Source organism: Coenobita brevimanus, chromosome 34 (genome assembly GCF_032717465.1).
Source record: "Coenobita brevimanus isolate Jiangsu-jjx chromosome 34, ASM3271746v2, whole genome shotgun sequence".
In the NCBI taxonomy this organism is placed as follows: Eukaryota; Metazoa; Arthropoda; class Malacostraca; order Decapoda; family Coenobitidae; genus Coenobita; species Coenobita brevimanus.
The window spans coordinates 24,731,584-24,803,672 of NC_136987.1; the positions used below are offsets into that span (position 1 = coordinate 24,731,584).

At 42.8% G+C, this 72,089-nt stretch overlaps 1 protein-coding gene across 1 annotated transcript; it reads right to left on the bottom strand.

Annotated features, from left to right (window-relative positions):
- Nucleotides 1-5,222: 5,222 nt before the first annotated feature.
- Nucleotides 5,223-41,416, bottom strand: LOC145396030 (sulfotransferase 1C4-like). The gene is made up of 9 exons (XM_080269494.1): nucleotides 41,241-41,416; nucleotides 38,062-38,205; nucleotides 33,915-34,071; nucleotides 30,656-30,782; nucleotides 30,120-30,398; nucleotides 28,461-28,516; nucleotides 27,434-27,482; nucleotides 5,371-5,488; nucleotides 5,223-5,268 (listed from the first exon to the last, which is right to left on the bottom strand). Exons 1-9 carry the CDS (start codon nucleotides 41,414-41,416, stop codon nucleotides 5,223-5,225), a joined length of 1,152 nt encoding a protein of 383 aa, XP_080125620.1.
- Between the last annotated feature and the right edge of the window lie 30,673 nt (nucleotides 41,417-72,089).

Below are 72,089 nucleotides of genomic sequence, written 5' to 3' on the forward strand. Positions count from 1 at the left end.
CGGAAACGCCCGTTACGAGAGGGTGAGGCTGTTGTGTTTGACCTCCTACAGGCACTGAAGCCGAGGCCATACACGTTACCGGACCGAGAGATGCAGCAGCGCAGGGCTCTGCTCATGCGCGGCGGTGCCCCTCGGCTCGGGATCGTCAGATCAGGGATCCCCGGTGCACTGGGGAGATTGACACAATAGTCACCACGTGTATAGTGACGGCACGAGGATTTTGCGGCAGTGACAAGGCGGCGATGCTCGTTCTTCTCCCACAGATTTTCGAGAAGAACGGGCTTCCGCGCATTGTCATCCCGCAGTGCGTTGCCAGCAATACAAATGCTGCCCCTCATCAGGAGCGCCGAGTCCCGAAGCTGCAGCCACCCAGACCCCACACAACACCGCAGCTCAGGCTGCAGCTCGACGCTCCCCTGAACAGGGCAACTGCTGCCACCGCCACCACCACCACTGCACCTCCTGCTGAGCCTGCTCAGCCAGCTCCCACCGATGATCCCTGCCGCTCGCCATCAGTAGCCAAGGAAAGGGCTCCTTCTCCCATCCCCTCCATCGACAGAGAAGAAGAGGACCTCCCGCCCTCGACTCCACCACCTGCTACTGATGGCGAGCCGAAGAAGAAGAAGAAAAAGAAGGGGAAGAAAGTCAGGCCTCCAGCACCACCTGACGACATGGAGATAGAACATCCTGTATCTCCAGCGCCCCCTGCCGAGATCGACACTGCCAGCACGTCACCTCCCACCATCACCGACTCTGACTGGAGCAAGCTTGACACTGAACAACTGGTCAACAACATCGTAAAGAAAATCAAACTCACGAGAAACTTGGAGCTGTACGACGGCCTCAAGTAGCTCCCCCTAATCATCTAACAACTACCAGAAGCCTTCTAGCTCACGCTAGTCCTCCTCAATTCATCAGCTTCGCCTCTGGCGGACCCACAGGCCCGGTCCTACTACGGGAGGACAATCTACAACAACAACACACACACACACACACACACACACACACACACACACACACACACACACACACACACACACACACCACAAAGCCAGCCAGGAGACAGGGCGTGTGTTCTGGGCAATCCCCAGGCCATGTTCTCCCCCCTTACTATTTTTTAATCAGCCCATACCCACTGATCGGGCTAATGTATGGCCCGGCCTGCACCATAGGTGCAGGAAATCTGTAAACTACAAACAACAACCATTAAGATTTATAGTAAAACTTCCTTGTTGTGGGTACACAATAAGATTAGCTAATTAGTTTTACTGTAATTAGGAGTCTCTCTCTCTCTCTCTCTCTCTCTCTCTCTCTCTCTCTGAAACTGTTAGTCACCAGCCCCCACACGGGAGGGGATTGGGGACGGGTATTGCTTTAACTCGGTTTCTGTTTATCTGTTAACTTTTTGTGAAAACTACTGGTGCAGTTTTAACTAAAATTAAAGCGACGACGGGCTATGACATGATCACCTGATTAAATTTTGGGCCAAGGCCCAGACTATGGGCCTCTAAAGTGTAAAAAAACGGGGGGAAATAGTTTTTTCGCCAAATCTCTTTCAAAATCGTCATATCGACATGAAACTAAAACCTATAGGTGCGTCTTTCAAATCTGCATCGTGTAACATGCCTCATTACATCAGGGGGGTCACCCCTCAGCTACTGGTAAGGGGGTCATTGTCAGGTGGATCTGGCCTAAAATTTCATGTGGGCATAAAATCGTTAATTTTCACCTGATTTACTTCAAATTTGATATGTGGCATATTTGACTAGATATTCAGTTGTGTTTATACGTCAACACTAAAATGACTCACAGGGACGGGTTTGCTGTACCTTGGCACAGCTTCTTGTTTTGATCTGTTCTGGTTTCTACCGTAGTCCACAAATACGAACTTAAGCCGTTTAAATCATCTTTTGAAATAAGAATGGTGGAGATGAAAATGACGATGAAGATGATGATGATGATGATGATTAACATTTTCATTCGCAGGTGATATATGTGGCTAGACATCCGGGTGACGTGTGTGTGTCTTGTTACCACCTTCAAAGACTCATCAAGTCAGTGAATTTCAAGGGCGACCTGGAAGAGTTCCTGGATCTGTGGTGCCGAGATTTAGGTAAGAAGAGATAGATAGATAGATAGATAGATAGATAGAGAGAGAGAGAGAGAGAGAGAGAGAGAGAGAGAACGAAGAATGTTACTTTGAAGAAATTTAATAAACTGTTGATTTTAGTGCCATTGATAGGAATAAAGTGCATTAATCCTTCATCTTTTTCCTCTTCTGCTCCTGCATCTCCTTCTTTTTCTCGGACACCTTCGCCTTCTTTTCTCTCTCTTTCTTCTTCTTCTTCTTCACAGTTCTGCGAGGGCCATACTGGAGTCACTTAAGCGAGGCATGGGCAAAACGCACCCACCCAAACCTCCTCTGGCTATACTACGAAGACATGAACAAGGATCTGCTGAGGGAACTTCAGCGCCTGGACCACTTCCTCGCCACAGGCCTGACGGAAGACGAGCTGCTGCAGGTGGCCCAGCATTCCAGCTTTGCCAGCATGAAGGCCAGACCTGCCACTAACATCAGTCTCATCCCAGAATCGCCTGGACTGGTGCCGGGAGAGGCTGAGTTTGTGAGGAAGGGTTAGTTAGCGTCGTCGTTGTTGTCATCATACAGTAATCTTAGTCATCCTCATCTTATTTATAATCATCATTATCATCATTATCACTGTCATCATAATAACTATTATTACTTATTGTCTTCAGTACCATCATCATCATGATCACCATCATCCATTGTCATTGTTACCTTTGGCATCATTATCATTATTATTGCCTTCATTACCATCATCATCATCGTCTCTTGTCGTCGTCATGTCATCATCATCATTGTCATGATCATCATCAACGTCATTATCATCATCCTTGTCTTCGTCTTATTGTTCATCATCATTGTCATTACATCATCATCATCCCTGTCTCCGTCTTAGTGTTCGTCATCATTGTCGTTACATCACCATCACCATCATCGTCATCATCACCATCATCATCATCATCATCGTCATCATCATCATCATCCCTGTCTTCGTCGTAGTGATCATCATCATCATTGTCGTTACATCATCATCATCTTCACTCACCTCATTAATGGATGCAAACCAATGAGACAAAATAGGTTAAGCATGTCAGGTTTGAATGACCAGGTTACAGTATGCTAAGCTGGGCATACAACGATACACAAGATGGATGGTATATTGCACCCTTGTACTGTGTGGTCCTGGCTCAGTCTGCTGGTATAGGGAAAGCAGAGATTTTGGCTTCATCATGAAATTACTAATCCACCTTGCAGTCAGTGACAGCAAAAAAACTGGAGAGTATTAAGGATGCAAGAATTTATGAGAAATAGTAGAAATGTAGAAAAGAGGGAGAGGGAGTGGGAGACGGAGGATGAGATGGAGGGATGGAGTGGAGAGGTATATAAGACAGGGGGATGTGTGTTGGGAGGAGGCCAGCGAAATGGCAGGGGACAGGGTGACATGGAGACTATTTGTTTGTGGGCACCCCTTACGGGATTACGGCGTCTGGCTATGCACAGATAAACAGAAAAGATTTATGGGAAGAAGATACTGTTTGCGCTGACTGAGCCGTCTCTGCAACACATGGACCTATATTGTCACTGGGTAAGGAAGCTCCCTAACACTTCTTCCTTAGTGATTTATTTTGGGATATGGCTGGTTAATAATCTTTTGTAAGTTATTTTTGCAGAGTATGGCGATGGTAGAAGTATTTTTGTACAGTAAGGTATAATAACAAACCGCTTAGGAAAAGGTGTCAGGGACCTTCCTTAACTAACAAGAATACGGGTCATGCTGTAATATATGGACCACCCTTTGCTTGAAATAGGTAGATATAAGCTGGGTGAGATTAAGGTGAGCCCACAGATAAAGGTGAAATAGCATGTTTTACCTGACAAAGATCCATAACCCTTTGCAGCTCAGTTGATGGCCAAGTAAGTCAGATCGGAAGGTCAATTTAACTATGAATGAAGGAGGCTCATGTCCACCTCATTACTAAATTTCATCAAAATTCACGCAACTGCGACTTAGTTTTCAAGTTGTAGGAGTGGCCCAGTTCCATCAGGTGAATTTACACTAAGTATTGTATGTTCTCAGTGTTCATCCTGTGTTCTTCTCTCCCTACAGGTGCCACTGGGGACTGGGTCAATCGCTTCACTCCCCAAATGAAGGCCAAGTTCCAGGTACCATACTCACAAATTGTCTTGAGCATAATTTGGGTATGATATTGTTACTTTATACTTTTATTTCCACTCCTGACACTTCATGGGCAATCTTGAGTTAGTATTATGATGAAAAATTTATACCAAAGATAATGATCCGTGATATTAGTGAACCACTGCAATAGAGATTTGCTTATTACAAAACCTGACTAGGATCTTTATTCTTCTCCAGGCTTGGGTGGAGACGGGGAGTAAGGCAGTCGGGGAGGTGCCACCTAGGTACACCCAAGGACAAAAGTTCACTTAACATTACACCTGTTCTGCTTCCCACTCTTCTCTGTTGGCTGATGTTCAATGCTGAGAAGCCTGGTGTATTTCTCTGCCCATTAATAATGCCCTCTAATCTAAACTATTAGCTGTGGAGGGCTGGGTGATGTCCTGCTCTGACTGAAGCTAAGTGAACTCATTCAGCTCAGTTTAAGGACACCTCCGATGCGTGGATGTCCGGAGGGGTGGGTGGGTTGTAGTATGGTGTTGTGATCGAGGTGGTGTATTGCACGACACATGAATACAGTAGGTAGGTGTTATTTCATTGTTAGTGTTGGAATATCTGGAGGTGGGATATTGTTGTAGAGGGTTTGATAATGTTTGTGTGGTGAGTGTCTTATGTGCCTAGGTGTGTTGTGTATTTCTTTCATATAAGGGCAGGGGTGTTGTGTATTGGAGACGGCTGCTGCAGAGAATTGTGTGCTCCTCATATCGAGGTAGTTCTGACAGGGAGGACTTTTGTTTCAGATTGCAAGTAAGCTGTTGGTGTGATTTTGGTGCAGCCAGTTGTGATGCATTGTTCTGTATGATCTGCAATATGTTGGAGCGAACATTAGATGTGATGGGAGCCCATGCTGGGGAGGCATATGACATTTACTCATCTAATGTTTGTTGAGTAAGGAGAGTGTTTCTTTTTGTTCCCCGAAGTGTGGTCTTATAGTTGCCCTTAGTGCATTGAGTCCGGGGATGCACGCCTCTTGATGTACATGGCCCTTGAAGGTAAGTCAACTGTTATATGTCACTCCAAAGGTCTTAACAGAGGGTGTTTGTGTGTGGCACATGTACATTGTTAAAGTGTGATGTGGGGGGAGTACCTGTGATCATGTTTACTGCTGATGATGAGTGATGTGCTGGAGTTGACTTGGTCAATCTGCAGCCTGTTGTCCACACAAGTCTGCAGTGTGCTGAGGAAGTCCTGTTGCAGTTTGTAGTCTGTGTCGCAATGAAGTGTGTGGTTATTTTGGTGGTGTCATCAGCATAATGAGGCATTGTTTGTACATGGTTGGGATGTGGGAATATGTGTGCATAGGTCGAAGAGTATGGGTGAGAGAAGAAAGCCCTGTGGAACTACATTAGGGAAATTTCTTGTTCATAATGATTTGCCGTGGAATATAACATTGGCTTATCTACCAGATAAATAGCTGGCAAGCCATCAGTTAGAGTTGTTCTCCATAATCATTTTCATTATCTTGGTGATTACTTTGCATCGCGGGATGGCATCTACTGGTTTACTTATCAGGTATGAGAAGTGTTCTCTGAGCTAGTGTCGTGGAGTTGATGCCATTCGATGCTCGTTGCGTGAGATTAGCCAGTAAGGTGCATTTAGAATACATTGCTTTGAATCCGTGCAAGGGGGACATGGGGAATGACTTTACTGAGAATGAGACATTCACCTATTTTGGATGGTGTGCTAAGTAGTGTTACGAGTCTGTACAAAGAAGGGAGTGATGGGTCATTGTTTGGTTTAGGTATAGTGGTGACTGTTCCATGTTTCCAAATACTAGGAATGCTGCAGTGTGAATATGAGTAGTTGCTGATGTTTGTCAGGGTCTGGATGCCTTGTGGTCCTTAATGTTTTAGGTACAGGTTGCTGATACTATCTGACCCTGTGCTTATAGGGTTCTTTTTGTTGATAATGTTAAGTGTCTGTCCTGGAGCGAAGGGGGTTGCACTGTGATCGACAGGAAAGGACGGCCTATGTTGAGAGGTTCGTTTTTCAGACTCTGTGAGTGCTGTGACTTACGTTTTGTAGTGATTTATAAGATTATTTGCTTGTTCTTTCCAGGATGTGATGCGTTGGGTGTTGGAGGTGATGGTAGCGTGGGTCTTGGAAGTGCATATTTGTGATTTAGTGATACTGTTAGGAGTCTAGAGGTGTCTGTGAAGTGACGAAGTGTTGTTACAAAGGCCTTCCAGTTTTCCATTTTCTTTGTACAAAAATGTTGTTGATCACTTTGTTTAGTTCTTGGAGCCTTGTGATGGTGTGTTGTGTGTGTGGGAAAGGTGAGGTGTGTTTAAATCTGTTGCATAGCCTTATGAGATAGACGGTCTTTTGTGAAAAGTTTGCGTTTTAATGTATTCTGTTGCCTCGTGGGTTGTGGTGTTTGTGTGTGTTGAGTATGATGTTGTGGACTAGTAAAGATGCAATTGGAGCTGCATGTTTCTCAGCCGTTAGGTGATTTTCCCTGATGGTGTGTAACAGGGAGCAATATGATGGACATTCCCTAACTGTGAAGTAGATGCAGTGGGATAGCTGAGAGAGGTATGATGTGTTTCTCTGCTCATAGACAATTTTCTGTGGTCCTGTACTGTACATCAGGGAGGAAAGTGATGTACAGTACATGCTGTAAGTGTGAAGTAGATGCACTGGAATAGCTGAGAGAGGCTTCGTATGTTTCTCTGCCAATAGATGATCCTCTTTGGCGTGAAATGTCGGGGAGAAAGTAACATATGCTCGAAGCGTGAACTAGACGCAGGGGAACAGTAGGCTAAATTAACGGTGGAGCTGTAATTCCATGAGTTCAAACCCTCGTATATAAAGGATATATTAACTCTTGCTATACTATATAAATGTGGCAATATTTTCTGCCGTTATCACTTTTTTTGTAAATATTACTCTCATCAAAATCTTATGGATTTTACAAAAAGTTTTGTTAGAGTTTATGAATATTCTGTATTATCTGACCTTTAACTCTTCTAAAAATAATTTGTTCAGATAATACCAAAATTCTGAGCTGACCTCGGCTTGTAAATATGGTCTTTGACTTTTCCCTGTGACCTTGACCTTTGATTGTGCTCATAATCACACCCTGTTATTCGTGTCTTATCCACAACCTTTCACAAGTGTTATAAGTTGGAAGAAATTTTTAAGTTGACCTTGCCCCGAGATCTAGAAATTTGACATATAGTTAAAAAAAAAAAAAATCTTTACTCAGTGTCCCACCCTCAGGCATTCAGCCAAGCTTTACTAAAAGCAGAGTACAACTGTTTGAGTTATTTTGTTAACCATCACACATTCGAATCGAAAATTTTACCTTGACCTGTGACCTTGATCTTTCAATGAGCGTTCTCAAAACTGAATCACCCAATTCCTGCCATACCCTCAGCTCTTCCTCCAAGTTTTGTCATAACTGGATAAAAACTGTTGACGTTGATTTTGCTGAGTCAACCTTTGACCCAGCCCTGTGACCTACATCTTTGACCTATTGTTCTTGAAAGACAAGAACATTCCTCTTGTTCTGTCCTTCAATCGTTCCCCCAGTTCTGACTGAAAGTAGATTACAACTTTTTAAAACTATTTTTACACACACACACACACACACACACACACACACACACACACACACACACACACACACACACACACACACACACACACACACACACGCTATCTATCTACCTATTGTCAGACGCCTTAATCACATATGAGGTGGCCACAAACAAACCGCCACCACATCACCTTTTCCCCCGGCATTTCACTGCCCAGCTCCCAGTTCACACTCCCCTCCCTCATATACCTCTCCACTCCATCCCTCCATCTCATCCTTAGCCTCCCCCTCCCTCACTTCCCTTTCACCTTACTCACATACACTCTCCTCATCAGTCTCTCACTCTCCATCCTCTCCACATGGCCAAACAACCTCACATCCACATCCTATCACATCCACATCCACAACACAATGATCCTTCACATCCTTATTTGTCAGTCTGTCTCTCCATGTGACTCCACATGCTCCTCTCAAATAATTCATTTTCTCTGTTCTTACTCTTGGCTGTGTCCCTCCAACAAGGTCCAAGCTTCACTTCCATACGTTAGAGTTGTTATCACAATACTGTCATGTAGTAACTTTTTCACTGCCATGGTCATTTACCTGTTTCTTATCACTGCTTTCAAGGAACCAGCAACCTTTCTTCCTTGTTGTACCCTTTTAAGCACTTCACCCTCCAAACTTCCACCCTTACTCATCACACTACTCAAGTACTTAAACGTACTCACATTTTCCATTTCCTCACCATCCAACCTCACTGTACATTCACTGACTTCACTTCTCTCGAAGACCATAACTTTACTTTTCCCTACATTCACCTTTAGATTCCGTTTCTTACACACTCTCCCAAACACATCCACCAAGCCTTGCAGCTCCCCTTCATCTTCACTTAACAACACAGTATCATCCGCAAACAACAGTACAGGGAGTTTCCAAACACTGCCCTCTCTCATTAGGGCCACTCCAACATCCACTGCCCTACCTTGTATCTCTATTAAAACCCCATCCATATACAGATTGAACAACCATGGAGACATGACACATCCCTGTTTCAACCCAACCTTCAAACAGAAAAATTCACTCAGTTCACTATCCACACGCACTGGAGCCTTAGCCCCTCATACACACTCATCACAGCATTCAACAACTTCCCATCTACTCCAATATATTCTTAATACTTTCCACAATTCCTGCCTATCCGCCATGTCATATGCTTTCTCCAAATCCATGAAGGCCGCATGCAACTTCTTTCCATTCTCTAGAAACTTTTCCACTAAGGATCTAAGAATGAATATCTGATCTATACAACCTCTTCCCTTCCTAAAACCCCCCTGTCCTTCTCCGACTAATTCCTCAGTTATTTTCCTAACTCTGTTAATAAGTATCCTACCACATACTTCGCCTATTACACTAAGAAGACAATGCCCCTTTGATTACCACTCACCTCATTTTCCACTTTTCCTTTGTACAAGGGAATAATTATACCTGACTTCCAATCCTCCGGGACTCTACCTTCCTCCCAGGCCAGCCTGCACATCTTGCACATCCATTTTACAACGATCTCTCCCCTATGCTTCAGCATTTCACGACACACTCCATCAGTTTCTTGGGCTTTCCCCATTTTGACTTCCTTCAATGCTTCTACAACTCCCATCAGACTAATTTCTTGCTCTCTTTTCACATTTCTCCTTCTCCCAGCCATTCCCCAGCCACTTATACTCGCATTACTTTCATTCTCTATGTTAAACGTTCCTTAAAGTGTTCTCTACATCTGCTCACTTTTCCTCCCTTCTCCACTAGTAATCTACCGTTCTTATCTTTCACTCCCCGACTAACTTCATTGCCACCCTATTTAACTCTACCTCTTTCCAAATCATTTTATTAAGTCCCTCCACTTTACACTCAATATCCTTCCAAATTTCTCATCCACTCTCATCTTACTAATCTTTTCATCTCTCTCTTCCTCTCTACATATAATGCTTTCTTCCATCTCTCAACTTCTTCCACACGCCTATTTCTCATCCACTCACTAAATGCTATCTTCTTTTGTGCCACAGCCTCTCTCACGTTTTCATTCCACTGTGTTGTTCCTTGCACCCCTTTCCGTCTTCTCTTCACCCCACACACCACATCACATGCTGCACATATTTCTGCTGTAAATGTCTTGCACACACCTTCCACGTCCTCCATATGCTCCAATCCATATTTACCTCCACTTCTCTCTTATATTCTGCCTTTTTCTCATTCTCTTGTAACCTTTCACTCTCCTTGCATCTACTTCCTCCCGTCCTTCCCTTCTTCTATTTCTCCATTTTACTTGGACCTTGACCACCAAGTGGTGGTCAGAAATTCCACTGCCCCCATCCACTATATGCTCTTGCATCCATTACACATCTTCGCATCCTTTCATCCACACAGACATAATCAATCATTGCCTTCCTTTCATTCAGTTCACAACCCACCCTTTTCATTACTCGCCATGTATACCTGTGGATCATTTTGTGCCTGAAGAAGGTATTTGCTATCACCAACCCCCTCCCGGCACAAATGTCCAATAAAGCACTGCCATTCTCATCTATCTCAGCAAGCACACCCCCCTCACCATCCACCTTTACGTTCCCTACTTTACCATTCATATCACCAATCAAAAAACACTCTCTCATTCCTTTCAAACTTTTCCATGCACACATCCACATTTGTCCAGAACTCATATCTCACTCTGCTTGCACGATCTTGTGTTGGCGCATGCACACACACAGTCGCCCACATTTGTAGTCCAACTTTCAATCTTACCCACAGAATCCTTGAGCCAACTGATCCATACTCTCTTATATTCTCCTTCCATCTGTTACTCACAATTCACACTCCTTTTGCCCTCTCATTCTCATCTACTCCCGCACACATACACCATCCATACTCCCATTCTCTCGCACTCTCACCCTACCATTTAGTTTCAGTTAATCCACATACATCCACTTTCGCACCCGCAGGCACCTGGACAATCTCTCTCTCTTTCACCTCATCATTTACATCTCTTACAATCCACGTCGCCATCCGTATCATGTCCTTTGATCTGTCCTTAGTCGTCATCTTTTGGTCCGTCCTGGTCCGAGGCTTATTGTTCGTATTTTTAGTTAGTTGTTTTCCGGGGAGGGGCACTAACCCTCCGCCAACCCACTTGCTGTCACGTAGGGAACACGTGTTGGTTGGTTATAAGGTTACCACCCAGCATTGTAAATGATTTCCTGGTTTACAGGAAATCATTTGACTTGCCACTCAATGTAGAGGTACTCTAAAAAACAGAGTATCACTACTCTATATGGGTGGATGATGGGCTTATCCACCTACCACACACACACACACACACACACACACACACACACACACACACACACACACACCGCTCAAAACAAAACATCCGTTCTCGTTTCGCGAGTCCTGGGTACAGAAACGTGATTTGGGTTGAGAGGGGTAGGGGGGATGGGTTTGGGTGGTGGTGGGTGTTGGAGCAAGGAAGAAGTAATACTTACCTGTTAACAAAGGTGGTGCAGGTTGCCTTCAGTGGATCTGTCTATCCCATTCTCTTCTCTCTCTCTCAGAGTATGGCTGGGCAAGTCCAGTCCAGCTGTTGTAAACAACAATAACAGCAATAAAGCCGTTCAGTCTCTCTCCCATTATTGCGTTTTCCCACCCACTTCCCTCGGGAGTCGCCGCCCCCCAAAACCGAGTCAGCAGATTTTCGCTTTGTGCAAATATTACTTCACTTTTATTTATGCCTTGCGCTGCTACAGCATCACTGTATTTTGTCCTACATTTATAACGGAAAAATATCACAAAAAATATTTCATTCCTTTATAAATAATATATTGTAAAGAAATATGTAATTATCCTTGATTTGCCTGGACATAATTAAAGCTGATTTAAATGTATATAAATGAACACTTTTGTTCTCCATTTTCACAAAGGATTAAAAGAGGCCAAAAAAAGTAATTGTAATATTTCTTAATTTAACCAATGAGGACGCCATTAAACAAATGTATAAATAAATAAAAACGAAACAAGTTCCGAACTGCTGCATCTTGCTTACTATACCGTTGGAAGTATGGAACTGCTTGCACCACACATGCTTGGCAGTGGGATCGCCACACACCTAGGCCAGCATTCAGCACTGAGAGATAAACTGGATAGACGTCTCGTCTTGTATGACACTGAGCAGAAATACAATACGTAGTATCTCTTCTCCTTTATTACCAGAGATGAATGTAAAATAAATACCATAAATCATCTCCCCCCTTTACTCCACATGACTTTTATTCGGCTTAGGATATACTTCTCGCACTGAAGGGATTAATGAACGTTGCATCTAACTCCTCCAGTTCACAGTCTCGCCTAAGCGGAATAGCATCGTCTGAAGAGAGCAAGTATAATTCTGAAAAGAAAAATGACAAAGAATGGGTTAATTATCTTTCAAGTTTTAGTTAATACACCGGGGAAACGTGGAACGATCTTAGGCATCATGCATGACTCTAATTAACCATTTCTTGTTCTTGCCATCTCTAGGCAGTTTACTTCAGCCATGGAGACACATTTCATACTGAATTTGCCAAGTACAGCCTTCATTAAACACTCTACTAGAAGTGTTTTTTCCTAAACTGAGTAATATCGCTTCCAGATAGCAAAAATATAATAGAACAGCAGTTATCCGTGACATCATTTATATTATGTTCTTGCTACATCCAAGTACTGTCCTCAGGTTATCTCTGAAACGACTTCTCGACCTAGATGGATTAGATACTTCCACCATAAAATATTTCAGTACTAGTGAGCTCTCTGGGGCAGCATAAAATATTCTGGTAGAGGCAGCAGTTAACTATAAATATGTCAAGTATTGACGTAATCTGGAAGGCACTCGACGCGACCCACCGATATTTTTTATCTTTGTGCGTGGGACTCTGGGCAGTCCTCCTACGCACACTGGATGGCATCTTACATGTTCACACGAACACTGTTACCATACCGTCATACCGTCTATACTATAACACCCTATGGCTGTTTGGTTCATCACTGGTGTGATGGTATTAACAAAATGAATATTTCAGACTGTACCCTTCCCTAGCTGGTATTGATGTCTGCACCTCGGTCAGCAGTCCGCCGTTTACCACTTGGCTACCACCTCTTCTTCAATATGAGCGACATACCTGCGCCAAGTTAAGCTCCTCTGATGGCAGCAGGAAGGAAGTACAAGGCTGTCATCCCAATAACTGTGTTCATGAACGCTTTATAACCTCTACACAGTGAAAGATCTCTTATCAGAAACTATATCACTTGGAGGTACCAACAATTAACTGAAATGGTGCCATTGTATTGAAGAGGTCAATACTTTCAGTACGATGACGCACTACTACACTATGTTCGTAAGTTGCTATGACACTCGCTCCTCTCTGTCCGTCTGTCTGTCTGTCTGTCTGTCTCTCTCTCTCTCTCTCTCTCTCTCTCTCTCTCTCGGGGGGGAGGAGGCAGAAATAACTTGCTATGTAATTCATACTGCTCATCAGACGATATTTTTCTCTCCTTACGTGCCTGTCTTAACTATGTCTTAGTCTTTTGGTGAACAACAGCTGAACAAACTATTTGTCAAGATAATACGCCGGAATGTATGCACACAAATTTTGACAGCTGTGAACAGTGGGTCCTTAGTTACACAAATACATTTGAATATGGACTGTAAAATTAGTTCTGACAACGCCAAACACAAACCAGTGACAATAGAGTTTATCGTTTACATATGATACATGTTTTATTAGTCTCTTCATTGTAGGCAGATACGGTAATATTTCAGCTCTCCACAACCTGGCGGATATCTGTATACTCCTGCGTTTTGTGAATCTCCATATTTTCTAAATGCATTCCTATTCATCGTGTGGCGGTCCTTTCCCCTCCCCTGCGTCCTCAGAAGCAATTTTTCCATCGCTCTCCACCCCCAGCAGCATCACAGCCAGACACCGGCAAGTAATTGCTCCTCTTTTCGGTAACTAGCGAGGCCTCACAGGGTCCAGTATCCTGTCAGATGGTCCTCCTCTACACCACACACTCAAACACCAAGTGGCCATTGGTGCTTCAGGTGCTGACGCCACAGGTGAAGTTTACATTTATCTTCTGTGTTTGCCCCAGGAGAGTTGATTAGTGGACACGAGAGGTCACTAATAAAACTGAATAGAGTCATCTAACTACTGAATAACAAAAATTGAATTTATACCGTCGTCGGAGGTGCTTTGGAAGTGATAGAATTCCTTCACGCCTCAAGGGTGAATTATGTTCTTCCTATGTGCCAATAATAACAACAAAATAGTTGACATTTTTGTCTCCGAGTGTGCCATTTTCCCGTATTTTCTCTTCCCCCAGATAATACCTTCATCATCATCATCCGTATCAGACTTGTAATTGATTATATCGTAGTCGTAGCTGAGCTGTGGTAGACAGTGAGTAGATCTGTTGGACATAACCTCAGTTTACTTGTAGTCGATGACAGGAGAAAAATAAGGATTAGTACTGGGGTTTGTAGTTTGTGGTTTACTTCTTCAAGGGGATATCTCAAAATTTACACTGTTAATTTCACAAGCCTGGCCCCTTTTACCCCACCGTGCTTCTCTCTCTAGAGTCTGGACCCCCATTCTCGCTAGCTCTCCTGTTTCCTTCTCGCTTCTCTCTTCCTTCTGCGTCTGCCTCCTAACTCCTTCTCTCTCGTATAGTAGAGTTTGTGTCACGTGTGATGCACAGTTGAGTAGAACATTCTGGATTCTGGTGGCTTTCCTATCAGTCGTCATGACGTGCTGTATATGGCATTTTGTGCTGACTGGCATTCCTCGCTGAGAGAGAGTGCGATTGTCACTTCCTCCAGGCCCTAGCCATGACTTTGACATAACCAATGATTACCTATGTATGCTGTCAGCTACTATGCATTGTTTTATGATATTGTAGAAGTCCTGACACATCATCATCATCATCATCATCATCATCATCATCATCATCAATAGTTTTACATCAACCTCCTTTATGGTGTGACATCTCTAGCTGTAGACTGAAATAGCCCTGGGAAGGACCAATGTCCTCCTCAATTACTCGTATTCTCTTCTGGTATTTTGCCTTCAGAGTCCAGAACCCCGCCTCCGTTCTCTCTCTCTCTCTCTCTCTCTCTCTCTCTCTCTCTCACACACACACACACACACACACACACACACACACACACACACACACACACACACACAAATCACAATTAATTTTTGAGAGGAATTGACTGAAGGTCAAAGTCGCAGGGCATAGTCAAATGTTCTGGACTAAGAGCAGATGGTGAGCGTGACTGCTGGACTCGGAGTGCTTCTTTTTCTTGTTCTTTTAACTAAGTGACAACGACAGGTCTCTTAATCGAGAAGCCATTTTTGGGCTAAGTAAAATTGTCGGGCTAAGTAAAATCGTCTGGAGGCAACAAGATTAAAAAATAGTGAAGATATCAGAGGACTAACCCGTACACGATGACAGACCACTTGCAAGCTGAAGGAATAATGAAGAATTAGCACCAAGCCATAATATGGCTATATGGCACTGTAGGAGTAACGGAAAAATAAAGTAAGGACAAAAACACGGAAATACGAGTATCAAGAAGATAGGTAATACAAAAGAGCAGAAGAGGACAGTAAGGAGAATGACGAGACAAAAAGGCCCCATTTAGTCGCCTCTTATGACAAACAGGAATACTGGCGAAGTATTATTCCCTTCCCATCCCCAAGGGGGGGGGGGTTGCAAGCTGAATAAAGTCACCTGAAGATAGAAAGAATAAAAGAGTGAAGATTCCTCACGTCCTGTAGGGGTTGCTTGAGACGTTAAATCCTCTAAGTCCGACGACGCATTTTGCCATTGTATCCCTGCCTCCTCCAGACGATTTTATTCAGTTTAGGAGACACACTGTTCGACCTGGAGGGGTTGGATAATTATGGCTTCGTTAACCCGTTCAGTATGGCGTGTCTCCTCTCCCATGCTGAATAAAATCGTCTGTTGGCAGCAACGACAAAACACTGTAGTGAAGATTTTTTACGTCATCGTCAGAGGGTTAAGCCATACGGGATGAGGGGCCACTTGCAGGCTGAATAAAATCGTCTGGAGGTGGAAAGAAAACAATAGTGAAGATTTTTCTCACCTGGTGGAAGGGTTTGTGGAGGCTGTTTTAACCCCTTCAGCACGACAGGAATAATTCAGTGATTTATTCTTGCTACAGCCAAACGATTTTATTCAGCCGAAGAGTGTATCGTAACGGAAAGGCAATAACAAGAACAACAATAACAATAATAATAATAATAATAATAATGATAATAATAATAATGATAATAATAATAATAATAATAATAATAATAATATTATTATTATTATTATTATTACTCTTATTACAAAGAAGAAAAAGAAGAAGAAGAAGAAAATTTTATAATAATAACAGTAATTATACTATTACTAATAATCATCATCATCGTCATTATAACTAGAGGGGTACTCAGTGGAGCGCATCTCTCCGACAAGAGTAACGTAATTTCCAAAGCACTCTTCATAATGGGTTAGATTTTCTCATCACTGATTAGGGTTTCGTTTTCCGGATCCTGAATCTGTAATACGATCCGGATCGGTGCCAAAAGTTAATCGATTGTTCCCTGGGACATGGCCTACCTACCCACCATGTTTGGTCCAGTTCTAGCCTTTAGTTTTTTAGTAATCCTGCTGACAGACAAACAAACAAACACACGAGAAAACATGGGTGAAAACAGACTCTCTGTCAGAGAGAATAATGATAGTGATAATAACAATAAAAAATAATGATAATCATAGGTTAAAATGACAACAATAATAAATTTATTATTATTATCATTATTATTTATTTTTGTTATTATTATTTTATTATTATTATTTTTTCTGTTATTATTATTACTTTATTATTATTATTATTATTATTATTATTATTATTATTATTATTCTTTGTTATTACCTCTATCGGATACGTTTTTGTAAAGTTACAGAAAGTGTTGAATATTTTTGACGTTTCAGATAGAGCCAGGATTCCAGGGGCTTGAATGATGACTGAACGGAAGCGTGTCCCATTGAAATCGGAAATCGTGGGTTGTCTGGACGTTGCTGCTCCTCACCATGCCCTAGGGTGGGAAAGGAGGCCCGGATGATGATGATGATGATTTCCCTGCCACTACGAAATACTGCTATTAGGCTGAATAAAATGGTCGTGCAACACTGAATTATTCCTGTCGTGCTGAAGGGGTTAAAACAGCCTCCACAAACCCTTCCATCAGGTGAGAAAAAGCTTCACTATTTTATTCTTTCCACCTCCAGACGATTTTATTCAGCCTGCAAGTGGCCCCTCATCCCGTTTGGCTTAACCCTGTGTCGATGACGTAAAAAATCTTCACTACAGTGTTTTGTTGTTGCTGCCAACGGACGATTTTATTCAGCATGGGAGAGGAGACACACCATACTGAACGGGTTAACGAAGCCATAATTATCCAACCCCTCCAGGTCGAACACTGTGTCTCCTAAACTGAATAAAATCGTCTGGAGGAGGCAGGGATACAATGGCAAAATGCGTCATCGGACTTAGAGGATTTAACGTCTCAGGCAACCCCTACAGGACATGAGGAATCTTCACTCTTTTATTCTTTCTATCTTCAGATGACTTTATTCAGCTTGCAAACCCCCCCCCCCTTGGGGAGGGGAAGGGAATAATACTTCGCCAGTATTCCTGTTTGTCATAAGAGGCGACTAAATGGGGCCTTTTTGTCTCGTCATTCTCCTTACTGTCCTCTTCTGCTCTTTTGTATTACCTATCTTCTTGATACTCGTATTTCCGTGTTTTTGTCCTTACTTTATTTTTCCGTTACTCCTACAGTGCCATATAGCCATATTATGGCTTGGTGCTAATTCTTCATTATTCCTTCAGCTTGCAAGTGGTCTGTCATCGTGTACGGGTTAGTCCTCTGATATCTTCACTATTTTTTAATCTTGTTGCCTCCACACGATTTTACTTAGCCCGACAATTTTACTTAGCCCAAGAACGGCTTCTCGATTAAGAGACCTGTCGTTGTCACTTGGTTAAAAGAACATGAAAAAGAAGCACTCCGAGTCCAGCAGTCACGCTCACCATCTGCTCTTAGTGCAGAACATTTGACTTTGCCCTGCGACTTTGACCTTCAGTCAATTCCTATCAAAAATTAATTGTGATTTGTGTGTGTGTGCGTGTGTGTGTGTGTGTGTGTGTGTGTGTGTATGTGTGTGTGTGTGTGTGTGTGTGTGTGTGTGTGTGAGAGAGAGAGAGAGAGAGAGATTGAAGGGGGGCGGGGTTCTGGACTCTGAAGGCAAAATAGCAGAAGAGAATACGAGTAATTGAGGAGAACATTGGTCCTTCCCAGGGCTATTTCTACAGCTAGAGATGTCACACCATAAAGGAGGTTGATGTAAAACTATTGATGATGATGATGATGATGATGATGATGTGTCAGGACTCTACAATATCATAAAACAATGCATAGTAGCTGACAACATACATAGGTAATCATGGGTTATGTCAAAGTCATGGCTAGGGCCTGGAGGAAGTGACAATCGCACTCTCTCTCAGCGAGGAATGCCAGTCAGCACAATATGCCATATACAGCACCTCATGACGACTGATAGGAAAGCCACCAGAATCCAGAATGTTCTACTCAACTGTGCATTACACGTGACACAAACTTTACTATACGAGAGAAAAGGAGTTAGGAGGCAGACGCAGAAGGAAGAGAGAAGCGAGAAGGAAACAGGAGAGCTAGCGAGAATGGGGGTCTAGACTCTAGAGAGAGAAGCACGGTGGGGTAAAAGGGGTCAGGCTCGTGAAATTAACAGTGTAAATTTTGAGATATCCCCTTGAAGAAATATACCACAAACTACAAACCCCAGTACTAATCCTTATTTTTCTCCTGTCATCGACTACAAGTAAACTGAGGTTATGTCCTACAGATCTGCTCACTGTCTACCACAGCTCAGCTACGACTACGATACAATCAATTACAAGTCTGATACAGATGATGATGATGAAGGTATTATGTGAGGGAAGAGAAAATACGGGAAAATGGCACACTCGGAGACAAAAATATCAACTATTTTGTTGTTATTATTGGCACATAGGAAGAACATAATTCAGCCTCGAGGCGTGAAGGAATTCTATCACTTCCAAAGCACCTCCGACGACGGTATAAATTCAATTTTTGTTATTCAGTAGTTAGATGACTCTATTCAGTTTTATTAGTGACCTCTCGTGTCCACTAATCAACTCTCCTGAGGCAAACACAGAAGGTAAATGTAAACTTCACCTGTGGCGTCAGCACCTGAAGCACCAATGGCCACTTGGTGTTTGAATGTGTGGTGTAGAGGAGGATCATCTGACAGGATATTGGACCCTGTGAGGCCTCGCTAGTTACCGAAAAGAGGAACAAATACTTGTCGGTGTCTGGCTGTGATGCTGCTGGGGGTGGAGAGCGATGGAAAAATTGCTTCTGAGGACGCAGGGGAGGGGAAAGGACCGCCACACGATGAATAGGAATGCATTTAGAAAATATGGAGATTCACAAAACGCAGGCGTATACAGATATCCGCCAGGTTGTGGAGAGCTGAAATATTACCGTATCTGCCTACAATGAAGAGACTAATAAAACATGTATCATATGTAAACGATACACTCTATTGTCACTGGTTTGTGTTTGGCGTTGTCAGAACTAATTTTACAGTTCATATTCAAATGTATTTGTGTAACTAAGGACCCACTGTTCACAGCTGTCAAAATTTGTGTGCATACATTCCGGCGTATTATCTTGACAAATAGTTTGTTCAGCTGTTGTTCACCAAAAGACTAAGACATAGTTAAGACAGGCACGTAAGGAGAGAAAAATATCGTCTGATGAGCAGTATGAATTAAATAGCAGGTTACTTCTGCCCCCCTCCCCCCCGAGAGAGAGAGAGAGAGAGAGAGAGAGAGAGAGACAGACAGACAGACAGACAGAGAGGAGCGAGTGTCATAGCAACTTACGAACATAGTGTAGTAGTGCGTCATCGTACTGAAAGTATTGACTTCTTCAATACAATGGCACCATTTCAGTTAATTGTTGGTACCTCCAAGTGATATAGTTTCTGATAAAAGAGATCTTTCACTGTGTAGAGGTTATAAAGCGTTCATGAACACAGTTATTGGGATGACAGCCTTGTATTTCCTTCCTGCTGCCATCAGAGGAGCTTAACTTGGCACAGGTATGTCGCTCATATTGAAGAAGAGGTGGTAGCCAAGTGGTAAACGGCGGACTGCTGACCGAGGTGCAGACATCAATACCAGCTAGGGAAGGGTACAGTCTGAAATATTCATTTTGTTAATACCATCGCACCAGTGATGAACCAAACAGCCTTAGGGTGTTATAGTATAGACGGTATGACGGTATGGTAACAGTGTTCGTGTGAACATGTAAGATGCCATCCAGTGTGCGTAGGAGGACTGCCCAGAGTCCGACGCACAAAGATAATATCGGTGGGTCGCGTCGAGTGCCTTCCAGATTACGTCGATACTTGACATTTTTAGTGCACTGTTGCCTTTACCAGAATATTTTATGTTGCCCCAGAGAGAACACTGGTACTGAAATATTTTATGGTGGGAATATCTAATCCCTCCAGGTCGAGAAGTCGTTTCAGAGATAATCTGAGGACAGTACTTGGATGTAGCAAGAACATAATATAAATGATGTCACCGATAACGGTTGTTCTATTATATTTTTGCTATCTGGAAGCGATATTACTCAGTTTAGGAAAAAATACTTCTAGTAGAGTGTTTAATGAAGGCTGTACTTGGCAAATTCAGTATGAAATGTGTCTCCATGGCTGAAGTAAACTGCCTAGAGATGGCAAGAACAAGAAATAGTTAATTAGAGTCATGCATGATGCCTAAGATCGTTCCACGTTTCCCCGGTGTATTAACTAAAACTTGAAAGATAATTAACCCATTCTTTGTCATTTTTCTTTTCAGAATTATACTTGCTCTCTTCAGACGATGCTATTCCGCTTAGGCGAGACTGTGAACTGGATGAGTTAGATGCAACGTTCATTAATCCCTTCAGTGCGAGAAGTATACCCTAAGCCGAATAAAAGTCATGTGGAGTAGAGGGGAGAGATGATTGATGGTATTTATCTTACATTCATCTCTGGTAATAAAGGAGAAGAGATACTACGTATTGTATTTCTGCTCAGTGTCATACAAGACAGTGCTGAATGCTGGCCTAGGTGTGTGGCGATCCCATTGCCAGGCATGTGTGGTGCAAGCAGTTTCATACTTCCAACGGTATAGTAAGCAAGATGCAGCAGTTCGGAACTTGTTTCGTTTTTATTTATTTATACATTTGTTTAATGACGTCCTCATTGGTTAAATTAAGAAATATTACAATTACTTTTTTTTGGCCTCTTTTAATCCTATGAGAAAATGGAGAACAAAAGTGTTCATTTACATACATTTAAATCAGCTTTAATTATCTCCAGGCAAATCAAGAATAATTACATATTTCTTTACAATATATTATTTATAAAAGAATGAAATATTTTTGTGATATTTTTCCGTTATAAATGTAGGACAAAATACAGTGATGCTGTAGCAGCGCAAGGCATAAATAAAAGTGAAGTAATATTTGTACAAAGCGAAAATCTGCTGACTCGGTTTTGGGGTCGGCGACTCCCGAGGGAGGTGGGTGGGAAAACGCAATACTGGGAGAGAGACTGAACGGCTTTATTGCTGTTATTGTTGTTTACAACAGCTGGACTGGACTTGCCCAGGCATACTCGGAGAGAGAGAAGAGAATGGGATAGACAGATCCACTGAAGGCAACCTGCACCACCTTTGTTAACAGGTAAGTATTACTTCTTCCTTGCTCCAACACCCACCACCACCCAAACCCATCCTCCCTACCCCTCTCAACCCAAATCACGTTTTTGTAACCAGGACTCGCGAAACGAGAACGGATGTTTTGTTTTGAGCGGTGTGTGTGTGTGTGTGTGTGTGTGTGTGTGTGTGTGTGTGTGTGTGTGTGGTAGGTGGATAAGCCCATCATCCACCCATATAGAGTAGTGATACTCTGTTTTTTAGAGTACCTCTACATTGAGTGGCAAGTCAAACGATTTCCTGTAAACCAGGAAACCATTTACAACGCTGGGTGGTAACCTTGTAACCAACCAACACGTGTTCCCTACGTGACAGCAAGTGGGTTGGCGGAGGGTTAGTGCCCCTCCCCGGAAAACAAGTAACTAAAAATACGAACAATAAGCCTCGGACCAGGACGGACCAAAAGATGACGACTAAAGACAGATCAAAGGACATGATACAGATGGCGAAGTGGATTGTAAGAGATGCAAATGATGAGGTGAAAGAGAGAGAGATTTTCCAGGTGCTTGCGGGTGCGAAAGTGGAAGTATGTGGATTAACTGAAACTAAATGGTAGGGTGAGAGTGTGAGAGAATGGGAGTAAGGATGGGGTATATGTGCGGGAGTAGATGAGAATGAGAGGGCAAAAGGAGTGTGAATTGTGAGTAACAGATGGAAGGAGAATATAAGAGAGTATGGATCAGTTGGCTCAAGAATTGTGTGGGTAAGATTGAGAGTTGGACTACAAATGTGGGCAACTGTGTGTGTGCATGCGCCAACACAAGATCGTGCAAGCAGAGTGAGAGATGAGTTCTGGGCAAAAGTGGATGTGTGCATGGAAAAGTTTGAAAGGAATGAGAGAGTGTTTTTTGATTGGTGATATGAATGGTAAAGTAGGGAACGTAAAGGTGGATGGAGTAGTTGGTGACGGGGGTGTGCTTGCTGAGATAGATGAGAATGGCAGTGCTTTAGTGGACATTTGTGCTGGGAGGGGGTTGGTGATAGCAAATACCCTCTTCAGGCACAAAATAATCCACAGGTATATATGGCGAGTAATGAAAAGGGTCGGTTGTGAACTGAATGAAAGGAAGGCAATGATTGATTATGTCTGTATGAATGAAAGGATGCGAAGATGTGTAATGGATGCAAGAGCATATAGTGGATGGGGAAGTAGACTTTCTGACCACCAGTTCGTGGTCAAGGTCCAAGTAAAATGGAGAAATAGAAGAAGGGAAGGACGGGAGGAAGTAGATGCAAGGAGAGTGAAAGGTTACAAGAGAATGAGAAAAAGGCAGAATATTAGAGAGAAGTGGAGGAGCGATTGGGTATATATGGATTGGAGCATATGGAGGACGTGGAAGGTGTATGCAAGACATTTACAGAAGAAATATGCGAGTATAAGTGGCTGGGGAATGGCTGGGAGAAGGAGAAATGTGAAAAGAGAGCAAGAAATTATTCTGATGGGAGTTGTAAAAGCATTGAAGGAAGTCAAAATGGGGAAAACCCCAGAAACTGATGGAGTGTGTCGTGAAATGCTGAAGCATGGGGGAGAGATCGTTGTAGAATGGATGTGGAAGATGTGCAGGCTAGCCTGGGAGGAAGGTAGAGTCCCGGAGGATTGGAAGTCAGGTATAATTATTCCCTTGTACAAAGGAAAAGGGTAAAATGAGGTGAGTGGTAATCACAGGGGCATTGTCTTCTTAGTGTAATAGGCGAAGTATGTGGTAGGATACTTATTAACAGAGTTTGGAAAATAACTGAGGAATTAGTTGGAGAAGGACAGGGCGGTTTTAGGAAGGGAAGAGGTTGTATAGATCAGATATTCATTCTTAGATCCTTAGTGGAAAAGTTTCTAGAGAATGGAAAGAAGTTCCATGCGGCCTTCATGGATTTGGAGAAAGCATATGACATGGTGGATAGGCAGGGATTGTGGAAAGTATTAAGAATATATTGGAGTAGATGGGAAGTTGTTGAATGCTGTGATGAGTGTGTATGAGGGGCTAAGGCTCCAGTGCGTGTGGATAGTGAACTGAGTGAATTTTTCTGTTTGAAGGTTGGGTTGAAACAGGGATGTGTCATGTCTCCATGGTTGTTCAATCTGTATATGGATGGGGTTTTAATAGAGATACAAGGTAGGGCAGTGGATGTTGGAGTGGCCCTAATGAGAGAGGGCAGTGTTTGGAAACTCCCTGTACTGTTGTTTGCAGATGATACTGTGGTGTTAAGTGAAGATGAAAGGGAGCTGCAAGGCTTGGTGGATGTGTTTGGGAGAGTGTGTAAGAAACGGAGTCTAAAGGTGAATGTAGGGAAAAGTAAAGTTATGGTCTTCGATAGAAGTGAAGTCAGTGAATGTACAGTGAGGTTGGATGGTGAGGAAATGGAAAATGTGAGTACGTTTAAGTACTTGAGTAGTGTGATGAGTAAGGGTGGAAGTTTGGAGGGTGAAGTGCTTGAAACGGTACAACAAGGAAGAAAGGTTGCTAGTTCCTTGAAAGCAGTGATAAGAAACAGGTAAATGACCATGGAAGTGAAAAAGTTACTACATGACAGTATTGTGATAACAACTCTGACGAATGGAAGTGAAGCTTGGACCTTGTTGGAGGGACACAGCCAAGAGTGAGAACAGTGGAAATGAATTATTTGAGAGGAGCCTGTGGAGTCACACGGAGAGACAGACTGACAAATGAGGATGTGAAGAAGCATTGTGTTGTGGATGTGGATGTGATAGGAAGCATTAAGAGGAACACACTGAGGTTGTTTGGCCATGTGGAGAGGATGGAGAGTGAGAGACTGATGAGGAGAGTGTATGTGAGTGAGGTGAAAGGGAAGTGAGGGAGGGGGAGGCTAAGGATGAGATGGAGGGATGGAGTGGCGAGGTATATGAGGGAGGGGAGTGTGAGCTAGGAGCTAGCCAGTGAAATGGCGGGGGGAAAAGGTGATGTGGAGGCGGTTTGTTTGTGGCCACCTCATATGTGATTAAGGCGTCTGACAATAGGTAAATAGATAGCGTGTGTGTGTGTGTGTGTGTGTGTGTGTGTGTGTGTGTGTGTGTTAAACAGTAGTTTAAAAAGCTGTAATCTGCTTTCAATCAGAATTGGGGGGAACGGTTGAAGGACAGAACAAGAGGAATGTTCTTGTCTTTCAAGAACAATAGGTCAAAGATGTAGGTCACGGGGCTGGGTCAAACGTTGATTCAGTAAAATCAACGTCAACAGTTTTTATCCAGTTATGACAAAACTTGGAGGAAGAACTGAGGGTGTGGCAGGAATTGGGTGATTCAGTTTTGAGAACACTCACTGAAAGATCAAGGTCACAGGTCAAGGTCAAATTTTCGTTTCGGATGTGTGATGGTTAACAAAATAACTCAAACAGTTGTAGTCTGCTTTTAGTAATGCTTGGCTGAATGCCTGAGGGTGGGACACGGAGTAAAGATTTTTTTTTTTTTTTAACTATATGTCAAATTTCTAGATCTCGGGGCAAGGTCAACTTAAAAATTTCATCCAACTTATAACACTTGTGAAAGGTTGTGGATAAGACACGAATAACAGGGTGTGATTATGAGCACAATCAAAGGTCAAGGTCACAGGGAAAAGTCAAAGACCTTATTTACAAGCCGAGGTCAGCTCAGAATTTTGATATTATTTGAACAAATATTTTTTAGAGAGTTAAAGGTCATATAATACAGAATATTCATAAACTCTAACAAAACTTTTTGTAAAATCCATAAGATTTTGATGAGAGTAATATTTACAAAAAAAGTGATAACAGCAGAAAATATTGCCACATTTATATAGTAGAGCAAGAGTTAATATATCCTTTATATACGAGGGTTTGAACTCATGGAATTACAGCTCCACCGTTAAATTAGCCTACTGTTCCCCTGCGTCTAGTTCACGCTTCGAGCATATGTTACTTTCTCCCCGACATTTCACACCAAAGAGGATCATCTATTGGCAGAGAAACATACCAAGCCTCTCTCAGCTATTCCAGTGCATCTACTTCACACTGACAGCATGTACTGTACATCACTTTCCTTCCTGATGTACAGTACAGTACCACAGAAAATTGTCTGTGAGCAGAGAAACATACCATACCTCTCTCAGCCATTCCACTGCATCTACTTCACAGTTAGGGAATGTCCATCATATTGCTCCCTGGTCCACACTATCAGGGAAAATCATCTAAGGGCTTAGAAACATGCAGCTCCAGTTGCCTGTTTACTAGTCCACAACATCATACTCAACACACACAAACACCACAACCCACGAGGCAACAGAATACATTAAAACGCAAACTTTTCACCAAAGACCGTCTATCTCATAAGGCAATGCAACAGATTTAAACACACCTCACCTCTCCCACACACACAACACACCATCACAATGCTCCAAGAACTAAACAAAGTGATCAACAACATTTTTGTACAAAGAAAATGGAAAACTGGAAGGCCTTTGTAACAAAGCTTTGACACTTCACAGACACCTCTAGACTCCAAAGAATATTTAACAGTATCACTAAATCACAAATATGCACTTCCAAGACCCACGCTACCATCACCTCCAACACCCAACGCATCACATCCTGGAAAGAACAAGCAAATAATCTTATAAATCACTACAAAACATAAGTCGCAGCACTCACAGAGTCTGAAAAACGAACCTCTCAACATAGGCCGTCCTTTCCTGTCGATCACAGTGCAACCCCCTTCGCTCCAGGACAGACACTTAACATTATCAACAAAAAGAACCTTATAAGCACAGGGTCAGATGGTATCAGCAACCTGTACCTAAACATTAAGGACCACAAGGCATCCAGACCCTGACAAACATCAGCAACTACTCATATTCACACTGCAGCATTCCTAGTATTTGGAAACATGGAACAGTCACCACTATACCTAAAGCAAACAATGACCCGACACTCCCTTTGTACAGACTCGTAACACTACTTAACACACCATCCAAAATAGGTGAATGTCTCATTCTCAGTAAAGTCATTCCCCATGTCCCCTTTGCACGGATTCAAACCAATGTATTCTAAATGCACCTTACTGGCTAATCTCACGTAACGAGCATCGAATGGCATCAACTCCACGACACTAGCTCAGGGAACACTTCTCATACCTGATAAGTAAACCAGTAGATGCCATCCCGCGATGCAAAGTAATCACCAAGATAATGAAAATGAATATGGAGAACAACACTAACTGATGGCTTGCCAGCTATTTGTCTGGTAGATAAGCCAATGTTATATTCCACGGCAAATCATTATGAACAAGAAATTTCCCTAATGTAGTTCCACAGGGCTTTCTTCTCTCACCCATACTCTTCGACCTATGCACACATATTCCCACACCCCAACCATGTACAAACAATGCCTCATTATGCTGATGACACCACCAAAATAACCACACACTTCATTGCGACACAGACTGCAAACTGCAACAGGACTTCCTCAGCACACTGCAGTCTTGTGTGGACAACAGGCTGCAGATTGCCCAAGTCAACTCAAGCACAGCACTCATCATCAGCAGTAAACATGATCACAGGTACTCCCCCCACATCACACTTTAACAATGTACATGTGCCACACACACACACCCTCTGTTAAGACCCTTGGAGTGACATATAACACTTGACTCACCTTCAAGGGCCATGTACATCAAGAGGCGTGCATCCCCGGACTCAATGCACTAAGGGCAACTATAAGACCACACTTTGGGGAACAAAAAGAAACACTCTCCTTACTCAACAAACATTAGATGAGTAAATGTCATATGCCTCCCCAGCATGGGCTCCCATCACATCTAATGTTCGCTCCAACATATTGCAGATCATACAGAACAATGCATCACAACTGGCTGCACCAAAATCACACCAACAGCTTACCTGCAATCTGAAACAAAAGTCCTCCCTGTCAGAACTACCTCGATATGAGGGGCGCACAATTCTCTGCAGCAGCCGTCTCCAATACACAACACCCCTGCCCTTATATGAAAGAAACACACAACACACCTAGGCATATAAGACACTCACCACACAAACATTATCAAACCCTCTACAACAATATCCCACCTCCAGATATTCCAACACTAACAATGAAATAACACCTACCTACTGTATTCATGTGCAGGACAATACAACACCTCGATCAGAAGACCATACTACAACCCACCCACCCCTCCGGACATCCACGCATCGGAGGTGTCCTTAAACTGAGCTGAATGAGTTCAGTTAGCTTCACTCAGAGCAGGACATCACGCAGCCCTCCACAGCTAATAGTTTAGATTAGAGGGCATTATTAATGGGCAGAGAAACACACCAGGCTTCTCAGCATTTGAACATCAGCCAGCAGAGAAGAGTGGGAAGCAGAACAGGTGTAATGTTAAGTGAACTTTTGTCCTTGGGTGTACATAGGTGGAACCTCCCCGACTGCCTTACTCCCCGTCTCCTCCCAAGCCTGGAGAAGAATGAAGATCCTAGTCAGTTTTTGTAATAAACAAATCTCTGTTGCAGTGGTTCACTATTAACACGGATCATTGTCTTTGGTATAAATTTTTCATCATAATACTAACTCAAGATTGGCCATAAAGTGTCAGGAGTGGAGATAAAAGTATAAAGTAACAATCTCATACTCAAATCATGCTCAAGAAAATTTGTGAGTATGGTACCTGGAACTTGGCCTTCATTTGGGGAGTGAAGTGATTGACCCAGTCCCCAGTGGCACCTGTAGGGAGAGAAGAACACAGGATGAACACTGAGAACATACAATACTTAGTGTAAATTCACCTGATGGAACTGGGCCACTCCTACAACTTGAAAACTAAGTCGCAGTTGTGTGACTTTTAATGAAATTTAGTAATGAGGTGGACATGAGCCTCCTTCACTCATAGTTAAATTGACCTTCCAATCTGACTTACTTGGCCATCAGGTAAAACATGCTATTTCACCTTTATCTGTGGGCTCACCTTAATCTCACCCAGCTTATATCTACCTATTTCAAGCAAAGGGTGGTCCATATATTACAGCATGACCCGTATTCTTGTTAGTTAAGGAAGGTCCCTGACACCTTTTCCTAAGCGGTTTGTTTATTATACTTTACTGTACATAAATACTTCTACCATAGCCATACTCTGCAAAAATAACCTACAAAAGATTATTAACCAGCCATATCCCAAAATAAATCACTAAGGAAGAAGTGTTAGGGAGCTTCCTTACCCAGTGACAATATAGGTCCATGTGTTGCAGAGACGGCTTAGTCAGCGTAAACAGTATCTTCTTCCCATAAATCTTTTCTGTTTATCTGTGTATAGCCAGACGTCGTTATCCCGTAAGGGGTGCCCACAAACAAATAGTATCCTTGTCACCCTGTCCCCTGCCATTTCGCTGGCCTCCTCCCAACTCACATCCCCCTGTCTTATATACCTCTTCACTCCATCCCTCCATCTCATCCTCCGTCTCCCACTCCCTCTCCCTCTTTTCTACATTTTTACTATTTCTCATAAATTCTTGCAACCTTAATACTCTCCAGTTTTTTTGCTGTCACTGACTGCAAGGTGGATTAGTAATTTCATGAAGAAGCCAAAATCTCTGCTTTCCCCATACCAGCAGACTGAGCCAGGACCACACGATACAAGGGTGCAATATACCATCCATCCTGTGTATCGTTGTATGCCCAGCTTAGCATACTGTAACCTGGTCATTCAAACCTGACATGCTTAACCTATTTTGTCTCAGTGGCTTGCATCCATTAATGAGGTGAGTGAAGATGATGATGATGTAACGACAATGATGATGATGAACACTACGACGAAGACAGGGATGATGATGATGATGATGATGATGATGATGATGTAACGACAATGATGATGATCACTACGACGAAGACAGGGATGATGATGATGATGATGATCATGATGATGATGATGATGATGGTGATGATGACGATGATGGTGATGGTGATGTAACGACAATGATGACGAACATTAAGACGGAGACAAGGATGATGATGATGTAATGACAATGATGATGAACAATAAGACGAAGACAAGGATGATGATAATGACGTTGATGATGATCATGACAATGACGATGATGACATGACGACGACGAGACGATGATGATGATGGTAATGAAGGCAATAATAATGATAATGATGCCAAAGGTAACAATGACAATGGATGATGGTGATCATGATGATGATGGTACTGAAGACAATAAGTAATAATAGTTATTATGATGATAGTGATAATGATGATAATGATGATTATGAATGAGATGAGGATGACTAAGATTACTGTATCATGACAACAACGACGACGCTAACTAACCCTTCCTCACAAACTCAGCCTCTCCCGGCACCAGTCCAGGCGATTCCGGGATGAGACTGATGTTAGTGGCAGGTCTGGCCTTCATGTTGGCAAAGCTGGAATGCTGGGCCACCTGCAGCAGCTCGTCTTCCGTCAGGCCTGTGGCGAGGAAGTGGTCCAGGCGCTGAAGTTCCCTCAGCGGATCCTTGTTCATGTCTTCGTAGTATACCCAGAGGAGGTTTGGGTGGGTGCGTTTTGCCCATGCCTCGCTTAAGTGACTCCAGTATGGCGCTCGCAGAACTGTGAAGAAGAAGAAGAAGAAGAAAGAGAGAGAAAAGAGAAGAGAGGGAAAAGAAGGCGAAGGTGTCCGAGAAAAAGGAGATGCAGGAGCAGAAGAGGAAAAAGATGAAGGATTAATCACTTTATTCCTATCAACGGCACTAAAATCAACAGTTTATTAAATTTCTTCAAAGTAACGTTCTTCGTTCTCTCTCTCTCTCTCTCTCTCTCTCTCTCTCTCTCTCTCTCTCTCTCTCTCTCTCTCTCTCTCTTCTTACCTAAATCTCGGCACCACAGATCCAGGAACTCTTCCAGGTCGCCCTTGAAATTCACTGACTTGAGGAGTCTATGAAGGTGGTAACAAGACACACACACGTCACCCGGATGTCTAGCCACATATATCACCTACGAATGAAAATGTAAACCATCATCATCATCATCTGCATCGTCAGTTTCATCTTCACGATTCTTATTTCAAATGATGATTTAAACGGTTTAAGTTCGTATTTGTGGACTACGGTAGAAACCAAAACAGATCAAAACAAGAAGCTGTGCCAAGGAACAGCAAACCCGTCCCTGTGAGTCATTTTAGTGTTGACGTATAAACACAACTGAATATCTTGTCAAATATGCCACATATCAAATTTGAAGTAAATCAGGTGAAAATTAACGATTTTATGCCCACATGAAATTTTAGGCCAGATCCACCTGACAATGACCCCCTTACCACTAGCTGAGGGGTGACTCCTCTGATGTAATGAGGCATGTTACACATACAGATTTGAAAGACGCACCTATAGGTTTTAGTTTCATGTCGATATGACGATTTTGAAAGAGATATGGCGAAAAAACTATTTCCCCCCGTTTTTTTACACTTTAGAGGCCCATAGTCTGGGCCTTGGCCCAAAATTTAATCAGGTAATCATGTCATAGCCCGTCGTCGCTTTAATTTTAGTTAAAACTGCACCAGTAGTTCTCGCAAAAAGTTAACAGATCAACAGAAACCGAGTTAAAGCAATACCCGTCCCCAATCCCCTCCCGTGTGGGGGCTGGTGACTAACAGTTTCAGAGAGAGAGAGAGAGAGAGAGAGAGAGACCCCTAATTACAGTAAAACTAATTAGCTAATCTTATTGTGTACCCACAACAAGGAAGTTTTACTATAAATCTTAATGGTTGTTGTTTTTTGTTTACAGATTTCCTGCACCTATGGTGCAGACCAGGCCATACATTAGCCCGGTCAGTGGGGTATGGGCTGATTAAAAAATAGTAAGGGGGGAGAACAGGGCCTGGGGATTGCCCAGAACACACGCCCTGTCTCCTGGCTGGCTTTGTGGTGTGTGTAATTCACCGGGTCGGTCAGGATCACCTGATGGTCGTGATCGTCAGCTTTTACCCTCTCGGAAGGGAGCTGAGAGCTCATATAGTCCGATCTAAGGGCAAGGCTGTGACCTTCACACACGCACACACCCGTACCCTTGCTCTAGGGGGACAGTAACCACCCACTTCGTCAGTGAAACTTTTCGCAACCTGAGCGAGGCGCGAACTCCCGTCTACCAGATGGCAAGCAAGAGCGTTACCACTGCACCAGCAGTGTGTGTGTATGTGTGTGTGTGTGTGTGTGTGTGTGTGTGTGTGTGTGTGTGTGTGTGTGTGTGTTGTAGATTGTCCTCCCGTAGTAGGACCGGGCCTGTGGGTCCGCCAGAGGCAAAGCTGATGAATTGAGGAGAACTAGCGTGAGCTAGAAGGCTTCTGGTAGTTGTTAGATGATTAGGGGGAGCTACTTCAGGCCGTCGTACAGCTCCAAGTTTCTCATGAATTTGATTTTCTTTAAGATGTTGTTGACCAGTTGTTCAGTGTCAAGCTTGCTCCAGTCAAAGTCGGTGATGGTGGGAGGTGACGTGCTGGCAGTGTCGATCTCGGCAGGGGGCGCTGGAGATACAGGATGTTCTATCTCCATGTCGTCAGGTGGTGGTGGAGGCCTGGCTTTCTTCCCCTTCTTTTTCTTCATCTTCTTCGGCTCGCCATCAGTAGCAGGTGGTGGAGTCGAGGGCGGGAGGTCCTCTTCTTCTCTGTTGATGGAGGGGACGGGAGAAGGAGCCCTTTCCTTGGCTACTGACGGCGAGCGGCGGGGATCATCGGTGGGAGCTGGCTGAGCAGGCTCAGCAGGAGGTGCAGTGGCGGTGGCAGCAGTTGCCCTGTTCAGGGGAGCGTCGAGCTGCAGCCTGAGCTGCGGTGTTGTGCGGGGTCTGGGTGGCTGCAGCTTCGAGACTCGGCGCTCCTGACGAGGGGCAGCATTTGTATTGCTGGCAAAGCACTGCGGAATGACAATGCGCGGAAGCCCGTTCTTCACGAAAATCTGTGGAAGAAGAACGAGCATCGCCGCCTTGTCACTGCCGCAAAATGCTCGTGCAGTCACTATACACATGGTGACTATTGTGTCAATTTCCCCAGTGTACCGGGGATCCCTGGTCTGACGATTCTGAGCCGAGGGGCACCGCCGCGCATGAGCAGAGCACTGCACAGCTGCATCTCTCGGTCCGGTAACGTGTATGGCCTCGGGACCCTTCGGTGCTTGTAGGAGGTCAAACACAACAGCCTCACCCTCTCGTAACGGGCGTTTCCGGCTCCGTGAATTGGTATAATCGAACCCCAGGCGGTGCACGAATACATCAGCGCCAGTGTCCTGGCGCCGATTGAACCCGTACCCCGCCCTAGCGTTGTACCACTTCGCGGTGCCGGAGGTGGTGTGGGCCCGTGGTGGCTGGGAACCTGCAGGTGTTGCACCCCTTGACGGGTCGAAGGCAAGAGCAGGTGGAGAGGACGGAGTTGTTGCTGCCATGGCTGCTGCACCAGGAATGGTGTGTGTGTGTAGAGGTACATCTAATATAAACAAGATCTGAAGACCCTAAGGTATGATCTTGTATAACATCAACAAGGGACCGGAGGACAAAGGTGTCGAAAAACTCAGAGGTAAATTTTGCGTTTGTCACAATAGCTGGCTAACTGCATGCTAAACTGTAACTATATTCCATTCAGATCATAAAAGGGACTATAGCTATATATCCAGAAATGTATATCTTTAAAACTTCTGTGGTTTTCTCTAGAACGTGTTGCAAAGAAAAAACTGAGCAGATTTGAATTCTGTACTTTCTACTGGGCTAAATGGCAAAATATTATGCCAAAGTTATACAGCAAGCATTTTTTTTTTTTTTTTTTTAGGATTTCCACCCAAATATCCGTATCTCAGTTAGTTTCTGAGATATTTCAATTAAAAAAAAAACAATTTTTAACTAAAACTGAGTATATCACCTTCAAAAATAGGTCAAAATCATTTATAATTGGCATAAGGACTTGGGTTAACCTAGGGTACCTGCATGTGTAATACCATCAAGATCGAAGGAAAAGTGCAAAGAAAAATAATACTGACGAAAACATGAAGCGTTGCCATTTATTTGGCGAAGCTTAATAAAGCTTATGCCGCCAGAGAGAGAGAGAGAGAGAGAGAGAGAGAGAGAGAGAGAGAGAACTTCACCCACCTTACAGCTCTCAAGAATGGATGGCGGGAGAAGTGAGAAGGGCAGATGGGTTTTGATTATTCTAGGAGAAGGAACGGACTCAACATGGTCCAAAAATACCCCAGTGGTGCCCGGGTCCTCGTCTGGATGTTGCTTTAACAAACAGTCAACCAGAAAACTGGGCAGAGGAATATCTGGATGGGAAGTTGAATCACCTCTGAAAAAAAGAATGGTTGTCAGTCTCTCTCTCTCTCTCTCTCTCTCTCTGCTGTTTGTTCCACTCTCATTATCTATTCATAGGTCCATCTATTTACCTGACTCCCTGTCTGCTTGTCCCTCTGTCTAATAATTTACCTGTCTATCCATTGGTCTGTCTGTTTGTCCCTCTGTCTTTAATCATCTATCTGTCTATCTGTCCATCTATCTATCTATCTGTCTATTTATCTACCTGTCTGTCTGCTTGTCTCTGTTTCTTTAACTAGTCATCTTCCTACCTGCCCATAAGTCTCTATCCATCAATCTTTCTTCTGTCTATCGATCTATATGTCTCTCTATCTATCCCCTGTTAATCTATCTATCTGTCTGCCTGTCCATCTATCGCCTGTAAGAGTACTGAACAGGGGTAGCACCGGACAAAATAATTATACTGTCCTATCAGGAAGCTCTCTCTCTCTCTCTCTCTCTCTCTCCATCCTTTACACACCACTTCTTCATGTCTAGCGCCATATTCTAGTGATAATAATAGCTCAGTGGCAGACAATGACAATGCTGTGGCTGTACATCCTTTACATAGCACTTCTTCGTGACAAGCACCATATAGTAATGTTAATCTCTTATACCCCAGCAGTCAAGATGGGGAGATGGCAAATTTAGGCGAAACTACATAGTTAGATCATACTAACTATACTCTGTTTACTGAAACTTGGCATAAAATTGCCCCTTCTAACCAGCTTGTGGAGTTGTAACAGGAGATGAACACTAGAATATGGTGCTAGTCACGAAGAAGTGCCGTGGAAAGGATGCCGCACCGTGACAGTATATTATTCTACCAGTGAATTATGGGATATAAACTGAAAAAGGATCAAAATATCCACCTACACTCCCTTCACTTTAACTTGGCACAAATTTCCTTCCATACGCAGCTTACTTCTCGTAGTTCAGGGGCAGAAAAGGACAATTCTACGTCTCTACTACTTTTACACGGCGCTTCTTCGTGATCAGCATCCTAGTCTCGTATTAACCCACTGTTACAACTCAACATTCACGATGGAAAGACGGCAATTTTAGGCCAGGTTGTGGAAAAGGATGTAGAGCCGTAGTATTGTCTTATTTTCCAGTAAAAGAGTTAATGAAGGCTGTATCTGACCACTCCAGTTCCTAACGTCTATGCCAAACCGTGTAGTAGTAGTAGTAGTAGTAGTGGTGGTGGTGGTGGTGGTAGTGGCGGTGGTGGTATTTAGTAGTGGTGGTAGTAGCAGTCCTCCTCTTTCCGTTCACCATTCTCCTTTCGGGGATAGGGAGAGACCTGAGGGACATCTGTATAACCAGGCAGTGGAGTGGCCTGTAGTAGTAGTAGTACTTGTTCCCTAGGTAGTCTGGCCGAACAGCCCCGAGTCCCTTAGGAAGGCCATGGCCGAGACCGGGCTTGCCTACAGAGCTCTCAAAGAGTCTATGTTGTGAAGTTGGAGTAGGTGATTGTGTGCAGTGCAGTCTTCCATAATGTGTTAATAGTATGGGGTGCTGTGTTGCATCCTGGACAGGTATCAGCAACGGAGTCATCCACCCTCTTCTGGTAGCTTAAGAGGGCTGGATGGTGCCCACATCTCAGCCTGGCCAGGTGGACCCTGTCCTCACGAGGAAGATAGGATTCAGAAGGGTGGATGTCAGGAGGCCGTGCATGCAGCTGTGTGTTGTCTTTAAGTGACTTGATGGAGCGGCGAGTGATCTGAATGTGGATATGCTTCTGGTAGCTGGTCTGAGGTGGGCGAGAGGGGAGAGATGATGCAGTATTTGTGCATGGTATCGTGTGCTGGGTGTTGTTTTGATGTTCCTTGGTGTGGGTGGATGTGCTGCCACGTAATATAGTTCATGTTGTGGGTTTGTAGAGGCTGCAGCAAGAAACTGAGTGCCTCTCATGTCTAGGTGATCCTTGACTTTGAGGACTTTGGTTTCTTGATGTAGGTGGCCTGTGGGTGTAGTGGCTGTGCAGCCTGTGATTATTTTTAGGGCCTTGCTCTGTATGGTCTGTAGAGTGTTGTAGTGTGTTTTGGTGAGGTTAGGAGCCCAGGCAGGGCTTGCATAATTCATCACTGAACGTATGTATTGTTTGTATACTGTGGTGGTGGTTTCTTTGTTGTGTCCGAATGTTGTATAATCAAGTGACCTCAAGGCATTGGGTCTTGGTGTTGTTTTAATTTTAATGTTTGTGATGTGTTGTTTAAATGACATTGATGTATTGTATGTTACACCAAGGATTTTGTGTGTGTGAGTGTGTGTGTGTGTGTGTGTGTGTGTGTGTGTGTGTGTGTGTGTGTGTGTGTGTGTGTGTGTGTGTGTGTGGTAGGGGAGTGTTGTTTATGGTGAGGTGTGGGATGTGATTGTGTTCTGTTGTCCAGTTTGTGAGAAGAGTCACTGTAGATTTGGTTGGGGCTATTTTGAACCTATTTGTGGTGAACCATTCGTGTAGGTTGTTGAGGTAAGGTTGAATGATGTGTGCAGCTGTGTTTGCGTTTTGGTGCGTACATGTGTTATATTATCTGCATAGGAAGCCATGTGTATCTGTGGTGTGTGGAGTGTGGGTATGTCGTGCATGTATAAGTTAAAGAGTGTAGGGGACAAAACAGATCCTTTGGGGACACTTTGTGAAGTGTCTGATGTAAGAAGACTGACCGGCAAATGTTACGTGTGCACATCTGTCTGCTAAGTAGTTTGCCAGGAGTGGCCTGTCCATTTCAGTGCTACCGCGAGAAGGCGTCCCTTACTATACATAGTCGATGGAGGACACAGGAGACTAAGCAACACTTCGTCCATTACTATGATGCTGACGTGTTGGTTGATGGGCAAAACAAGTCACTGAGGGAGAGGCGTTACGTGGCCCTGATCAATAAGAACATGGATTGAATCAATGAAAAATCAAAAGACATAAAAGTACAGACAAACAAGAAGCGGTGTCAAGGCACAGCAAACCCGTCCCTGGCAGTCATTTTAGTGATGACGTATAAACATAACAGAATATCTAGTCAAAGGTGTCTCATAAAATTTGGAGTAAACCAGGTGAAAATTTACGATTTTATGCCCATTTGAAATTTTAGGCCTGAACCACCTGACATTGACCCCCATACCGCTAAGTAAGGGGTAACCCTCTGATGTAATGAGGCATGTTATAGTATTAAGATTTGAAAGATGCACCTATAGGGTTGTGTTACATGTCGATATGACGAATTTGAAAACAGTTCTGAACAAAAACTATTTACTTTTGTTTTACATTTTGGGGCCTACAGCCTGGGCCTTGGCCCAATTTGGCGCAAAATTCAGTCAGGTCATCAGAAGGTCATAACTCATCATCCCTGAAATTTTAGTGAAAATTACACCAGTAGTTCTCGTGTAATGTTGTTAACAAACAAACAGACAAACAAACAGGCAGACAAGCCGAGTGAAAACAATACCCATCAAAGTAGTTTACATTCAGATGAACCTGGATTACCACAACTACTACTACACACCACCATTGCCACCACTACTGCTACTACTACTACTACTACTACTACTTCTAATACTATTACACACCACCACCACTACCACCACTACCACCACCACCATTACCACAACAATTACTACTATTGCTACTACTATTACTAATACTAGTGCTGCTGCTGCTACACAGTACCACCACCACTACTATTACTACTGCTACTACTACCACCACCACCACCACCACCACCACTACTACTACTACCACTACTACTACTACTATTACTACTACTACTACTACTACTACTATTGCTACAACTACTACTACCATCGCCACCATAATTACTACTACTCTTGCAACTACAGTATTACTACCACCATCATCACCACCACCACCACCACCACTACTACAACCACCACCACCACCACCACTACTGCCACTACCAGTGAAGCAGAATCAAGTGATGTTGGTGCCTACTCAAGGAAGGGGGATCGCTCTGTGACTGGCGTGTTAATGGCTGTGGTGAAGTCAAGGTCGTGCGTCATACACCACACCATCTCCTGTGTCCACGTCGTGCCGCTGCGGGGAAACCCCATCACCACTACGTCATCTGGCCGAAACCTGGACAAGGAAAATGAAAACCTTAGGAAAAAAAAAATAGTTAAAATATCAATCAATCAATCATTTCCTGTGGCACCCCACGGAATGCATAGGGTCTCAATGAACTCTCTCCACCAATATTTTTCTCTTGCCATCTCCTTCAGGTTCCACCAACACTCCTCTCCTGCTTCTTTTTTCATTGTCCTCAACCAGGTTTCCCTCGGCCTACCTCTACCTCTTCTTCCTCTAGCAATCCACTCTGGCACATCCTGTATTAAACAACCTTCTTTTCTGTATATATGCCCCAGCCACTTCCAGCGAGACAGTCTCACATATTCATTAACTGGTTCCACTCTCGTAATATCCCTTACTCTTTCATTTGTAACTCTGTCTTGCCACTTTACCCCAAGAATCCTTCTCAGTATTTTATTCTCAAATCCTAATACACTCTGATCTGTTGCAATTGTACTGTACCATGACTCATGCCCGTAAATTAAAATGGGTCTAACCATGGACTTGTAAATTTTCACTTTAGTATGTACCGAAAGCATATTATTATTCCAAACAGATTTCAACATTCCAACAGCTCGCCAAGCCTGTCTAATTCTCTCCTCAATTTCATTGTTTAATGATCCATTAGATGATACGATCGTTCCCAGATATTTTAAAGTTTTCTACATTCTTCACCACATTATTCCCAATTACACAATCGATTTGGTTCTCCACGTTCGTATTAATAATTTCAGTCTTTCCACAATTTATTACCAATCCCACTTTTTCTCCTTCCTCCACAAGACAATCGAGCACCCTCTGCATCTCGTAAATACTTCCGCAAATCAGTACAATATCATCAGCATAGTCCAAATCCATCAGCTTCTTATTTTCTTTCCAGTTAATTCCTGCACCTGTTCTCCTTACAACCTTTTTCATAACATAATCCATAACCAAAACAAACAACAATGGCGAAAGAACTCCTCCTTGAATCACTCCTGACCTAACTTGAAATGGATCACTCAAAGAACCACACCACTACCTTACAAAAAGTACCTTCATGCAGGTAAATATATATATATATATATATATTTATATATATATATATATATATATATATATATATATATATATATAAGAAAAAAAATGAGGTGACCGGCGCTGAGAGTTTCCTGTCGACAAATTTGGAACTAAGGATGAGAACGATGACAAAAGTGTTTTACGCGTACATAGCCAATAATTCCTTAACCCAGCGTTACGTAATGGTAAACTGAAGCTCACTTACCTCGCTCCCCACGAAATTAGGAGAGACAGAGCACAACTAGACTCCGAGAGTGTAGCAGAGCCCTCTTCCAATAAAGTACTCAGTCATTGAGGGGGACTTGTATATAACTCAAAATCTTGGTGGAATATCTTCAGACTAACGTCTCATTTGAGGATTTTTTTTTTTTTCTGTTTTGGGCCTTCCAGACATGGCACGAAAAGAATAAAGAAGAAGAAGAAGAAGAAGAAGAGAGAGAGAGAGAGAGAGAGAGAGAGAGAGACTGAGAGAGAGAGAGAAAGAGAAAAGCTCCGACATTTGAAGAACCACGTTAAAACTCAACTACACATTTACTGTAAAGAGTAAAGTTAGTCATCACTAGTCATATACTCTTTAGATCTGTGATTTTTCCCATCGCCAGAAATATAGTATGCCTTATTTACTTAAACGTCACTGTGGTAGATAGGTGGTCGCAACCATCATCCACTCACCTAATGTAGTGCTGCTTACATCCTCCTTCATCTTTATCATTCATTTTCTGTGTCTGCTCTCCTCTCTTCCTATTTCCCCCATCCTTCCTGTCACTTTTATTGCTACTCTTTTAACTTCAGGTGACAAGCCATATAGTTTCCTTTATCCCAGGAAACCATTTACACTTCTGGGTGACAACCATATAATCAAATAATGGGGTGATGTGCTGCCTTCTCTGATGCCCCTGTTAACTGGGTGGAGAGTGGTTGCTTGCCTTAGGTTACTGGGTCTGCTCAACAACCTACACGTCACGGTGAATGAGGGTGGGGGAGGGGGTAACGGATGGTGGATGTGGATTGGGGATGAACTGAAGGTGGAGTGGGGAAGATGGCAGGATCAGTGATGAGGAAGATTTAGTCTGGATAATACTGCTTCGGGTGAGGTATATGATGCAGTTCTTTTTTTTTCCTTTTTTTTTTTTTTTAAGCGCCCTCTCCGTGAGGCCCAGCAGTCCTTCAACGTATCATGCACCTCCACATGTCACCACTTCGGCGCTAACGCCCACCGTCTATACTGAACACATGGTAGAGCCACTGTATAGTCTATACTGAATACATGGTAGAGCTACCATCTTTACTGAATACATGGTAGAGCCACCGTCTACAGTATACTGAATACATGGTAGAGCCACCGTCTATACTGAATACATGGTAGAGCCACCGTCTATACTGAATACATGGTAGAGCCACCGTCTATACTGAATACATGGTAGAGCCACCGTCTATACTGAATACATGGTAGAGCCACCGTCTATACTGAATACATGGTAGAGCCACCGTCTATACTGAATACATGGTAGAGCCACCGTCTATACTGAATACATGGTAGAGCCACCGTCTATACTGAATACATGGTAGAGCCACCGTCTATACTGAATACATGGTAGAGCCATGGTCTATACTGAATACATGGTAAAGCCATGGTCTATACTGAATACATGGTAGAGCCATCATTTATACTGAATACATTCAAAGCCACCGTCTATACTGAATACATGGTAGAGCCACCGTTTATACTGAATACATGGTAAAGCCACTGTCTATACTGAATACATGGTAGTGCTGTTGCATACAGGACTTGGTGTATTGGTTTTAGCAGGGATGTTTTTACGACATATAGGAGGGTCTTATGGTTGACCAGTAAGTCTGCTTTAACGAAATTCATAGCCTTACACCGTTCCCTGCCCCCCCTCCTCTCTCTCTCACTCTCTCTCTCTCTCTCTCTCTCTCTCTCTCTCTCTCTCTCTCTCTCTCTCTCTCTCAAATCTACTCACCTGAACTGGGCATAATTATCAAGGTACAATCTGCAGTGCGGTGGCAGGAGGTATCGCCCTGGTCCAACCTCCACCAGTCCCTTATCAAAAGATCCGAATTTCGTCTGTAGTTCGTGCTGGATCTTCGGGGCCAAGGGGAAGGTCATCACGGGGCAGGAGTCTCCGTTATCAGCCATTATTTAGCACTGTAAATGTAAATAAAAGTGTAAGTATGAGGGACATATTACAGGGAATAGCGCTGCTCTTGAAATATAGCTGGTTGTATCTTGTGTTTTGCAGGGACTGCTGTGTATGCCGGTGTGGGCGTGAGTGTGTGGCACTGTGAGTAAGGAATGAAGAGACGATGCAGGATGGTGTGGGCTTCAGCGTGTGTGAGTAGGGAATGAATAGGTGATGCAAGATGGACACTGATAACGCCGTCTGTGGTGTGGACGTAAATGTGAGGGTGTGAATAGGGAATGAAAGAAAATGCAGGATGGACACTGATAACGCTGCCTGTGATGTGGGCGTAAGAGTGAGAGTGTGAGTAGGATATGAACAGAAGATGCAGGATGGACACTGATAACGCTGACACAGCCGTCCCCGTATCGCACGAGAAATCACCCTGTGGAGTGGAAGACGAGCGTTACATATGTGCCCCCGTGCATGTCACGTGTTTATGTGTAATAATGCAAATTTGGCAGATGTGCAGCACTCGAAATTGCAGGCATTAGTTATTATTGTTGGTGGGATGCAAGCGTGCGCGCGCGCGCGCGCGCGTGTGTGTGTGTGTGTGTGTGTGTGTGTGTGTGTGTGTGTGTGTGTGTGTGTGTGTGTGTGTGTGTGTGTGTGTGTTTCTATCAAACTCTCTCTCTCTCTCTCTCTCTCTCTCTCTCTCTCTCTCTCTCTCTCTCTCTCTCTCTCTCTTTCTCTCTCTCTCTTGTGTTAAGTAACGACAGTTTCATGCATCGACGTTGCATATGTATTACTGTACCTAGGGCGAGAGAATTTATCTTTTTATTATTAATTTTATCTCAGTATTAAAATTCTTGCATATCCATGCATCACACACACACACACACACACACACACACACACACACACACACACACACACACACACACACACACACACACACACACTCTTTAAATGTAATACCAAAACATGTTGGAAAGGAGGTCTCTTGTTAAACAGGTGAAAGTTAACATTTTTTGCCCAGGACTGCACGTTATACCTCAGCTCATAACACAACCTACCATGTTTGAGCAGAATAGGGCAACTATCAGGGTTACAGGATAAACTCAATATGACTGACCGTTTGACCTTGGCCTTTAACCAACTGTTCTGAAAATTAGCCAGCTTCTTCCTGAGCTACCCCTCAACACCTCCACCAAATTTTAAAATCAAATAAAAACTCTTTGCTATCACAAGGTCGCAACGATTCTCAAGGCCGCCGTGAGAATGGTTACAGGCCAAAGGGTGGAGTTACACTTGATGAACGAATGTAAATAAGCACACGGGAATGTAGGTGGTGAGAATGTAAGGCCGATCTGGCGAGTTTAATCGAACGTGAACGAGTATAGATGAATGTTCAAATGGGTCCCGGAACATCATCTTTTCCTTCAGTACTCCAAGGTTGACAATAATTACAGTCTATGTAACTACCGTCTCTTCTCATGACACTATGGTAGTACGTGAATGATTGCAGAGGGGATATTGAGGCCTACGGAGGTCCAAGATATGAATGAATAAAGCTCACAGGCCAGCTTGTGATCAATTACAGGAACGTTCACTAGTTCTTGTTTGTTCACGTTCGTTAGCCAAGTGTAACCCCAACCTACCCATATAAGTTCGTTCAGGTTCGATTTTGCTCGGAGGGAGAAGAACGCCCACTCTCCTCACACTAGTCACACTGGTTCACCAATACTTCCCGGTCCACTCCTAACCAGTAAAAGATCGGAAGTTCTCTTACAGACCTCAACAAGGTCAAACAGAGACACCAACCACCCACCATGGCAGCCAATTTTGAGGGGCATGTGAAGTGGTACTATCTCCGGAGGGGCTACGGCTTCCTGATTCGCTGAGACACGGGCGGGAAAATGTTCCTACACCGCTCCTCCATCGTGGACCCCAACCCTGTGCCTTCTGCAGCTGGTGGCAAGATGGTGGAGTCTGTGGTGGAGGAGGATGTCAAGGGCTTTGCAGCTGCCTCTGTCAATGGCAGTGCAGTGCTCTCTCCACGCCCTGCCCTGTAGTCTGCATCGGTGTCAGCCTCCACGTGTTGTTCCTGCCTCCTTCCCGGCCTCCTCTGCCTCTACCATCATTGCCATGTGTGTGGAGGTTGCCAAGGCTTTCTCGGCAAGAGATTTGACAGTGTTTGCTTGGTACCTGACTGTCATTTTCCAAGCCAACGGGATCCCTACCATCTCCATTCCCAAGTTTTTTTCCTCCACACTCGTGGTGCAGAGGAGGCCTGGGAGAAGGACTCCTTGGCGTCGTCCTGGGCCGTCTGTGACCTCACTCCCCCCTCCGTGGTCCTGAAGATGCTGCAGCTGTAGCCCTCTACTCCGCTGATGAGGATCCAGCTGTTGCAATGTGCTGTTTCCCACTGGTCTGCCTCTCAGCCCCTCTCTAAGGTGCCCATGGAGGTTGGTGTTGTTGCATCCTCATCACCATCTGAGGTTACAGCTCCTAATGCCCCTGTGTCTTCCACGGCACATTGTGCTGTGTCTCCTCCTCCTCCTCCACTGGAAGGCCAGGCACTGGAGAGTCCCAAGCCTTCCCATTCAGCCCGGCACCTCTCTTGGGGTGCCTTTGCCTCCCTCCCACAGCTGGGCCTCGAGATCTTTGAGGACCAGCTGAGCCATTATGAGAACTTGGCGCTGGAGGAGCCTGGTGAGCGAGAATTTACATGGGGGGTCTTCCGGCAGCCTTGCTCTCCTCAACCAAGCTACGCCAGGAGTCCCTCCAGACTGTTTCCAACACCGAGGAGTGTCGTTTCCTTTTCTGCACCCTGGCGGTTGTGCAGTCTCATCTCTTCGCTGGTACTGGCTCAGACTCTGACTCCAACTCACGTGCCTCTACCATCTAGCCAACCTTCAGCCATCAATCTGCCACTGCCTCAATGCCCTCTTGCTTCTGTTTTGCTCCCTACTGTTTGATACTGAATGTATATTCTGTATATGTATCTATCTAATGTATACATGGCAGCTTAATGGGCCAGTTTTATGGTCGATAGCCAGTAAATAAAAAATAAAAAATTGCTGGCCAGAGCGGCTATGTATGCCCATTACTAAGTTCATTATTGTTCATGTTCGTTCGCACCTTTACCCTAAAAAATATATAGCTGAACACACATGAAGAGGTGTATGGTATGTAGGAGGACTGTTGGGCCTTGATAGCAGGCTGTGAAACCTATGCCCAGAGTCGAACACATAAAAAAAGAAAAAAAAAAAGAAAGACTTCAAAGCCTCAGTTACATCTGTTCATCCTTTAATATGTCTTCTCAATCACATTCTAGTCGCTGGCAGGCAAGGGTCGTGTTTGAGTAAGAGCAGAAAGATATCCAAATTTTCACGTTAGCTTCTCTAGATTTCCGTCAATTTCTACCTAGTTTTACATAACTCTGTGACAGAAAAAGATAATACATTACGACGAATCAGTATCATTTCCATTGCACTTCTTCGTGACTAGGATCATATTCCAGTGTTAATCTATTGCTACTATTGAGAAACACTCGAGGATGCTTCGGGTGGATGGGATGGAGAGGCATATTAGATGAGGGAGTGTGAGTTGGAGAGAGGACAGACAGATGACAGAGGAGGAGATTCGTATGTGGACACCCCAGGAGTGAGGCTTCAAGAGATAAAGATCAATATAGACATAGATAACGACAGACGTAAATGGATGAGTGGATGAATGGAGAGATAGATGAATGGAGGGATGGATGAGTGGACGGATGGATGAGTGGACAGATGGCTGAAGGGACAAATGGATGAATGGACAAATGGATGGATGGATGAATGGATGGATGGACGGACGGATGGATGGACGGACGGATGGATGGATGGACGGATGGATGGAAGATCGAATGGATGCATGGATGGACAGATGGATGGAAGGACGGACGGATGGAGGGATGGACGGTTTGATATAGACATATGCAGATAGACAGATACTGTAGCTTAAGTCTACTACATCATTCTTTTATGTCATCAGATCATCATTGCTCTGAATCATGTCACGATGTATACACTGTCCGGAATGTGTAGGTAAACTTAATTTTACTCTTGGCTAAATTTTAAGTGGCTTTGATTACTTGACCCCTCGTTCTTTGCTGTCATAAATGGCTTTAATTTCGTTACACCTCTTCCTTGGCAATTTATTCTGCATGTTATATATCGTTTTTCTCTTGCATTTATTTTTTGTGGCTAGGGAGATCCGTAACGCCTCTTCCTTTGGTATTTACCTTGCACGTTATATATCGGTACCCTTTTGCAATTATTATTAGTAGTTTTGGCTATCCGTAACACCTTCTTTGCAACTTATCCTGCACTTCTTAATATAATCTTGTAGGCAACTGGTGCAAACCATCTTATTATTGTTATCGTGTTTATTTGTTTGTTTTCTTACGGGCTTCTGGCCTTCAATTTCTTCTTCCTCGCATAAAGAAAGAAAAAATGTATATAGTATACAGGTGTTGAGAAGCAGGAGTGCTAGCTAGGTGGTCGTGGAAAATTCCAGATAGTTCACACATTTTCAGCTGTTAGTCAGAGGTGCCAGGTAGCCTGCTGTTGTGAGTGGAGGTATTTTGTAAAGTTATGCGTTAATTTTCATTCTTGTTTTTGTCTTTCTATAATGTTTTGTTTTGCAAGTTGTTAAATTTTGTAATACTCATATTTTTCAGTTTATATGCTAAAGCATTTAGTGGTACATAACGTAATATAGTTCTGGAATATTTTGGATCTGTTGCCGCTGGGAATAATTAGAACGTCCGAGGTTATAAAGGATGGGGGAGAGAATAGATGAGTGAGTTTACTTGTGGCCTCGTGTAGTTAGTGTAGCTCTAGCACTTGTGAAAGTAGTTAAACAGACAATGTAACTACTGTACTTGGAAAATAAAGACTACGAACGTGAGAAACCTGTTATTACGATGCCTGAGTTGATCTTGTGTACACTGAAAGGCTGACCCTTCGAGGAAAAAATCACTGGGCAACGTCCTTCCTATACGGAAGTACTGATGAAGCCTGTGGCAATGTGGGATGAAGACGTAACAAGCGGTGTCAGGATTTGGGATAGAAAAGTGCTGCAGTGAGTCAAATCTTCTACATGGAGCTAGAGTGTGTACAGACAAGAAACCAGGCTAGGCAGGAGGTGGCATCTCTGGCTGCAGTCATGAAGTTACTGCAAGCACAAAGTGAACAACTACAAGCACAAAATGAAGAACAGAAAGAACGACATGAATGGCTTCAAGAGGCATTACAGGAGCAACAGAAGGAGTTACAACTGATGATGCAGAGACAACTAGATGCTTTCAAGAGGGAAGTGAATGAAGAACAGCAACAGTTGAAGGAGGAAGTATATACTGAGCTACATCAGCAGAAATACGAGGTGAGCAATTACGTGATGGAGTGCAGACAGCATGTAGATGACCAGTTGAAGATAATTAGCAGGAGAATTATTGAGACTAGGGAGAATTGAATTGTTGAGCCTCAGCTTAGTGTACATGGAGCATATGAAAAAAAAAAAAAAAAAAAAAAAAAAAGGACAGTATATGGTGAATCTTGATGAATCCCAAGCATCTGAAGGTAGCATTACAGGGCTGAATGATCAGAATGTAGAAGTTTTGAGTCCTAGATTAAATTATAATGCCCCAGTTTTTAGACCTAAAACCAGTGAAGTGCATGGCTATAATGTGGGTCCACTTAAAATGAAACCTCAGGAATCTGACAGTAAAGTATTTTGGGATGCAACCATTTGCAATTATTTGAGTTACTTGAAGATCAGAATGATTGGGATGATAGGTAAAGGGCAATGCAGCTTGCTATTAGCCTCAAGGGTGTTGCAATGGAGATTCTCAGCCAGCTGCCAGTGGAGGAGAGGAACAGTTATCATTCCCTAGTAGAAGAAGCACAGATGCGGGACCATGTGCCAGATTAGGTTTACAGAGATTCCGGACCTATGTATGGGCTCGAGCCGAATCCCTTTAGCAGCCTGCTCAAAACCTGGAGAGTATGGCACACAAGGCGTGCCCTGAAGCAGCACCTAACATGTTGGCTATTCTTCTGGGGGACCAGATCAATGATGCTTTTGATGGTGCAGAGTTGAAAGTGCAAGTGAAGCACACACAACCAAGAAGCATGCAAGAAGCACTAGCCAGGGCTCTAGACTTTGAGTCCTATGTCAGGTCCAGTAGGCCTACATCCACTTTTCAGGCAGGTCTTAGCGTGGGATTCAAGGCAAGAAAGGGGCAGGTACATGGCGTAGAAAAATTTGAAGGAAGTTGCTGGGACTGTGAAAAGCCAGGACATAGGAAAGAGGACTGCTACAAGTAGAAGAGGGAACAGGAGAAGACCAGAGGAGATTGCTGGTTCTGCAGGAAGCCATGACACAAAAAGGAGGATTGTTACAATTGGAAGATGGCGAATGAACAGAGCAGTGCAGGGAAATCTATAATTATAACAGAAGTGTGTTGGACACGTGGTGAGGTGGGACACTTCAGTTCTGAGTGTCCAAAGAAGAAAAAGAAGGACAAGAAGAAGGCTGCAGAAGACAGGAAAGGAGCAGAAACCTAGTAAAGACTGGTGTTAAGGGTCAATCATCAGCTGGATTTTTACCAAATAGCCTCACCACTGAAAAAAATGCATGAGGACTGCAATTGACAGTGTGTGAGTAGACAGAAGCATAGATGGCAAGAGGTGTTCCCCGGTGATTTATTCCGCTTCACAGTAGACTTTTGTGAAGCCTGATGTGTTACGTCATTGATATTTGCCCGAGTCATCAGAACAACTGTGTGGCATAACTGGGCACCGAACAGAACTGAGGGGACCCCTGGATGTCCGGACTGAAGTGGCAGGGCAAGAGGCTATGATTCCAGTCTATGTGGTGGATATGGAGGTTCCTTGTCTTCTTGGTCTGGACTATCCAGTGTCCATGGGATGTGAACAGGACTTCTGCTCCATGAAGCTGAAGATTCAAGGAAAGTCAGTTCCCGTCACAGCAGCGAGATGTATCAGATCTGGTGTCGAGGTGATGGTGCTCCGCACTTCAGTGATACCCCCAGGATCAGAACTATTGCTCCAGTGCAAGTAGAGTGGCTCTTTTGACATGTGTCTAGGGGTTATGGAGCCTCATGTATGGTGCAAGACAAAGGCCGGAGTGATGGTAGGGAGAACTTTGATGGAAACAGGTGCAGGTGAAGTGCCAGTTGTGGTGACCAATTTCTCCTATGAGCCACAGAAGGTCAACGAGAGAAAAATTGTGGGACTGTGCCAGGCAGTGGACCTTGAGTGGGATCACTGGAAGGCCTCTAAAATAGGTGTGGTCAAAGAAGATAGGAATCTGGCAGACCAATTACAAGATATGTTTTCAAGGAGTTGCCAATACCTGGATGATTCACAAGTGTTGCAGTTAAGGCAACTGCTAGTCAAGTTTGCTGATGTCTTTCCACCAGAGATCTAGACCTGGGATGCACAGATCTGGTGAAACATTGTAGCAACACTGGGAATCACTGCCCAATTAAACAGCCAGCACAGAGGATGGTGTCAGCCCATGGCAAGAAATGGAGAAGGTGATGGAGAATCTCCAAAGTCAAAGGAGTGATAGAAAAGTCCAGCAGTCCTTGGGCATCAGCAGTGGTTCTGGTAAAGAAGAAGGATGGCTCAGTAAGGTGCTGTGTGGATTATTGAGCCCTGAATGAAGTGACAGTGAAGGATGCATACCCTTTTGCCAAGGACTGATGACACACTGGATGCTCTGGCAGGTGCCAATTGGTTCTCCACCCTAGATATGAGAGCAGGATACCACCAGGTCAAGGTTGCAGAGGATAAGGAAGACGCAGCCTTTTCATACAGGAGGGGTTTATGACAGTTTAGAGTGATGTCATTTGGCCTATGCAATGCCCCAGCTACTTTTGAGCATCTCATGGATCATGTACTAGAGGACGTGCACTGGCAGACAACTCACATCTATCTGAACGATGTAATTGTGTTTGGATGGACTTTCGATCAGGCATTGGAGAGGCTGATGGAGGTGTTCAAAAGTATCTGAGCAGTGCACCTGAAGCTGAGCCCCAAGAATTGCTACTTGTTCCAGAAGGAAGTGAAGTACCTGGAACACATTGTAGGCGAGGGTGGCGTCTGCAATGATCTGTAGAAGGTGGCAGCTGTGAAAAACTGACCGGTTACAACTTTTGTGAAGGAAGTACGGCATCTCCTGGGCTTATGTGCCTACTATCTGAATTATATAAAAGACTTTGCAACAATATCTGCACCTCTGCACAAGTTTTTAAGAAAGAGACAGAAGTTTATGTGGATAGAAGTTACTCAGAAGGACTTCAGTGAACTCAAGCATGCATTGGCAAGCCCTCTGGTGCTGCTGTACCCAGACTAGAGTCGGCCTGTGAAGCTAGTGACCAAGATATTGGTGGAGTCCTGTCGCAGAAGAACGACAACAAAAAGTATGTGGTGGCGTACTACAGAAAAAAGCTCAGCCCACCAGAGCAGAACTACTATTCGACCCATAAGGAGCTCTTGGCAATGATGAAGAGGCTTGATTTCTTCCATCTTTACTTGCATGGGTCCTACTTCTTCATCAGGGCAAACCATGCAGCACTGAAATGGCTGTAAAGACGTTAAAGAAAATCCAGAAGGACAACCAGCATGCTGGCTTGGGAAGCTAGACCAGCAGAACTATGAGGTGCAGCACCATCCTGGGTGGGTACGTGACATTGCTGACAGCCTGAGTTGTTGGCCTTGTGACTTGGATAACAAGCACTGTAGTATAAAAAATCATTACAAGAAATGCAGATACTGCATTGACAGGGCCAGCATCAGATGAAGAAGATCCGAAGAGGATGCAGAGGGTGGATGTAGATTTATAACCAGTGCTAGAGTTGCTGCAGCAACCATCTTGGGAAGAAGGTTCAGCCATGCGACTAAGAGCTACTGGAGTCAATTGGTCCTTATTCATTTGAACAACGGACTATTGGAGTGTCAGAGGGAGACACCTGATGGCCTCAGCAAGTATTGGCAACTGGTTGTTCCGAAGAAAATGAGGTCCAAGATTTAGGATGAGTCCCATAACTAGATCACTACTGGGCACCTGGGAGTGAAGGATATTCTAAGTTGACTGCAACAAAGGTTCTAATGGACTGGCTTGCCTCAGAATGTTGAAGAGTGGTGTCAGGCCTGTGATTTATGCTGTATCAAGAAGGGATCCAAGGAATGTGGGTGCACCCCTTTCCAGCTGTAGCAAGTGGGTGCACCAATGGAAAGAATCACGGTGGACATTGTAGGATCTCTGCCAATCACTGAAAGAGGAGACTGGTATATATGCCATGGAGTACTTCACAAAGTGGCCAGCAGCCTATGTCATCCCTGATCAAGAGGCTGCGACTGTTGTTCAGGTGTTGATTGACCAGTTTTTCTGTCTTTTGGGATGCCACAAGAGCTACATTCAGGCCAGGGTAGAAACGCCGAGTCTGCTGTGTTCCTAGAGTGCTGCAAGTTACTGGGGATCAAGAAGACCAGGCTGACCCCGCTAAGACCACATTCAGATGGGATGGTGAAGGAATTCAAGTCGATGGGACTGGCCAAGTTCTGCATAGAGTGACAAACGGAATGGAACCAGAAAGTACTTGTGTTGCTGATGGCATATCTGTCTGCATCCCATGAGTCCTCCAGCTACACCCCTGCAGAACTGATATGGGGCCACTAGTTACATCTACCCATTGACTTGTTAAAGAGAGGACCATCTGGAGAAGAGCTGGGTACAGACACCTCCAGCTATGCAAAGCATCTTCAGGAATGGCTGGCTGAGGTACATCATCAAGTACAAGAAGCTCTAAAGTTTTCAGGTGAGTTGATGAAGCTCAAGTATGATGACAAGACAAGTGAGGTGGGCTTCAAGAATGGTGACAGAGATTGGCTGTACAATCCTCAGTGGAAGAAGGGAAAGTCACCAAAGCTGCAGAGCCCGTGGGATGGACCCTACAGAATGATGAACCGCCTGTCGGATGTAACATAGTGGATTCGGGGAGGCAGGAAGTCTTGTCTAAAGGTGATACACACTAATCATTTGTGGCAGTACCATGGGCCAGGGTAGTACATCTGGGATGTCCCTGAAGAATCATTCACGCAAGTAGCTGATGCTGAGGAGGATCCAGGAGCCGAAGTACAAGAGGATGGTGACAGTTCCTTGAGGGAAGGAGTGAATCAGGAAAAGGACAAAGTCATTCCAGGAGAAGTGGATGTGTAGAGGAGCAGGGACGTCATCGGATGTGACATAGGAGAAGACCTGATAAGTTGAAGAATTATTTTGTGCATAATCAGATGTTTCATTTTGATTACGGATTATGTTTGTATATACTGTGCACTTTTGTCAGCACAACAAAAGGACTAGGGAGGGGGTAGTGTTGAGAAGTGGGATTTGCTAGTTAGGTAGTACTGGAGGGTTCCCGGTGGTTCTCACAGTTTCTTTTACGTGTCAGAGTTGCCAGTTAGCCTGCTATTTTGAGCAGAGTTATTTTGTAAAGTTATACATAAATTTTTATGTTCTTTTTCTCTATAATGTTTTTATGTATGTGATAGCTGAAGTAGGTAATTCATTTCAGTTTGTTTGCTAAGGATTTTAGAGTGTCACGCAGTGGAAGAAAACTCTGGATATTTTGGATGTCTCTGAATTGGTAATTGCTGTTTCTTTGAGAATGCAGATCATTCTGGTCTATAGGAAGCTTTTTTAACCTGCCCCATCCCAACGTCTTCTGGGCAGTGGTGCGCCCCAGTCCCAACATTTTTGGACCTTTTTTTTTTTTTGGCTCAAACATCCGCTTTTGGTCAGAAACATCGAAAATTCATAGAGAAATCGCTCACCTGAAGTTTAAAATACTCGATTTAGGTACGAGTACTTCCTTACCTGATTGGGTTTTCTAACAGGCTGGCACCAAAGAAAACGAGTTTTATGGGAGGGTAACTATTTTATTCACTTATAAACAGTATTTATTTATTTACTTGGTACGAATTTATATGTAGTACAAGAGTATATTGGTTTTCAAACAGTATTATAGGCATTATAAGCATTGTTTCATACACTAACTCATCACCATTCATGACCTTTTTCTTCCCACATTACCTGATCATCATTTCTGACTGTTTCTTCCTCTAATGCTATGTAAACTTTGTCCTCCACATTGTCATCGATTGGGGAATCACTCTGGCCCTGAATGTCTTTATTGGCCAGGTCACTGGTAACAGGTGAATTGCCGAGACAATGGCGTGCAGGGGGGGGGGGAGAGGTTATGTGGTGTAAGGCATTGTTCCTCCTTGGCATCTTGTAGAGGAATAGAGGAAGGTGTCCCGTGTATACGTGCCAAAAATCACTTGCTAAATCACTCGCGAAAATTGAAAATTGTGCAAATTAGGGACCTTGCAATGTTGTCGCGTTAATTCACATTGCCGGGACGGCGTAGGTTAATCACACTTGTTCTAATGCTGTCCAGAACAAGGAGAGGGCCTATAAAAGGTACCGGAGGCAACCCACCCCTGAATCACATCATCTTTACGTTTCTGCCCGGAATCATGACAGCCTGTTCTTCGCTCTGCTAAAAATATTTTCATCCATACTAAATGCTCTTAACTCTCCAACTCGAAGTCTTCCCACTCTTTCTCGCACCTTGCCAAAAACCTTTTTAACAACTTTACCTCATCATCCTTCCCTCCTCTTTCTACTCTGATGGTTCTGTAGCTATTTCTTCTACTGATAAAGCAGATCTCTTCGCTCAGAATTTCTCCATCAATTCCAACTTAGACGATTCTGGTGCTGTTCCTATATCACTTCCCCCCTCTGACTTCCTCATAGCCAACACTAAAATTTCTTCAGCTGATGTATTTTCTGCCATCACAGGCCTCAATACTAACAAGGCATATGGGCCTGATGGAGTCTCTCCTGTTGTTCTCAAGAACTGTGCTTCTGTGTTTACACCCTGCCTAGGCAAACTCTTTTGCCTTTGTCTATCAACATGTACCTTTCCTTCTTGCTGGAAGTTTGCTCTCATTCAGCCGGTCCCAAAGAAGGGTGACCATTCCCAACCCTCTAACTATTGTCCAATTGCTTTAACATCCTGTATCTCAAAAGTTTTTGAGTCATTTCTTACAGAAAGATTTTAAGGCATCTTTCCTATCACAACTTTCTCTCTGATCATCAGAATAGGTTCTGTCAGGATGCTCCACTGGCGATCTTCTCACCTACTTTTCAGACTCCTGGTCATCCTCCTTTCGGGACTTTGGCGAAAGCTTTGCCATTGCACTTGATATCTCAAAGGTTTTTTGATCGAGCCTGGCATAAAACTTTAATTTCCAAGCTGCCCTCTTACGGTTCCTATCCTTCTATCTGTGCCTTCATCTCTAGCTTCCTTTTGGTCGTTCTATAGTCGCCGTCCTAGACGGCCATCGTTCTTCTCCTGGATCTGTCAACAGTGGTGTTCCTCAGGGCTCTGTCCTATCACCAACTCTCTTCTGTACATTCATCAATGACCTTCTAAGCTGTACATCTAACCATATCCACTCGTACACTGATGACTCCACCCTTCACCTTTCCATTCGGCTCACGCAATGTCTATCTCGACAGTTATTTCAGCAAACAATGGATGAGGCTACGGCACACCTAATGTCTGACTTGACTCGTATCTCTGACTGGGGTAAAAATAATGTGGTTGTTTTTAATGCATCAAAGACTCAGTTCTTACACCTATCAACCCAACAAAATCTTCCACATGTGAACCCACTAATGTTTAATAATATTCAATTTAACCCGTCACGTCCCAAGCTATTCCGCACCTCTGACAACCCCCAATCCCAAGGTATTTTCGATTTTTTTTTTTTTTTGGCTAAAACCTCCGCTTTTGGTGAGAAACATCGAAAATTCATAAAGACATAGCTCACCTGAGATTTAAAATACTCGATCCAGGTACCAGTACCTCCTTATCTGACTGGGTTTTCTAACAGGCTGGCACCAAAGAAAACAAGTTCTATGGGAGGGTAACTATTTCAAACCACTCATAAATGGTATTTATTTATTTACTTGGTATGAATTTATATGTAGTACGAGAGTATATTGGTTTTCAAACAGTAATATTGGCATTATAAGTATTGTTTCACTCACTAACTCATCACCATACCTGACCTTCTTTTGCCACATTACCTGATCATTATTTCTGACTGTTTCTTCCTCTAATGCTTTGTAAACTTTGTCCTCCACATTGTCATCGATTGGGGAATCACTCTGGCCCTGAATGTCTTTACTGGCCAGGTCACTGGTAACAAGTGAATTGCCTAGACAATGGCATGAGGGGGGGAGGGGGGAGGTTATGTGGTGTAAGGCATTGTCCCTGCTCGGCATCTTGTAGAGGAATAGAGGAAGGTGTCCCGTGTATACGTATGAAAAATCACGCGCGAAAATTGAAAATTGTGCAAATTAGGGACCTTGCAATTGTACGACGTACCAGTATGTCGTCGGGACTGGCAAATGCAAAGTGTTGCAATGTACCCATACGTCGACGGGATGGGGCGGGTTAATCCTGCATCATCCCTGAACATGCTTGGGGTTTCATTCACTAGGGACTTATCTTGGAAAGATTATGTTACATCTTTTGTAAAATCTGCTTCCAAGAGATTAGGTGTGCTAAACTGACCCCATTCCTTTTTTACCCTTGCACAATTGTTGACTCTATACACTGCATTTATCCGCCCTTGTGTGGAGTACAACTCGCATGTGTGGGGAGGTTCCCCACATACAACTCTTTTCAATATTGTGGAGTCAAAGGCTTTTCATCTCATTAACTCTCCTCCTCTTACTGTCTCCCTTCAACCTCTGTCTCTTCACCGCACTGTTGCATCTTTATCTCTTTTCTATCGCCACTTCAATGGTCACTGCTCCTCTGAACTGTCTGCTAGCATTCCTCCACCCTTACGACAGGCGCGTAGCACCCATCTAGCAGCAAACCCTCATCCCTTTTCTGTCCAACTCTTTAATGCAAGAGTTAACCATTACTCCCAGTCCTTCTTTTATGCAACAGGACAACTCTGGAACTGTCTCCCTCTGTCTGTATTTCCTTGCTTCCTCTGATCTCCAGTCTTTCAAACGCAGTGTGTCCAGGCATCTCGAGATGATCGGATCTTGAATTTGGCTTTCTCTTGTATTTCGTTTTTCTCTTGGAAGGAACAGTTATTCCGGGCTCGTGGCCTTTGATTCCTTCTTTCTAGCATAAGAAAATAAAAAAATAAAATTCTCGTGCGGTTAGGAAGCTTACTAACATCTTTACCGGTTTATCTGATTCTGCTTCGTTATTACATTCTGTGCTAGTCATGCGATCCCTGTCGACATTCAAAAGATAGGAAAAGCAAAAGAGAGGGCATTAATGGTTAGTTTGGAAAACAAATAGTTCAAGAATAGGTGCTAGGGAGCCTCCTTAGCCGATGTGAATACGGACCGGCATATGTATAGCACTTCAATGCCCGTCAGTCACACTTTCTATATCAGCCCCAGTTTACGTCATAGCTACGACATAGGTTAAGAAGCTGCAGAAATATACCAAAAGTAATGAAGAAACAAATAATAATAGGCTAGAGTCGATATCAGGTCACTGTCTCTTTATCACCTAAGTACCTCTTCAATGTTACTTCATTATCGCCACAGGGAAGTTGAAATCGGCCAATAACCTACGTTATCACTCTTGACTGTATAAAAATACTCTGGGAAAAATAACCAAAAGTATATTGTCTGTATAAAAATAAACATTGTGGGACAAATAACCAAAGTATTAATATCGTCTGCATAAAAATAAGTATTATGGGAATAATAACCAAAACATGTATGTCGTCTGTATAAAAATATTGTGGGAAGAATAACCAAAAGATGTATACCGTCTGTATGAAAATAAATAGTGGGAAAAATACCCAAAATATTTATATAGCCTGCAAAAAAAAATAAACATTGGGAAAAATAACTAAAATATTATATCGTCTGTATAAAATTAAACGTTGTGGGAAAAATAACCAAAATATGTATATAACAGTTACTTCAGTCATTAACATCGCTACCACTTTCAACGACCTGATGGCTGGGTATGTAAAAGGTAATGTACGACAAATGTTTACATAATTATATGGAATTGATTATAACAACAGACTGCATGAAAATGGAAATGAGATCATGTCAGACGGATAAGTAAATGTAAGTGGATAAAGTGGACATTTGTAATTGAAAAAAAAAATCATACTAGACATTCATGTCAGTGTAATAACTTGTTAGAAGGATCTGTTCTGCAGTTTGTTTCAAGTTCAATGCAAAATGAATACACTGATAGTACTTACAATCAGGTAGAGTGAAGGTAGAAGTCGACCATTTAGGTTAACTGCAACCTGCAGAGTGTGGTGGTGGTGGTGGAGATAGTTATTGTACTTACACACAAGTGCTTGTCTGCTTGATAATTGGCACCGGGCCGCGTCCGACGCTGGCTAGTTGTGGCAAAATAAGAGTGTTCCCACAAACACTCTTTTCATCTTTTTTATGCTCAAGAAATTAATTCTCACCATTCTTTGTAAGTACAAGTTGTTTACAGCTGCTTACAGCACAGGGGCACTTATGATTACCGGATCTCTTTACACTGATGATAATCACTCTGTTTGATAACATTTTATATTTACTTGAGCTCTCTTAAATACGTTGACTCTTTACTATAAGTTTGTGGATATGGAGGAGACAAGTTACATCAATCTGGTACAGAAAAGCAGGGAATCAATATATAAATTGAGCAGTGGCAGAGGAAAAACGTAAACACTTTTGACAGTTCTCACCATCAAGTGCCCACAAATGCCGATGATGACGTCACTTTATCATGGCAACGATCTGTTGGTTCTAAAACATCCAACACATTGGTTTTTACAACACCGTCTCTTGCTCCTTTCCTCCCGGACTCTCGGAGGACGGAAATCAACTCATAAATGTGAACAACACTATAAATGTGCTGTCTTATAATTATAGAGCTTCTCTTACTCCAGTGGTATAATATTAGGCAGTCAATGTTAGCATCAAAGAAAGTCGGATGGAGTCCAACGAGATACTATGTTTGGTCGAGTTTCTTTGTTTGTTTTTTTAACAATATTACTGAAAACCGGCTGAACGAAATTACATTAAACTTTCAGGATATGTGGACACTGGTCTCCAAAGAAAGTGATTAAATTTTGGAGGTAATCGAATGACACTGAAAGGTCAAAATCAAGGGCCATAATAAAACGGTTGAAGATAAAGATATTCACTATTATAAACATACAGGAACTCGTAATAAGGGCTTTCATTTGACGCCAAGACCTTTGACCTAGAATGATCTTGAAAGGTCAAACTCAAGGTCGCGGATATTCAGGGGGCTATATCTCGAAACTGGTTAAAGATAGAGGGATATTTACTGCTAACAGCATATAGGAAATTCCATATGGTTTTTAAATTGATACCTTGACCTTTGACCACAAGTGTCCTTGAAAGGCCAAACTCAAGGTCATGGATTGTCTCGGGGTTATAACCAGAAACTCGTTGAAGATACGTTTATTATTGCCAAGATATAGGAAGTCCCATATGGGCTTTCATTTGGCAACCTGACCTTTGACCTTGAGTGACCTTGAAAGATCCAATGGAAGATCACGGATTATCGAAGGGCGTAACTTGAAAATATTTGTGCCATTACCGTAGACTTTAATTGTGCACTGACAGTAAATGGCAGAAACGAGTTAGTATTTAACAACAATAAAATAACTGTTGTCAGGCGAGGTTTGGTGTGCCCCGCACTACTTGTTTATTCATTTTCTACTAGACTAATATTTTCGACCTTGGGCAGCTTATATTCCGTAATTCTGTGGCAGAATGAGACAATTCTACGGCTCTACATCCTTCCAAGAGTACTTCTTCGTGACTTGCATCATACTGTTGCGTTAATCCATTTACAGCTCAGAATTCAAGAGGGAGAGATGGCGATATTTCTCCTATGCTCTGCTCACTTTGATTTGGCATAAAGTTGCCGTCTTTCCATTTTGAAATAGTAGATTAAAACTAGACTATGATGCTAGTCACGAAAAAGTGGGATGGAAAGGATGTAGAGCCATGATATTGTTTTTGCTATCGAGCTACGTGAAATAGCTATAAGAGGACGAAAATCTGGTTAAAGTGAATGTGTGTGTGTGTGTGTGTGTGTGTGTGTGTGTGTGTGTGTGTAGTGAAGGAGGTTAATGAACGCTATCTCTACTACAACCAATTAAAAACAGCTGTGAAAGTATTAGGCTAACCTCTGAAAAGTTTTGTACAATTAAGAATGCTATAATCATGCATTATGGTATTATTGTAGTACAGGAGTACTGCAGTGTCATAGTACTATTGGAGCAGTTTTGTTAGAGTACAGTAATAATACTGTATTTTAGTATACTGTAGCATTATCAAGTGAACTTACAATGCGCAGTTATATTAGCCTAATAGTACGCAACAGTTCACTATAACAATAATAAGGATAGCTGTCTACTCAGTTTCACGAAGAACCATCACCCCATTACATTAATTCTTCATGTTAATTAATCAGTGTCTATAATGTCCCTACCATAGCAGTATCAGTCAGTGCCAACCAACATCACCCTTTTCCTGCATTTCGTTCAAACTAATGGTCATTATTTTAAGATAATATTAAGTTCTACCACTTTATAACACTTCCCCAAACTTATATGTTTTCAACCAGAAGACTGCTGTCTCTCAAATGAAACGTTTATCATCATCATCATCATCATCATCATCATCATCCGGACCTCCTTTCCCACCCTACGGCAGGTGAGGAGTAGCTATGTCCAGACAGCCCAAATTTGTCCAGTCCAATGGGCCACGCTTCCATTCACTCACCATTCAAGCCCACGGAATCCTGGCTCTATCGGAAACGCCACGTTTTGTGGCTTCATATAAACGTATCCAACAGAGTCAATCCGGACGCTGTCACGTTAAAAAGGGGTGCCAAATCCCTGATCATGTACTTCTCCTCACAACATTCATCGAGCCAGCTCGATCTCTTGTCAGTGAGCCTCACCGACTTCCAAAACTCTCTTCCTCACACACTTACCCACCATATCTCTCCACTTTCTCCTTGGCCTACCTCGCCCCCTCCCTCCTTCAAATTCGCTCAGATACACCCTTTTCACCACTCTATTGTTATCCTTTCTCTCCACATGACCATACCATCTCAGTACACTCTCGTCGATTCTGGTGTCCACCGACTTCCTCACTCCACATCTCTCACGAATCACATTATTTCGTATCCTATCCACCCTCTGTATTCCACATACATTCCTCAGCAGTCTCATCTTCACTGTTCTCACTCTTGACGTTTCATTTCCATGCCACACCATAGTCTCACATCCATATGTTCAACTTAGCACTAACACTCCTTCATGTAAGCCTCGTGCAGTTGCAACATTCAAGTCTCTGTTTCTTATCAAGGCCGCCATTGGACCAGCTACTTCTCTTCCTTGTGCCACTCTACTTTCAAATTCTTTTACACATTTTCCTTTCTTTTCTATAACTGTACCCAGATATTTGAACTCTTTCATTAATTCCAGTCTCTCTTCATTCACTGTAACATCGCACTGGGAGTCACCTTCTCACTCAGTAACCATCACTTTACTCTTTTCTACATTTACTCTCAAGGCACGATGCTCACAGACATCACCAAAACTCTGCACTAGCCTACCAAGTTCTTGTCCGGTATTTGCAAGCAGTACTGCATCATCAACATACAACAAATTTGAGATATTCCATCCATCACCATTCATTACCAACGCCATCCCTCTCTCCATTACTCGTTTTTTTACTTCTTTCATCACTCCATCCATATATATATTGAACATCCATGGGGACATCACATAACCTTGTCGCACGCCAACACCGATTGTGAATCATTCACTTAGATGCCCGTTAACCCTTACACATGCTTCACTACCATCATGAAAACTCTTGATGGTACCTAGCAGCGTACCATCTACACCGTACATGTGCAAAACTTTCCACAATCCTTCTCTGTCCACTTTGTTGTATGATTTTTCCAGATCCATGAATGCCATAAACACTTTATAGTTCTTCTCACAAGCCTTCTCTACTATCTGTCTCACTGCAAATATTTGATCCACACATCCTCTGCCACTCCTAAAGCCGCCCTGTTCATCACTCACTAGGACTTCCGATATCTCTTTTACTTTCTGTATAATAATTCTTACATAAAACGTCCTTGCTACGCTCAGTAAACTTATGCCACGATAATTCTTGCACTCACTTTGTTCAGCTTTATTTTTGCACCGGGGTCCAATCACAGTCTTTCTCCACTCTTCTGGCACAGTTTCACTCATCCATGCTTTCTTACATATCTCCAACAGGGACTTCATTCCACTGTCTCCACTACACATAAGCATCACTGCATACACCTCATGAAGCCCAGCTGCCTTCCCATTTTTCAGCCGCTTCACAGCACTCTTCACCAGTGCGAGTGTCACATCTCCTGGCACTGCATTCCTTCTCTGCACACCCCCAAAACCAATCATGTTTTCGGTCGCTCCGTTCTCTCTATTCCCAATCATCAGGCTTTCAAATATTCCTTCCATCTGTTCCTTACTTCATTTCCATGGGTATCTACTGCCTACATCCTTTACACCATCGGATTTCTTTCCACTTTCACTTCTCCATTTACGCACCTCTTTCTTGAAAAACTTCCTATTTTCAGAGTAGTTTGCATTCATTTTTCTTCCTAGATCCTCATTTACCTCTTTCTTTATCCTCTTCACTAGTCTCCTTACGCATTTCTTACTCTCAATATATACAGTTCTTATTTCAACTGAACCCCTGTCCTGTAACCACTTTAGCCACTTCTTCCTCATTTCCTCCACCGCTCTCTTAACCTCATCATCCTACCATGCCGTACTTCTTCTTTGTTGTTACCCTTGCCACACCACACACCGCTTTAGCATTCCGAACTATGCAATCCCTATATGAGTTCCGCAGGCTGTCCAGATCCATTTCATTCCAATTCACTGATTCTAACTCCTCATCTGCATTGGTCTTGTAATCATCTGCCATTTCTTTGATCCTCATCTAGTCAACTTTCAGTCTTTCTCCCCGACTGCTCCTCTCTCTCCTGATGATACCGATAATAGTAAACAGGGAAGGCTAAGCTGTTGCAACCCTCCATCTGACCAAGCACATACCCCCACCTCAGTTCACACCTTACCAAGCGTATAACGGCCCTCCCCCCCCCCTTGTATAACACAGAAACATTAAAACTTAATAAAATCAGTGATATGGAATAGGGAAGTGTGACAGGATGTAAATAACCACCTCCAACATCATTCCCACCACCTTCATCATCATCACCATAACCACCACCACCATCATCACTACCACCACCATCATCATCACCATAACCATCACCACCATCATTATCACCACCACCATCATCATCATCACCATCACCACCACCACGATCATCATCACCAGCACCACCTTCATCATCACCATAACCACCACCACCACTATCATCATCATCATGATCATCATCATCGTCGCCACCACCACCACCACCACCACCACCACCATCATTATCATCACCACCACCACCACCACCACCACCATCATTATCATCACCACCACCACCACCACCACCACCATCATTATCATCACCACCACCACCACCACCATCATCACCACCACCACCACCACCACCACCACCACCACCATCATCGACACAACCAACACCATCATCATCATGATCATCACCACCACCACCATCATCACTACCACCACTACCACCATCATCATCAATACTATACAGGGCTAACCCTATAACAGTTTGATAATCGTTACTACCAAACTTTTATCGGTTGATCCTAAGGTAGTTTTTCTCGTAAAATCCATTTCTGCTTGGGACATCTTTGCATTGTGCATATATAATAATTTAACTTGCATATTTGTATAAATTATCGGAAATAATGAATACTGACCGTCCAACATGTTTTGGTGAATCTCTGCGCTATGTGAATGAATATCTTATCCCTTTAGATGTAAAAATATTTGTAGTATAACTTTTGTACATGTTTAGTGTCGTTAATTACCATGAAGTACGGAGATGTAACTTAAAATGCCTATTCCAATTAAAAGCAAACATATCCATAGTAGTTTTATGTTCAGTGTGATTCAAAGAACTTCTTTTTGAAAAGGTTATATAATATTCCTGTACTACTGATCACTGAAGAGGCAGTAAATACCACAAGAAACTAGTCTTTGTTCATGTAATAAGTTAATATGCTCATAAGAATATATATATATATATATATATATATATATATATATATATATATATATATATATATATATATATAAACAAGATTGACAAGGGAGGGGATAGCAGATAACACTGTATTTTCCAAGAAACGAAAAACATAAATGTCAAAGACTTTTGTGTGTTGCTAAAAAGTTAAACTGGTTTAGAAGCGTGTGTGTGTGTGTGTGTGTGTGTGTGTGTGTGTGTGTGTGTGTTTGTACGGCTACACGGTATTTCATTACGGGAGGGAAATGGTTAAATGCTTCAACACTTGTCACTACGATGACATGTCTTTCGTTAAATCCTTCTGTTACAACACGCGTTTAGTGAGCTCATCAGGAACGACGCAGGTACGGGAGTTACTGTAGTGAGAGATATTCTTGGAGTTTCTTGAGACTGTTTGTACTCTGTTCACTACAAAAAGTCTCTGTTAAACTGAAAAGATGTCTGGCAGTAACTGCAATGTATGTTGTTATAGCACCGGTATCCTTGTCTTTAAGTAACCATAGACGACACAGCCCTGTGGAGGGTTGACTGAGTGGTGTTAATGAACGGTGTGGCTTTAGGGCATCACGAACCATTAATTAATTCATGTAATGTCTCCACACCCACAGATACATTGTTAGTCCTGTGTTATTGGGATAAAAATTAGTTAAGAACACTTCTCCTCCCTAAGTTTCTCGTTATTCAAACTGGAATAATTTTAGATGCCATTTTAGGATTATCTGTTTTGATTTGTGCCTTAGCACAGCCACAATCAGCCTATCATCGCTAGCAAAAAAAAACTCTGCACTCCTGAAAACCATGCAGGTCTGAAGGACCATCTACCGAATATGGATTAGATCTAATCAAAGTTCATTTTATGTCCGCAACTCTAGAACTCTGGAACTGTTTTCCTCAACCTTGTTTTTCCCACTACCTACTCTCCAGCATGTAAGATCCGTTTATAAGAAGCAATTTCAATACATATATATATGAAAAGGACAGCAATGGAAGATTACAAGGATTTGGTGGCTTTTGTAATTAAGTAAATGTTACATTACCTTGAATAAAGGTAGTTGCTGGAGATGAAAGGGAGAGCGGATGCCATGCACCCTCGCCTATGCCTGCCATTTCTGCACAGGTCAGACAGACAACCAGGTATGCAAATACAGTCTGCATGGCCTGGGGTCCCTCCTGAAACTTGCGCTTTAATTTCTAAATAATCCTGTCTGAGCCGTGATGCGCCACCAGCACTGGACGGGCCAGGCCGTGGCTGGAGGATACACTTGCTGCAAAGACAATATCAGGGCAGTAGAGTTTAATACTCTCAATATAAATATCGTATTATATCAGTCTTCCACCGTGCAGACTGTGCTCTCTCTCTCTTTCTCTCTCTTATATATATATATATATATATATATATATATATATATATATATATATATATATATATATATATATATATACTGTATATATCTATTGTCACATATTATACCATTTAATCACTGTATACTCTTAAATGTTCCAAATAATTCTCAAATACTGTATTCCTGTATATATATATATATATATATATATATATATATATATATATATATATATATATTGTTACGGAACAGAGAAAGATAATGTACACTTTAAGTGAGAATACTAAAAATCACTACTGTCCCGTAAAGTTCCAGGTTCAAAACAAAAGAGTTCGGTAAAATTACAAGTTAAAGTTTAATGCTCAAACTAACAACAAAACATTCAGGACTCATAAGGATAATGTAATGGCAAAAACAGGTTAAATATATGGTTAACTGCAATAGCCTCTATTAACACGAAACTAGCATGAATAAATTTATCTAAGTCAGCCCTGTTAAAATGAGATACCAGATAATACTCAGTGAATGCCAGATATATTATTACAGATACAAAATATTATTAATGATGGCTGACAATAAGTACCCTACACAAATTACAAAAACCTTACTAGGCCTAAGAATTAACCCTATGCTACACAGTACAAGGAAAAAAATGCAACAACAGTTATACTCAAATGACACACAGCTGCTAGATGGTTGGAGACTTCCTGAGCACTCACAATAATAACTGTACAGGGGAGGACAGAGATGTGAACAAAATGAGGAGTAGATCTAAGTGGCAATGATGCAGAGATTGAGCTCATTATATAGGGGCCGGCAGAGCTTGATACAACTTGTAAGAAGGACGCGCAAATGAAGCCATGGGGACAAAGAGTTGACAATCCTGCTCTGAATAACAGAAAGGACGACTTACTCTACTATAACGGTAGAAGGGGGGACTGAGGCAGAACACGCTCGTGATCAAACATGCAGCATACTGTGCGTTAAAATTACACAAAGGATGATGAAATCATAGGCTATGTAACACCTCCCCACAAAGAAAAAGAAATTTACAAAGGAAATTTCTTATTACTTTAAAACAATCTGTCTAAAGTCTAGATAAGCAATCTGCAATAACATTTTCTTTCCCCTTGACATGTTGTATGTCTAATGAATACTCCTGAAGAAGTAGACTCCATCTTGTCAATCTCTGATTTTTATCTTTAAACTTACTAAGGAATTTCAGTGGGTTATGATCGGTATAAATGACTATGGGGTCAAAACCAGAACACAAATAAAATGAAAAATGCTGTAAACCCAAAATCAAGGCCAAAAGCTCTTTCTCAATAGTTGAGTAGTTCTTTTGAGGTGGAGTGAACTTCTTACTGTAATAAGATACAGGGTGTTCAATACCCTGATCATCCTCTTGCAGCAAAACAGCCCCAGCTCCTGTATCACTTGCATCAACAGACATCTTAAAAGGCTTAGCAAAATTTGGAGTAGCGAGCATTGGCTGAATTAATAGGATAGCTTTAAGTTTGTTGAAAGAGGATTCACAGTTATCGGTCCAGACTAATTTAACTCCCTTTTTCAGTAGGTCTGTAAGTGGTGATACAAGAATTGAAAAGTTAAGAACAAATCTGTAATAACCTACCATTCCCAAAAATCTTTGTAGCTCTTTCCTACTTTTAGGTCTGGGAAGATTACTTATAACCTGAACCTTAGCTGCTGGTGGTGCAACATGTCCATCACCAATTACGTACCCAAGGTACTGAACTTTAGCTTGACCAAACTCACACTTTGATAAATTAGCTACAAGATTAGCATGAACCAAACGCTCAAGAAATTTACTGACATGGCATAGGTGATCTTTGCAGTTGTCACTGAAGATTAATACATCATCAATATAAACAACACACCCTGCCAAACCCTCTGTTAAAACATTCATGAGCTTCTGAAATGTGGCTGGTGCATTCTTCATACCATATGGCATTGCAGAACATGCAAAAGTCTTTCCTAGTGTTAAAAACATGAGATCTCCCTAGCACGTTCAGTCATAGGTACTTGCCAGTATCCCTTTAACAAATCAAACTTACTTATGTACCTAGCCTTTCCGATCTTGTCTATGCAATCTTCCACGCGAGGGAGAGGGTAAGTGTCTGTTTTGGTTATCTGATTAACACGTCTGTAGTCGATGCAAAGCCGCTGTGACCCACCTGGCTTAGGGACTAGAGTGACAGGAGAACTCCACTCGCTCTGACAGGTCTCAATCATCTTGTGGTCCAACAGGTAGCCAAGCTCCTTCTGGATGAGAGGAACCTTCACTGGGTTCACACGGTAAGGAGGCAGTTTAATTGGCTTTGCGTCTCCAACATCGACATCATGCATCAACACAGTGGTTCTTCCTGGAGTAGCACGGAACACTTGCGGGTACTCCTGCAGTAATGCCGAAAACTCTTGCCTTTCCTCGGGAGGTAGATGAGAAAGCTTAGTCTGGAGATCATTCATGATATGATTCTTCCCCAAACTATCACTCAGGCTCATACTGCATGGGAGAGCTTCACTTGCAGACTCGGGTGTAACAGCTACAGTGCAGACTGGATTATTTTCGTCCCGCCTGTGATATAACTTTAGCATGTTGATGTGACATAGTTGCTAGTTCTTTCTACGATCTGGTGTGGCAATGACATAGTTGACATCACTGAGTTTCTTCTCCACGAAATAAGGACCACTAAACTTGGCTTGAAGAGGTTGCCCATGAACTGGTAGCAGAATCAAAACTTGATCTGGCTGAAAGTGGCATAACCTGGACTTCTTATCACACCAAGTCTTCATTTTCTCCTGAGCAGCTCCTACTGTAAATTGTCTCTCACCAGCTGTAAAGCAGTGGACAGCCGTTCTTTGAACTTCATCACATACTCCAGCAGGTTGACGTCATCTTCCTCCGACAGCCAGCATTCCTTGAGTAGCTTAAGGGGTCCCCTTACTTCATGGCCAAACAGTAGTTCAAAAGGTGAGAAGCCCAGTGATTCATTTGGAGATTCTCTTGCGGCAAACACAACGAATGGAAGACCTTTATCCCAGTCTTTCTGATGTTCCAAACAGCATTTCTTGAGCATCAATTTGAGTGTTTGATGATATCTCTCCAACGCTCCTTGGGTCTGGGGATGGTAAGCTGAAGACGTGATCTGGGAGATGCCCAACTCTTTCAGAGACTGCTTGAAAACATTTGACATGAAATTACTTCCCCGGTCGGACTGTACCTCCTTGGGCAGACCAAACTTTGTGAAGAACCCTAGCATTTCCTTAACCACGTTCTTTGCTGAGATATTTCTAAGTGGAATGGCTTCAGGATAACGAGTAGCCATATCAATCAGGGTCAACACATAAGAAAATCCTGAAGAAGTCTTAGGAAGAGGGCCCACAATATCCACCAACACACGGGTGAAAGGCGCCTCAAAAGGAGGAATGGGAACTAGAGGTGCAACCTTTTCGGTCTGATTACACTTCCCCATAACTTGACAGGTGTGACAAGACTTAGAATACCATGAAACATCCCTGAAGATACCTGGCCAGTAGAAGTGTTTCAAAATGCGTGCCACAGTCTTCCTCACTCCAAGGTGTCCTGCCAAACTGGAATCATGAGCCACTCTAATGATATCCTGCCTACAAACACGAGGGATGACAACTTGATGTACAACCTCCCATTCACAGTCGGCTGATACTGTTGGGGGTCTCCACTTCCTCATAAGTACTCCTGACTTTATATAATAACAAGTAGAAGCACCAGCTGACTCTTGCTCACTGCAAGCAGAGTTAGCTAGACCTTTCAACTCAGGGTCAGCAACCTGCAACTCAACCAACTCTTGACGAGACAAATTATCAACACTACGGGGTACTGCCTCATCTGGTGAGTGGTCCAAATTAGCAAGAAAAGTGTCAGCTAGGATAACATCATCATCATCATTATCCTCTAAATCACCAGTATCTTTAGACTTAGCCCTAGTGACAGCACATGCAGGGAACACATCAGGGACATCACAATCCTGGGCCGCAGCCACTGGCTCACTAGACAACTGAGGAGCTGGACACACTTGACTTCCACCAATATCATTTCCAAGTAAGAAAGTTACACCTGACATTGGGAGTGTCTCAACCAACCCAACCATAACGGAACCATTAACAAAACCAGACTTTTAATTCACTCTGCACAGAGGGACAGAGAAGTAATTATTCCCTACACCTTGTAAGATTACAGTTTCATTAGAGGAATTAACATTAGAGCCTAGAACACTGGTCAGCATAAGGGATTGGCAAGCACCTGTATCACGATATATTTTAACTGATTTCCTGTCATTATTGTCCAGAGGACTGACAAAACCATCAGACAGGAAATTAGCACATGAACTCTTGAGAGTGTCACCCACGTTACTGCTCAAAAGAGGAGCTCCATCATGAGAATTTAAGTTACCCCTCAAAGCAGGTTCAGTTAACTCAGTTAAAGAATTCTGGGAACTCCCAAGAGTGGACACTAGACCAATTGACTGAATATTTAAAGACTCCTTTTTGTTCACATCACGCTGTCTCCTGAAACATCTCTCCGTAGTATGACCAAGCTTACTACAATAAGTACATTTACTTTTCTGAAATCTAGAGGTGAAGCTGGTATTTACTTCCTGAGAAACATCATCTTTATTCTCTTTCCTGTTGCCTGTACTCTGAGTAGAGGTAACGTACTTACTCTCAGCTTTCCCTTTTTCTCTAGAATATCTCTTGTGAGTGAGAACATATTCATCAGCTAAAACTGTAGCATCAGACAAATTATCTATTCTTCTCTCATCAGGATATAGGCTTACATCTTTATTAATACACCTCTTGAAGTCCTCCAGCAAAATCATCTGCTTAAATTTGTCAAAATCAGAATCCACATTCTTAGAATTTAACCACTGCTCTAACAGATCTTCTTTGATTTTTGCATACTCAACATGGGATTGCTTATCTTGCTTGTAAGTTGTCCTAAATTTTATTCTATAGGCTTCAGGAAGAAGCTCATAGGCCTTAAGAATCAAGCTCTTAACTGCATCATAATTATCAGATTGATCCTGAGGCAAAGATGCATAAGTTACTTGAGCTTTACCGGTGAGAACAGTTTGAAGGAGTACTGGCCAATACTTTTTGGGCCATTTAAAACCTGTAGCTACCCTCTCAAACAACTGAAAATACTTTGTTAAATCAGATTCATTTAAAGGAGGGACAAGTTTAACATTTTTAGCCACATCAAAATCATCAGAGCTAGATGATCCAGTTCCACCTTGTTTCATGCGATACTCATTGTCTGCCTGAATCCTAGCTAGTTCAATTTGTGCCTGAGCCTGTATCTGTGCCTCCTGAATCCGAGCCTGAGATTCAGCCTTCTTAGCATTTGCTTGAAATTCAGCCTCCTGAATACAAGCCTGAGACTCCGCCTGCTTAGCCTGAGACTCCGCCTCCTTAGCCTGAGACTCCGCCTCCTTAGCACGTGCTTGAAATTCAGCCTCCTTAACACGAGCCTCCTGCAGGGCTAGCTGTAACTTAGCTAATTCAATCTGCGTTTGCTCATTTGGAGGAGTTACATTAAACAAGCTTTTATTAATCATGCCAACAATTTGATCTTTAGAATGATGAGAGTGAACTGCAATTCCCAATTGTTGAGCAACAAGCTTAAGTTCATTCTTTGTTCTGTTTTCTACATCACACACTGTTTGCACATTTGACAAAAAATCTTTGGCTTCATCAAGCGTAGTAATAGTAGACATCATGAATAAATCACAGTCACAAAATATCAAGCAATATCCTTATGATAATATCCTGAATATCCTGATAAGAGGTCGCCAAATTTATGTTACGGAACAGAGAAAGATAATGTACACTTTAAGTGAGAATACTAAAAATCACTACTGTCCCGTAAAGTTCCAGGTTCAAAACAAAAGAGTTAGGTAAAATTACAAGTTAAAGTTTAATGCTCAAACTAACAACAAAACATTCAGGACTCATAAGGATAATGTAATGGCAAAAAAAGGTTAAATATATGGTTAACTGCAATAGCCTCTATTAACACGAAATTAGCATGAGTAAATTTATCTAAGTCAGCCCTGTTAAAATGAGATACCAGATAATACTCAGTGAATGCCAGGTATATTATTACAGATACAAAATATTATTAATGATGGCTGACAATAAGAACCCAACACAAATTACAAAAACCTTACTAGGCCTAAGAATTAACCCTAAGCTACACAGTACAAGGAAAAAAATGCAACAACATTTATACTCAAATGACACACAGCTGCTAGATGGTTGGAGACTTCTTGAGTACTCACAATAATAACTGTACAGGGGAGGACAGAGATGTGAACAAAATGAGGAGTAGATCTAAGTGGCAATGATGCAGAGACTGAGCTCATTATATAGGGGCCGGCAGAGCTTGATACAACTTGTAAGAAGGACGCGCAAATGAAGCCATGGGGACAAAGAGTTGACAATCCTGCTCTGAACAACAGAAAGGACGACTTACTCTACTATAACGGTAGAAGGGGGGACTGAGGCAGAACACGCTCGTGATCAAACATGCAGCATACTGTGCGTTAAAATTGCACAAAGGATGATGAAATCATAGGCTATGTAACAATATATATATATATATTGTTCTATTGTTTCCGGACATATTATATAATTATATGTTATTCATAGAGATATATGTTAAGTATGGTAATGGTAAGTTTACTTGTGTGGTCGTTTCATACTTGCACACCTAGGGAAAGGGTTGCTGATTGATAATATTTTGCTTGGAACCATTTTGGCGGGCTAAGATTTCAGTCTCAGTGTGAGGGTCTTGAGTGGTGCATCATGGAGGTGGTCCGACTCTCCCAGGCTACGTCCGGTTCAGGCTAAGTGTTAAACATATTGTATCTATGCATTTTTCTTTGTTTTGGAAGGTTCTCACTCCCTTAATGTGTTTACTTTCATAAAGTGACGGCCACCGTACTAGAGTTTTCTTTTGGTTTGTAGGTGTAATATCCTTAAGTTCATTCAGTCACCGTTAATTGTTAAGAACTTATACTTTATTTATTAAGATTATTATTACTGTATAAGTGAACCATTCTTGGTTTCCTTGCCTTCCCTATATTTAAATTTATGTAATAATACCCTTACTTTGTAATAGAAGAGTTGCCTAATGTATTGCTTAGGCCTGGTATGCGATCTGAGTACTTCTATACGTAACAAGGGTGATTAAATTGGGGGCCTGTCTGGGATCGTATACTTGTTAGCGGTCAGTGGTCTTGCTCGTCACAATGCATTGCCGTGCACTTACATGGAAGCAATGTGTAATTATGCAGTAATCTGAAGATCAAGGAAAGAATTATTTTGCCTCCCTAGTTAAGAAATTGCGATCGCTTTAATCTCTAGTGAAATTTCATGTTATTACAAAGGATGAGAAAAAGGCAGAGTATAAGAGAGAAGTGGAGGAACGATTGGGCAAATATGAAATGGAGCAGATGGGAGACGTGGAAGGTGTGTGTAGGATACTTACAGAAGAAATATGTGCAGCATGTGATGTGGTGTGTGGAAGGAAGAGAAGACGGAGGGGGGTGCAAGGAACAGCGTGGTGGACTGAAGAGGTGAGACAGGCTGTGGCACAAAAGAAGAAAGCATAAAATGAATGGATGAGAAATAGGGGCGTGGAAGAAGTTGAGAGGCGAAAGAGAGAGTTATATGTAGAAAGAAAGAGAGAGGTGAAAAGATTAGTAAGAGTAAGAAGACAGTGGATGAGGAATTTGGAAGGGATTTGAGTGTAAAGTGGAGGGACTGTAAGAAAATGTTCTGGAAAGAGGTGAAAAGAGTAAGACAGGGTGGAAGTGAAGTTAGCAGAGGAGTGAAAGATAAAAATGGTATATTACT

Bases quoted from the DNA above. Each gene is read 5' to 3' on its own strand.
- LOC145396030 (XM_080269494.1), bottom strand. From the start codon at position 41,416: ATGGCTGATAACGGAGACTCCTGCCCCGTGATGACCTTCCCCTTGGCC. The intron at 28,517-30,119 runs GTTAGTTAGCGT...CTCTCCCTACAG, and splicing joins GGCTGAGTTTGTGAGGAAGG to GTGCCACTGGGGACTGGGTC. The intron at 27,483-28,460 runs GTACCATACTCA...AGTTGCCCTTAG, and splicing joins AAATGAAGGCCAAGTTCCAG to TGCATTGAGTCCGGGGATGC.